The sequence below is a fragment of the Bombina bombina genome, chromosome 12 (genome assembly GCF_027579735.1).
Source record: "Bombina bombina isolate aBomBom1 chromosome 12, aBomBom1.pri, whole genome shotgun sequence".
Classification (NCBI taxonomy): Eukaryota; Metazoa; Chordata; class Amphibia; order Anura; family Bombinatoridae; genus Bombina; species Bombina bombina.
This window is the reverse complement of record NC_069510.1, coordinates 137,640,422-137,712,510: the sequence shown is the minus strand read 5'-3', so window position 1 is coordinate 137,712,510 and position 72,089 is coordinate 137,640,422. Positions and strand designations below refer to the sequence as shown.

Genomic DNA, 72,089 nt, shown 5'->3' with positions numbered 1-72,089 from the left:
GAAGGTGCCTGTCTCTTGCATGTCAGCTACTGAAGGTGCCTGTCTCCTGCCTGCCATCTACTGAAGGTGTCAATCTCCTGCCTGCCATCTACTGAAGGTGCCTGTCTCCTGCCTGCCATCTACTGAAGGTGGCTTTCTCCTACCTGCCATCTACTGAAGATTCCTGTCTCCTACCTGCCAGCTACTGAAGGTGTCTGTCTCCTGCCTGCCATCTACTGAAGGTGCCTGTCTCCTGCCTGCCATCTACTGAAGGTGCCTGTCTCCTGCATGTCATCTTCTGGAGGTACCTATGTACTGCCTGCCAGCTACTGAAGGTACCTGTCTCTTGCATGTCAGCTACTGAAGGTGTCTGTCTCCTGCCTGCCATCTACTGAAGGTGCCTGTCTCCTGCCTGCCATCTACTGAAGGTGCCTGTCTCCTGCCTGCCATCTACTGAAGATTCCTGTCTCCTACCTGTCATCTACTGAAGGTGCCTATCTACTGCCTGCCATCTACTGAAGGTGTCTGTCTCCTACCTGTCATCTACTGAAGGTGCCTATCTACTGCCTGCTAGCTACTGAAGGTGCCTGTCTCTTGCATGTCAGCTACTGAAGGTGCCTGTTTCTTGCATGTCAGCTACTGAAGGTGCCTGTTTCCTGCCTGTCAGCTACTGAAGGTGCCTGTCTCCTGCATGCCAGCTACTGAAGGTGCCTGTCTCCTGTCTGCCATCTACTGAAGCTGCCTGTCTCTTGCATGTCAGCTACTGAAGGTGCCTGTCTCTTGCATGTCAGCTACTGAAGGTGCCTGTCTCCTGCCTGTCAGCTACCTGTACCTTTTATTCTCACTTAATAAAGTATATTCAGCACTCTGCTTAGTTATGCCTACAAATGTAGCAGATCATTTAAACACAGTTCACTGGCCCATTTTAGCCCACAGGAAACACCTAAGTCTAACTCCTCAGTATCAGAGCTCCACATTCTGAAAACCGCTCAGCCGAGCATTATGTGAAGTTTTCAGATACTGCTTATAATTAAGCCCTTTAAGTCTTACTGCAAGTCATTTTTCAGTTTTGTTTTTCTTAACAGACTCAGCATATTTAAGTGAAACCTTTATTTTATATTTATATCATGACATGTGAGAACCCTACAACAAAAAGAGCACTTAATCCGTCTCACCTCTCTGGTACTCTAGTCTTTCATTTACCTCCAAAAAAGGGACTCCAGTTTCATTGTTGAGAGGGGTCCTCAGAGAGATTTGAGGCCCATTTTACCCCTCAGAGAGCAGCTACTTGGGACAGAAGAGATATTGGAGCACTGGACATTGGCACTATCACTCCCAGTGAGGAGTTAGTCACAAGCAACCCACAGGTGTCACCAGTCCTCATGATGAGTCATTGATATACTCCTTACATAGATCCTCTGCTGTAGCGTGCTCAGCACTGAATGAACTCTCTGTTGGAAACAGTCATTTCAGCAGTGGATAACCACAGTAAAGTGGGGGTTTATCATGATAAGTGAAACAATACATGGACTCATAGCCCATAGCCTATTGTCAGGTACACCATTCATGAGGTGTATCATAGCCAGGAGGCACAGTGACGTACAGGCATTAGCACCTTACACTCTTTCAGCTAGATTACGAGTTGTGCGTTACGTCTCTTAATGCTGAAAATATGGTATTTTCAGCGTTAAAACAGCACCGCAGCCATTACAAGTCTTGTCGGTATAGGTGTACCGCAAACCTTTTAGCCTGTAACTCAACGTCAGTACCGCACTCTTAAAAATGACGTTTTTTAATGGGATTCCCATAGCGCTGGTATTACGAGTTTTGCGGTGAGGCTAAAAAGCAATGGGATTCCCATAGCACTGGTATTACGAGTTTTGCGGTGAGGCTAAAAAGCGAGCAATACAGCCTAAAACAACAAGATCCGTAACGCCATCTAAAAGCAGTAGTTATGAGTGTTACGCTACAAATTTGGAACATAAAACTTATAACTAAACTGCTACAAAGTACACTAAACACCCATAAACTACCTCTTAACCCCTAAACCGAGGCCCTCCCGCATCGCAAACACTATAATAAATTTATTAACCCCTAACATTTTTATTAACCCCTATTCAGCTGCTCCCTGACATTGTCACCACTATAATAAACTTATTAACCCCTATACCGCCGCCCCCCCGCATCACAAAAACGTTAAATATAATTAACCCCTAATCTGCCATCCGCCCACATCGCCCCCACTATACTAAAGTTATTAAGCCCTACACCGCCGCCACTATAATAAACCTATTAACCCCTAAACTGAAAGCCCCCCTTCAACAAAATATAATAAGGTAAACTATTAACCCCTAAACTGAAAGCCCCCCACATAGCAATAAACTAAATTAAACTAGTAACCCCTAAACCTAATGCCCCCCTAACTTTATTTTAAATTACAATTTCCCTATCTTAAATTAAATTAAAACTTACCTGTCAAATTAAAAAAACTAAGTTTAAACTAACAATTAAACTAATATAACTAATAAACTAAAATTAAACTAACTAACAATTAAATTAAACTAAACTACACACTAAAAAATCCTAACACTATAAAAATTACAAACTGTCTAAATACAAAAAATTAGTAAAGACTAAATTACAAAAAATAACAAACATTAAATTACTAAAAATAAACAAAATTATCAAAAATAAAAAAGAATTACACCTAATCTAATAGCCCTATCAAAATAAAAAAACTAGCCTACAGTAAACTACCAATGGCCCTTAAAAGAGCCTTTTGGGGGGCTCTTGACTACTTGACTACTGCAATAACTTGCTAACTGGCCTCCTTCTCTCCCGCCTCTCTCCCCTCCAATCCATCCTTAATGCATCTGCCAGGCTAATCCACCTCTCTTGACGATACGTTTCTGCTGCACCTCTCTGTGAGTCCCTTCACTGGCTCCCCATTCACAGAAGAATTAAATTCAAAATACTCACCCTGACCTACAAAGCCCTCACCTATGCTGCCCCACCCTACCTGTCACACTCATCAACAAATATATTCCAGCCCGCCCCCTAAGATCCAACAATGACCTGCTTCTTGCGTCCTCTACCATCACCTCCTCCCATGCTAGACTACAGGACTTCTCTCGTGCGGCACCAACCCTCTGGAACGCACTTCCTCGAGCTGTCAGACTTGCCCCTAACCTCTCCTCCTTTAAACGTTCCCTAAAGACCTTTCTGTTCAGGGAAGCCTATCACCCGATTCATTAACAAATTAACTTCACTTAACTAACAGTTGCCCTCATCTATCTCCTCACTGATATCATTCTCACCTTTACAGTCCCCACCTCCTGTTTCCCATCATCCTACCCATCTAGATTGTAAGTTCCCATGGGAATAGGGCCCTCAATTCCCCCTGTATTTGTCTGTAAAATTTTGTCTTTTATTGTATTGTACCCATGGGCAGCGCTGCGGAATCTGTTGGCGCTTTATAAATAAAGAATAATCATAATAATACATGCCCTTTTAAGGGCAATGGGTAGCTTAGGTTTTTTTAGATAATATTTTTTATTTTGTGGGTTGGGGGGGGGGTTGTAATGTTAGTGAGTATTTTTTTTTTTTTTTTCAGAAAAAGAGCTGATATCTTTAGGGCAATGCCCTACAAAATGCCATTTTAAGGGCCCTTGGTAGTTTATTCTAGATTAGGATTTTTTATTTTGGGGTGCTTTTTTTAAAAGGGTATTAGAATAGGAATAATTTTTATTTTTTTGGATAATTTCGTTTTTTGTTTTTTTGTAATGGTAGTTTTTTTATTTTTGTAATGTTAGATTTTAGTATAAGGTAGCTTAGGTTTTATTTCACAGGTAATTTTTATTTATTTTAACTAGGTAGTTAGTAAATAGTTAATAACTATTTACTAACTAGTCTACCTAGTTAAAATAAATACAAACTTACCTGTGAAATAAAAATAAAACCTAAGCTAGGTACAATATAACTATTAGTTATATTGTAGCTAGCTGAGATTTTATTTTACAGGTAAGTATTTAGTTTTAAATAGGTATTATTTAGTTTATAATTGTAAATTTAATTTAGATCTATTTTAATTATATTAAAGTTAGGGGGTGTTAGGCTTAGGGTTACGTTAGGGTTAGGTTTAGGGGTAGGTGTAGGGGTTAATAGTCTTATTTAGGTTACTGTGATGTGGGAGTCTGGCGATTTAGGGGTTAATAGGTTTATTTAGTGGTAGTGATGTGGGAGACCAGAGGTTTAGGGGTTAATAACTTTATTTAGTTGTGTCGATGTCGGGGAGCAGTGGAATAGGGGTTAATACCTTTAATATAGTGGCAGCGATGTTGAGGTGCGGCAGAATAGGGGTCGATAACTTTAGTATAGTGGCAGCGATATCGGGAGCAGCAGATTAGGGGTTAATACCTTTATTTAGGTGGCGACGATATCGGGAGCGGCAGATTAGGGGTTAATAACTGTAGGCAGGCGTCGATGATGTCAGGGGCAGCAGGTGTTTAGACTCGGGTTTATGTTAGGGTGTTAGGTTTAAACATTAGTTTCCTTTTTCCCCATAGACATCAATAGGGCTGCGTTAAAGAACTTTTCTTTCCTTAATCGCAGGTGTTAGACTTTTTTCTAACACTCTCTCCCCATTGATGTCTATGGGGAAAGCGTGCACGAGCACGTCAAAACACTGCTTGTTTTTGGTGCGGTAGAGAGATTAAAAGCACCATATCACCCGCACAAGCCGGGTTTTTTTAAAACTCGTAATGGCAGCGCTATAGGGGATTAAATAACGCCACTTTTGTTGCGTTCCTTATTTTCCCTATAGAGCTAAAAACTCGTACTCTAGGCTTTTATTAATAGATTTTATTCTAACAATCTAACAGTTTATAGGAGACGCTTTATTTGGGCTTTAAAATTCTTAGTGAAATATTTATTTTTATTTAAAATAAGGGGATATGAAACCCAAAGAGTTTTTACTTTCGATTCAGAGAGAACAAACCATTTTAGAAAATTTTCTTTGTGCCCATGATATTCTGTGTTGAACAGATACCTAGGTAGCATCTGGTGCACTATGTAGCAGGAAATAGTTCTGCCTATTAGTGATCCTGCAAATGAAAAACATTCTTGCAAAACTGCTGCCATATAGGGTTTCAGAAATGGGCAGGGCTCCTAAGCATACGTCCCTGTTTTTCAGCAAAAGATATGAGGAGAAAGAAGACAAATTGATAACAGAAGTAAATTAGAAAGTTGTTTAAAATTGCTGTTCTATCTGAGTTATGAAAGAAAACTTTTGGGTTTTATATTGCTTACCTTTTCTGCATTTCTGTGCTGCTATCCCTATGATTTTACTTACATAGAAGTGCTTCTTTATACTTTGGCACATTTTATTATAAAAATGTATTTCTTCTCAGCGTTCCAGTTAGAGAATAGCGAGCACCGGCCCTCTGGCATATTTTTATTGGCCCCTCAGTGCTATCAAGTTGCACAAGCAACTCCACTTGCGGTTAATCTTTTTCTGACGTGCTAATGTCCGTTCTATTCTTTCTAAACAATGTAAAGATCTATAATGACAGACTTTACTGCTTGCTACTTTATTATCTCTGCACGGAGGGGGTAGTTTTTTCTTTCTATATTTATTGAAAAGTTATTTTTCATATAGGCCTAGGTTATGAGTGGAGCGCATAATTGCGCTTTCGCAAGCATGATATTTGCTCTCCACTCAGTAATACCAGCACAGTGCACACGCAAATGTGTGCTGATATTGCAAGTTGAACACAATGCTAACGCGACCACAAGAGCGCGCTTTTATAGCCTCCAAAGGGAACCTTGATCACATGCCGTGAGACACAGCTTAGAACCTAGCGGAGTTTAGGGTTTAAATTGTGCAGCATTGGGCAACACATTTAAAATATATATTATATATAAACACAGTCCCCATAGACTGCAATGTAAAGGCACTTTTTAGTGCCTTTTTTTTACACCCCACATCCCCTCACTTTAAGCCCTTATAACTGCTTTGCGCAGATATTTTATTAAAAAATAAAGATGCTACTATTTTTTATTTTATGCAGGGAACTATACAGTTTATTTGGGGGGCAATTGTGGGGCTTTTTTTTAATTAATCAGAGATCTAACCTCTGGTTAATTTCATTTAGTGCAAAATGCTGCCGCGAGCTTGCAGGAGCGTTATCCAGCCAATTGCAATGGCTGGTTATTTAATGTGCGCCTGTAAACAGGCAAATTTGCCCCTTTACGGGCTCACTTTAAATTAGTGCTTCACTTGTACTCTAGCCCATTTTATTTTACTGTGTCAGCTAATACATTTTTAAGGGACAGTCTAGGTAAAATTGATTTTTCTTTGTACTCTTGGTATTCTTTGTTGAAAGCTAAACCTAGGTAGGCTCATATGCTAATTTCTAATTCCTTGAAGGCCTTTTCTTATCTGAATGCATTTGACAGTTTTTCACAGCTAGAGGGAGTGTTAGTTCATGTGGTCCATATAGATAACATTGTGCTCACGCCTGAGTTAACTAGGAATCAGCACTGATTGGCTAAAATGCAAGTCTGTTAAATGAACTGAAATAATGGGGCAGTGTGCAGAGGCTTAGATACAAGGTAATCACAGAGGTAGAAAGTATATTAATATAGCCATGTTGGTTATGCAAAACTGGGGAATAGGTAATAAAGGGATTATCTATCTAATTAAACAATAACAATTCTGGAGTAGACTGTCCCTTTAATTTTATATATTCACTAAAAGGTGTTTAAAGTTATTTCCTCATATTTATTGCTTTCTCTGTCTAACTTAGGACCATGATTATTATTTATACTCATGTCTCTGTATTTGTGTATCTATATAACAAAATGCAAAGAGGATTTTCTCATTTGATCTGATTTTAACCTTAAAGACCCTGTTATATATATTGCACTGTGACTATGTTACTGTTTATATCATTTTATACAATAAAGTTGCTTTGGCGATTTCATATTTATCTTTGAATGCCTGTGTATTTCAAGAAGCATTTTAAAACTGTCCCCACTGCCTTACATATTCATTTAGAGGGTGGATCCACTGCTAATAATTTTGCTTTGTATTTTGCAGGATTGTGGCATTCAGCTCTGCAATTTCCTAATGGATCACAATATTCATTCTAATCATTATAATACTGTTTTTGCCTCTAAAGGTATTTGTCCTTTGTTTTCTCAATACAAGGGAGTATTCCAGACTATGCTTCAGAATTTAGAGGTTTGTGTGCTTTACATTTTGAAGTTGTGGCAGCTAGGCCTCCTACAAGAATCCTTACATTTTCTATGCCTGAATGTCTTCCTTTTTAAGGTTCCCGACATGAGAGTTCTGTTGCATTTACACTTTGTGCTTTGTATTCTATATTACTTTACACTTCAGGTTAAATTTTATTACGTTTAAACTTTGCCCTATTATGTATTTTATTTTGTATACAGCAGTGTATTTAGGATTGTGAGTTTAGAAATTCTGATTATGCCTTCACAGATTCTCTGTAACTTTAACAAATTAGAATCATACTTTATATATTTATGTGTATCTTTTACAAATTACATTGCACTTTGAATATCTTCTATTAAAACTAAAACTAAAAAACTGTCAGCTTCAGTTTCCCATAGCGTTTCATTACTTTCTATGTGCCAGATATGGACCAGATAATCAATTATTCTCTAGTTTGGAGAGAAATTATAGTGAAGATTTCACAGGGGCTGATCTCACTGACTTTTCTAAAAAAAAGAGTAGGACCTGGAAGTCCTAATGATTTGAGCGATGCCTTCCATAGAAAGTAATGAAGCTTTCTGGGATACAAAATTTCACATGGGAGAGAGAAGGTAACTGGAAAACACTTGGAGCTGATATAAAGGCTCAGTTTGCATGAATTACAAGTTAAACTGAAATGTTTTCACTAAGATTTAACTTGATTATTTTCTATATTTTAGTATATATTATTTTTCTCTTTAGTTAAAATAAGTGTATTGTGAATTTTGAGCAAACTTCAAAGGCATAAAGCTTGCGAGACAAATCAGTGAGACCAGCTTGTTTAAAGTGAGTGAGAGAGCTTCAGACATACCTTGGGAACTCCCCTGTTCAGCCCAGGGAACTTCCATGTCCATCCCACTTCCTGAAACTGACAGTTTTAGTTTACAATGGAATAAATACAAAGTGCCATTTGTAAAAGATACACAGAAATACATGTATGATCCTAATTTATTAAAGTAAAACAGAAACGTTCAAAACATTTGTAAAACCACTGCTGGATGTAAATGTATTACAATATAAAAGAGAAAGTGCAAAGCTTAAATGTAATAATACTGAAAGGACCAAATCTGAAGTGTACAATACAATAAAATACAATGCACAATGTGTAAGTGTAACAAAACTCTTTTTTTTTAACACTCTGCCAACTCACCACCTGAGTTTTTCCTGTTCTTTGGGTTATTATTTCATTTTAGAGAGTACACCAAGATTGTTCTTCTCTTTTATTTCATCCCATAATATTAATAGTATTTTTTTCCTTTACCAGATTTTATGTGTAGCTTTGAGAAACTATTCAAATAGTGGAGGGTACCTTTTTGTTTTAGCCAAATGCACTGCTATTCCCTTAGGGAATTATAGACACAACATAAGTAGGCTGCACACTTTGCAATCATAGGAGAAGCTTTATTTAGCAAAGTACAAAAAACAACGTTTCAGGGCACCTGCCCTTTTGTCAAGCTTGTGCAGCCGGTTTATGTTGTGTCTATGAAACTAATGGCGCATGGGGATTGCTCTGCTGACAGCTATTATCTCCATTGATCATTGTGGATTGAAAGTTGATTGGGAGAGCTACCTGACTGCTGTATTCCCTTAGAGAATATTCTATCTTTCAGGAACTACATGGACAAGAATTTCATTAAATTAAGGCCTCTTATAGCAACCATGGCTTTTGATTTAACTATTTATTTGAGCAAATCTCAGAAGGCTCTGCGGTTCAAGACTTTCTAAAATTTTAGAATCTTTTAAAGTTGTCTAATACACTTATTTGTGTTGGCTTTATTAAAATAATCTAAATGTGTGCTTGTTTTAACAGTGCTGATCACAATGTCTTTTTGGTTTAAGTCATAAGGGCATATTTATCAAAGTGTGAGCGGACATGATACAATGTAGCATATCATGTCCGCTGCACATTCACCAAAACTGCTTGTGCAATACCGCCCCCTGCAGATTTGCGGCGAATCGACCGCTAGCAGGGGGTGTCAATCAACCCGATCATATTTGATCAGGTTGATTTCGATCCGCCGCCTCAGAACATGTGGACAAGTTATCTTGTCTTTAGACCGCTGCTTCATAACTTCTGTGTTTGGCGAGCCTTCAGGCTCACCGGAAACAAGGGGCATCAAGCTCCATTCGGAGCTTGATAATTCAGCCCCATAGGGGTCAATTTATTATATGTTGAGTGTAGTGTTAGGTGTTAGTGTAACTTAGGTTAGGTTTTATTTTACAGGTAAATTTGTTTTTATTTTAGCTAGGTAGTTAGTAAATAGTTAATAACTATTTAATAACTATTCTACCTAGTTAAAATAAATACAAACTTGCCTGTAAAATAAAAATAAACCCTAAGCTAGCTACAATGTAACTATTAGTTATATTGTAGCTAGCTGAGATTTTATTTTACAGGTAAGTATTTAGTTTTAAATAGGAATTATTTAGGTAATAATATTAATATTTATTTAGATTTATTGTAATTATATTTAAGTTAGGGGGTGTTAGGGTTAGGGCTAGACTTAGGTTTAAGGGTTAATACATTTAGTATAGTGGCTGCGACGTTTGGGGCGGCAGATTAGGGGTTAATAAATGTCGGTAGGTGGCGGCGATGTTAGGGACGGCAGATTAGGGGTTAAAAATATTTAAATAGTGTTTGCGAAGCAAGAGTGCGACGGTTTAGGGGTTAATAGGTTTATTATAGTGGTGGCGACATTGGAGGCGGCAGATTAGGGGTTAATAAATGTAGGTAGGTTGCGGCGACATTGGGGGAGGGAGATTAATGGTTAATAAATATAATTTGGTGTTGGCGATGTTGGGGGTATCAGATAAGGGGTTAATAAGTATAATGTAGGTGGCAGCGGTGTCCGGAGCGGCAGATTAGGGGTTAATAAGAATAATGTAGGTGGCGGCAGATTAGGGGTTATTAATATTTAACTAGTGTTTGCGAGGCAGGAGTGCAGCAGTTTAGGGGTTAATATGTTTAGTCTAGTGCCGGCGATGTCCGGAGCAGCAGATTAGGGGTTAAAATTTTATTATAGTGTCTGCGAAGCGCGAGGTCCCTCGGTTTAGGGGTTAATAGGTAGTTTATGGGTGTTAGGGTACTTTTTAGCACTTTAGTTATGAGTTTTATGCTACGGCGTTATAGAGTAAAACTCATAACTACTGACTTTAGAATGCGTTGGGAATCTTGGAGGTAGAGGGTGTACCGCTCACTTTTTGGTCTCCCATGACAGACTCGTAATACCGACACTATGGAAGTCCCATAGAAAAAAGGGTTTACGAAGTTTACGTAAGTCATTTTGCGGTAAGGCCAAAGAAGTGTGCGGTGCCCCTAAACCTGCAAGACTCGTAATAGCAGCGGTAGAGAAAAAGCAGCGTTAGGACCTCTTACCGCTGCTTTTTTACCCTAACGCAAAACTCGTAATCTAGCCGTATGTTTGTTATTTTGTGTAATGTATTTTTTAGGGGGAGTTTGTTTTTTTTTTGTAGCAAAAGAGCTGTTTAACTTAGGGCAATGCCCTACAAAATGCCCTTTTAAGGGCTCTTGTCAGTTTGGGGGGGTGGGGGGTGTTTCTTTTTTTGTAGTAAACGAGCTGTTCAATTTAGGTCAATGCCCTTACAAAAGGCCCTTTTAAGGGCCCTTGGTAGTTTATTCTAGATTAGGCTTTTTTATTTTGGAGTGTTTTTTTTTTTATTTTTTTATACGGTATTAGAATAGGAATAATGTTTATTGTTTTGGATAATTTAATTTGTTATTTTTTGTAATGGTAGTTTTTTTTATTTTTTGTAATGTTAGGTTTTAGTGTAAGGCAGTTTAGATTTTATTTGAAAAGTAAGTTTACATTTATTTTAACTAGGTAGTTAGTAAATAGTTAATAACTATTTACTAGCGAGTCTACCTAGTTAAAATAAATACAAGCTTACCTGTGAAATAAAAATAAACCCTAAGCTAGCTACAATGTATCTAATAGTTATATTGTAGCTGGCTTAGGTTTTATTTCAAAGGTACGTTACTTTGTATTTAGATTTAAATAGGTATTATTAGTTAATAATTGTAACTTTAATTTAATATATATTTTAATTATGTTAACGATAGGGGGTGTTAGGTTTAGGGTTAGGTTTAGCGTTAGGGGGTGTTAGGTTTAGGGGTTAATAGTTTAATTTAGTGTTTTGTAATGTGGGGGTCTGGCGGTTTAGGGGTTAATAGGTTTAGTTTATTAGTTGTGATGTGGGGGCTGGTGGTTTAGGGGTTAATACTTTATTATAGTGTTGGCGATGTGGGTTTAAGGCTTAATAGGTTTATTATAGTAGTAGTGATGTGGGTGGGCAGCAGATTAGGGGTTAATAGGTTTATTTATCAGTTGCGATGTGGGGGGCCAGCGGTTTAGGGGTTAATAGGTTTATTTAGTGACAGTGATGTCAGGGAGCAGCAGATTAGAGGTTAAACACTTTATTTAGCGTTGGCGATGTCGGGGAGCAGCGGATTAAGGATTAATAACTTTATTTGGCGTTGAGGAAGTTGGGGGCGGTGAATTAGGGGTATTTAGACCAGGGGTTTATGTTAGGGTGTTAGGTTTAAACGTAACTTTCTTTTCCCCATAGACATCAATGGGGTTGCGTTATGGCGATTTGCCATTCCGCAATCTCAGATGTTAGACTCTCTTCCCATTGATGTCTATAGGGGAAATCGTGCACGAGCATGTAAACTCAGCCCTTGGCTTTTGTGTGGTATGGAGCTTAACGCACCATAATGCACAGAACAAGGAGGTTTTTCAGTAACTCGTATTGGCAGCGCTATGGAAAGTGCGGTACTGTTCATTTTATTGCCTTATTTACGCACCCGGTATAGCGCAAAACTCGTAATTTAGCCAAATGTATTTAGGTTGTGTGATAGTGAGCATTTACACTAGTAATAATGTTTTAGGTTGTGTGATAGTGAGCATTTACACTAGTGATACTGTCATTAGGTTGTGTGATAGTAAGAATTTACACTAGTAATAATGTTTTAGGTTGTGTGATAGTGAGCATTTACACTAGTGATACTGTCAAGTTGTGTGATAGTAAGCATTTACACTAGTAATAATGTTTTAGGTTGTGTGATAATGAGCATTTAAACTACTGATACTGTCATTCGGTTGTGTGATAGTAAGCATTTACACTAGTGATACTGTCATTAGGTTGTGTGATAGTGATCATTTACACTAGTGAAACTGTCATTAGGTTGTGTGATAGTGAGCATTTACACTAGTGATACTGTCATTAGGTTGTGTGATAGTGAGCATTTACACTAGTGAAACTGTCATTAGGTTGTGTGATAGTGAGCATTTACACTAGTGATACTGTCATTACGTTGTGTGATAGTGAGCATTTAAACTAGTGATACTGTCATCAGGTTGTGTAATAGTGAGCATTTACACTCGTAGTACTGTTTTTCAGTTGTGTAATAGTGAGCATTTACACTAGTGATATTGTTTTAGGTTGTGTGATAGTGAGCATTTACACTAGTGATACTGTCATTAGGTTGTGTAATAGTGAGCATTTACACTGGTGAAGCTGTTTTTCAGTTGTGTAATAGTGAGCATTTACACTAGTGATACTGTCATTAGGTTGTGTAATAGTGAGCATTTACACTGGTAGTACTGTTTTTCAGTTGTGTAATAGTGAGCATTTACACTAGTGATATTGTTTTTAGGTTGTGTGGTAGTGAGCATTTACACTGGTAGTACTGTTTTTAGGTTGTATGATAGTGAGCATTTACACTGATTATACTGTTTTCAGGTTGTGTGATAGTGAGCATTTTCACTAGTGATACTGTTTTTAGGATATGTAATCATAAGCATTTACACTAGTGATACTGTTTTTAAGTTGTATGATAGTGAGCATTTACACTGATTATACTGTTTTCAGGTTGTGTGATAGTGAGCATTTACACTAGTGATACGGTTTTTAGGTTGTATAATAGTGAGCATTTACATGGGTGATACTGGTTTTAGGTTGTGTGATAGTGAGCATTTACACTGATGATACTGTTTTTAGGTTGCGTGATAGTGAGCATTTACATTAGTGATACGGTTTTTAGGTTGTATGATAGTGAGCATTTACACTGGTGATACTGTTTTTAGGTTGTGTGATAGTCAGCATTTACACTAGTGATACAGTTTTTAGGTTGTGTGATAGTGTGCATTTACTCTAGTGATACTGTTTTCAGGTTGTGTGATAGTGAGCATTTACACTGGTGATACTGGTTTTAGGTTGTGTGATAGTAAGCATTTACACTGATGATACTGTTTTTAAGTTGTGTGATAGTGAGCATGTACACTAGTGATACAGTTTTTAGGTTGTATGATAGTGAGCATTTACACTGGTGATACTGGTTTTAAGTTGTGTGATAGTTAGCATTTACACTGATGATACTGTTTTTAGGTTGTGTGATAGTGAGCATTTACACTAGTGATACGGTTTTTAGTTTGTGTGATAGTGAGTATTTATACTAATGATACTGTTTTTAGGTTGTGTGATATTGAGCATTTTCACTAGTAATAATGTTTTAGGTTGTGTGATAGTGAGCATTTACACTAGTGATACTGTGATTAGGTTGTGTAATAGTGAGCATTTACACTGGTGAAACTGTTTTTCAGATGTGTAATAGTGAGCATTTATACTATTGATATTGTTTTTAGGTTTTGTGGTATTGAGCATTTACACTGGTAGTACTGTTTTTAGGTTGTGTGATAGTGAACATTTTCACTAGTGATACTGTTTTTAGGATATGTAATCATAAGCATTTACACTAGTGATACTGTTTTTAAGTTGTGTGATAGTGAGCATTTACACTGATGATACTGTTTTTAGGTTGTGTGATTTTGAGCATTTTCACTAGTGATACTTTTTTTAGGTTGTGTTATAGTGAGCATTTACACTGGTGATACTGTTTTTAGGTTGTGTGATTTGAGCATTTTCACTAGTGATACTGTTTTTAGGTTGTGTGATAGTGAGCATTTACACTGATGATACTGTTTTTAGGTTGTGTGATTTGATCATTTTCACTAGTGATACTGTTTTTAGGTTGTGTTATAGTGAACATTTGCACTGGTGATACTGGTTTTAGGTTGTGTTATAGTGAGCATTTACACTGGTGATACTGGTTTTATGTTGTGTGATAGTAGGCATTTACACTGATGATACTTTTTTAGGTTGTGTGATAGTGAGCATTTACACTAGTGATACGGTTTTTAGATTGTATGATAGTGAGCATTTACACTGTTGATACTGTTTTTAGGTTGTGTGATTGTGAACATTTACACTGGTGATACTGGTTTTATGTTGTGTGATAGTAGGCATTTACACTGATGATACTTTTTTAGGTTGTGTGATAGTGAGCATTTACACTAGTGATATGGTTTTTAGATTGTATGATAGTGAGCATTTACACTGTTGATACTGTTTTTAGGTTGTGTGATTGTGAACATTTACTCTAATGATATTGTTTTCAGGTTGTGTGATAGTGAGCATTTGCATTAGTGATACTGTTATTTGGTCGTGTGATAATGAGCAATTACACTAGTGATAATGTTTTTAGGTTGTGTGATAGTGAGCATTCACACTGATGATACTGCTTTTAGGTTGTGTGATAGTGAGCATTTATACTAGTGATACAATTTTTAGGTTGTGTTATAGTGAGCATTTACTCTGGTGATACTATTTTTAGGTTGTTTGATAGTGAGCATTTAGACTAGTGATACAGTTATTATGCTGTGTGATAATTAGCAATTACACTAGTTATACTGTTTTTAGGTTGTGTGATAGTGAGCATTTACACTAGTGATGCGGTTTTTAGGTTGTGTGATAGTGAGCATTTACACTGGTGATACTGTTTTTATGTTGTGTGATAGTGAGCATGTACAGTAGTGATACAGTTTTGAGGATGTGTGATAGTGAACATTTACACTAGTGATACTTTTTTTAGGTTGTGTGGTAGTGAGCATTTACACTTGTGATACTGTTTTTAGGTTGTGTGGTAGTGAGCATTTACACTAGTGATACTGTTTTTAGGTTGTGTGGTAGTGAGCATTTACACTAGTGATACTGTTTTTAGGTTGTGTGGTAGTGAGCATTTACACTAATGATACTGTTTTTAGGTTGTGTGGTAGTGAGCATTTACACTAGTGATACTGTTTTTAGGTTGTATGATAGTGAGCATTTACACTGGTGATACTGTTTTTAGGTTGTGTGATAGTGAGCATTTACACTAGTGATACAGTTTTTAGGTTGTGTGATAATGAGCATTTATGCAGGTGATAATGTTTTTAGGTTGTGTGATAGTGAACATTTACTCTAGTGATACTGTTTTCAGGATGTGTGATAGTGAGCATTTGCACTAGTGGTACTATTTTTCAAGGTTATGTGATAGTGAGCATTTACACTAGTGATACTGTTTTTAGGTTGTGTGATTGTGAGCATTTACTCTAATGATATTGTTTTCAGGTTGTGTGATAGTGAGCATTTATACTAGTGATACTGTTTTTAGCTTGTGTAATAGTGATCATTTACACTAGTGATACTGTTTTTAGACTGTTTGATAGTGAGCATTTACTCTAATGATTTTTTTCAGGTTGTGTGATAGTGAGCATTTACACTAGTGATACTGTTTTTAGGTTGTGTGATTGTGAACATTTACTCTAATGATACTGTTTTCAGGTTGTGTGATAGTGAGCATTTACATTAGTGATACTGTTATTTGGTTGTGTGATAATGAGCAATTACACTAGTGATACTGTTTTTAGGTTGTGTGATAGTGAGCATTCACACTGATGATACTGTTTTTAGGTTGTGTGATAGTGAGCATTTATACTAGTGATACAATTTTTAGGTTGTGTTATAGTGAGCATTTACTCTGCTGATACTATTTTTAGGTTGTTTGATAGTGAGCATTTACACTAGTGATACAGTTATTATGCTGTGTGATAATTAGCAATTACACTAGTGATACTGTTTTTAGGTTGTGTGATAGTGAGCTTTAACACTAGTGATGCGGTTTTTAGGTTGTGTGATAGTGAGCATTTACACTGGTGATACTGTTTTTAGGTTGTGTGATAGTGAGCATTTACAGTAGTGATACAGTTTTGAGGTTGTGTGATAGTGAACATTTACACTAGTGATACTTTTTTTAGGTTGTGTGGTAGTGAGCATTTACACTAGTGATACTGTTTTTAGGTTGTGTGGTAGTGAGCATTTACACTAGTGATACTGTTTTGAGGTTGTATGGCAGTGAGCATTTACACTAGTGATACTGTTTTTAGGTTGTGTGGTAGTGAGCATTTACACTAATGATACTGTTTTTAGGTTGTGTGGTAGTGAGCATTTACACTAGTGATACTGTTTTTAGGTTGTGTGATAGTGAGCATTTACAGTAGTGATACAGTTTTTAGGTTGTGTGGTAGTGAGCATTTACACTAGTGATACTGTTTTTAGGTTGTATGGCAGTGAGCATTTACACTAGTGATACTGTTTTTAGGTTGTGTGGTTAGTGAGCATTTACACTAATGATACTGTTTTTAGGTTGTGTGGTAGTGAGCATTTACACTAGTGATACTGTTTTTAGGTTGTATGATAGTGAGCATTTACACTAGTGATACTCTGTTTTTAGGTTGTGTGGTAGTGACCATTTACACTAGTGATATGGTTTTTAGGTTGTATGGTAGTGAGCATTTACAATAGTGATACTGTTTTTAGGTTGTGTGATAGTGAGCATTTACACTAGTGATACTGTTTTTAGGTTGTGTGGTAGTGATCATTTACACTAGTGATATGGTTTTTAGGTTGTATGGTAGTGAACATTTACACTAATGACACTGTTTTTAGGTTGTGTGGTAGTGAGCATTTACACTAGTGATACTGGTTTTAGGTTGTATGATAGTGAGCATTTACACTGGTGATACTGGTTTTAGGTTGTGTGGTAGTGAGCATTTACACTAGTGATACTGTTTTTAGGTTGTATGATAGTGAGCATTTACACTGGTGATACTGTTTTTAGGTTGTGTGATAGTGAGCATTTACACTAGTGATACAGTTTTTAGGTTGTGTGATAATGAGCATTTATGTAAGTGATAATGTTTTTAGGTTGTGTGATAGTGAACATTTACTCTAGTGATACTGTTTTCAGGTTGTGTGATAGTGAGCATTTGCACTAGTGGTACTATTTTTCAAGGTTATGTGATAGTGAGCATTTATACTAGTGATACTGTTTTTAGCTTGTGTAAAAGTGATCATTTACACTAGTGATACTGTTTTTAGACTGTTTGATAGTGAGCATTTACTCTAATGATTTTTTTTCAGGTTGTGTGATAGTGAGCATTTACACTAGTGATACTGTTTTTAGGTTGTGTGATTGTGAACATTTACTCTAATGATATTGTTTTCAGGTTGTGTGATAGTGAGCATTTACATTAGTGATACTGTTATTTGGTTGTGTGATAATGAGCAATTACACTAGTGATACTGTTTTTAGGTTGTGTGATAGTGAGCATTCACACTGATGATACTGTTTTTAGGTTGTGTGATAGTGAGCATTTATACTAGTGATATAATTTTTAGGTTGTGTTATAGTGAGCATTTACTCTGGTGATACTATTTTTAGGTTATTTGATAGTGAGCATTTACACTAGTGATACAGTTATTATGCTGTGTGATAATTAGCAATTACACTAGTGATACTGTTTTTAGGTTGTGTGATAGTGAGCATTTACACTAGTGATGCGGTTTTTAGGTTGTGTGATAGTGAGCATTTACACTGGTGATACTGTTTTTAGGTTGTGTGATAGTGAGCATTTACAGTAGTGATACAGTTTTGATGTTGTGTGATAGTGAACATTTACACTAGTGATACTTTTTTTAGGTTGTGTGGTAGTGAGCATTTACACTAGTGATACTGTTTTTAGGTTGTGTTATAGTGAGCATTTATACTAGTGATACAATTTTTAGGTTGTGTTATAGTGAGCATTTACTCTTCTGATACTATTTTTAGGTTGTTTGATAGTGAGCATTTACACTAGTGATACAGTTATTATGCTGTGTGATAATTAGCAATTACACTAGTGATACTGTTTTTAGGTTGTGTGATAGTGAGCATTTACACTAGTGATGTGGTTTTTAGGTTGTGTGATAGTGAGCATTTACACTGGTGATACTGTTTTTAGGTTGTGTGATAGTGAGCATTTACAGTAGTGATAAAGTTTTGATGTTGTGTGATAGTGAACATTTACACTAGTGATACTTTTTTTTAGGTTGTGTGGTAGTGAGCATTTACACTAGTGATACTGTTTTTAGGTTGTGTGGTAGTGAGCATTTACACTAGTGATACTGTTTTTAGGTTGTATGGTAGTGAGCATTTTCACTAGTGATACTGTTTTTAGGTTGTGTGGTAGTGAGCATTTACACTAATGATACTGTTTTTAGGTTGTGTGGTAGTGAGCATTTACACTAGTGATACTGTTTTTAGGTTGTATGAAAGTGAGCATTTACACTAGTGATACTCTGTTTTTAGGTTGTGTGGTAGTGACCATTTACACTAGTGATATGGTTTTTAGGTTGTATGGTAGTGAGCATTTACAATAGTGATACTGTTTTTAGGTTGTGTGATAGTGAGCATTTTCACTAGTGATACTGTTTTTAGGTTGTGTGGTAGTGAGCATTTACACTAGTGATACTGTTTTTAGGTTGTGTGGTAGTGAGCATTTACACTAGTGATACTGTTTTTAGGTTGTGTGGTAGTGAGCATTTACACTAGTGATACTGTTTTTAGGTTGTGTGGTAGTGAGCATTTACACTAGTGATACTGTTTTTAGGTTGTATGGTAGTGATCATTTACACTAGTGATACTGTTTTTAGGTTGTGTGGGAGTGACCATTTACACTAGTGATATAGTTTTTAGGTTGTATGGTAGTGAGCATTTACAATAGTGATACTGTTTTTAGGTTGTGTGATAGTGAGCATTTACACTAGTGATACTGTTTTTAGGTTGTGTGGTAGTGATCATTTACACTAGTGATATGGTTTTTAGGTTGTATGGTAGTGAACATTTACACTAGTGATACTGTTTTTTGGTTGTGTGATAGTGATCATTTACACTAGTGATATGGTTTTTAGGTTGTATGGTAGTGAACATTTACACTAGTGATACTGTTTTTAGGTTGTGTGATAGTGATCATTTACACTAGTGATATGGTTTTTAGGTTGTATGGTAGTGAACATTTACACTAGTGATACTGTTTTTAGGTTGTGTGATAGTGATCATTTACACTAGTGATATGGTTTTTAGGTTGTATGGTAGTGAACATTTACACTAGTGATACTGTTTTTAGGTTGTGTGATAGTGATCATTTACACTAGTGATATGGTTTTTAGGTTGTATGGTAGTGAGCATTTACACTAGTGATACTGTTTTTAGGTTGTGTGGTAGTGATCATTTACACTAGTGATACTGTTTTTAGGTTGTGTGGTAGTGAGCATTTACACTAGTGATACTGTTTTTAGGTTGTATGATAGTGAGCATTTACACTAGTGATACTCTGTTTTTAGGTTGTGTGGGAGTGACCATTTACACTAGTGATATGGTTTTTAGGTTGTATGGTAGTGAGCATTTACACTAGTGATACTGTTTTTAGGTTGTGTGGTAGTGAGCATTTACACTAGTGATACTGTTTTTAGGTTGTGTGATAGTGAGCATTTACACTAGTGATACTGTTTTTAGGTTGTGTGATAGTGAGCATTTACACTAGTGATACTGTTTTTAGGTTGTGTGATAGTGAGCATTTACACTAGTGATATGGTTTTTAGGTTGTGTGATAGTGAGCATTTACACTAGTGATACTGTTTTTAGGTTGTGTGGTAGTGATCATTTACACTAGTGATATGGTTTTTAGGTTGTATGGTAGTGAACATTTACACTAGTGATACTGTTTTTAGGTTTTGTGATAGTGAACATTTACACTAGTGATACAGTTTTTAGGTTGTGTGATAGTGAGCATTTACACTGATGATACTGTTTTTAGGTTGTGTGGTAGTGATCATTTACACTAGTGATATGGTTTTTAGGTTGTGTGGTAGTGAACATTTACACTGGTGATACTGTTTTTAGGTTGTATGGCAGTGATCATTTACACTAGTGATATGGTTTTTAGGTTGTATGGTAGTGATCATTTACACTAGTGATACTGTTTTTAGGTTGTGTGATAGTGAGCATTTATACTAGTGATACTGTTTTTAGGTTGTGTGGTAGTGATCATTTACACTAGTGATATGGTTTTTAGGTTGTATGGTAGTGATCATTTACACTAGTGATACTGTTTTTAGGTTGTGTGATAGTGAGCATTTATACTAGTGATACTGTTTTTAGGTTGTGTGATAGTGAGCATTTACACTAGTGATACTGTTTTTAGGTTGTGTGATAGTGAGCATTTATACTAGTGATACTGTTTTTAGGTTGTGTGATAGTGAGCATTTACACTAGTGATACTGTTTTTAGGTTGTGTGGTAGTGATCATTTACACTAGTGATACTGTTTTTAGGTTGTGTGATAGTGAGCATTTATACTAGTGATACTGTCCCTTTACTATGTAACGAAACAATATGCATTCTTTTTATTGGCTACTTACATTAATCGGATCACATTGAAATATGTAAAATGTCTCACAGAAAATCTCAATCCATTAAAGTGCAGTCAAAATATATTATCAGGAAAAAATAAATATAACAGGAGATAAATTATAAAAAGAACCTTGGCCCTAGAATGGAATTTTGCTGCCAAACTAAAGAAAATTCCTAAAATGGCAACATGATTTACATATATTTATATACTCAACCTCACTTAAGTGTACATCCATTTATCAAAGAGATTTCACCCCAAGACTCTTGACATATACATATTGTCTTGAGCACCACTTAATAAATATTTATGTTGTGTATAAAATCAGCACAGCATATTAACCAATAATTGCTCTGCATGTATATTAAATGCTATGCTTTAAATAAATCTACATTGCTACAGCATAAGCAGCAGTTAGGGTTTGGATATGTGTATGCCTAGTAGACATAATGTAAGTCCCTTAATTAATTAGCTGATTAATATTTTATCTAGTCCTTTAATTAGCCAAACTAAAAATGTAATCAATCAGGAAATACTTCTCAGTAGACACGTGCAAAGACAAAACGTTTGTTTCAGACAAATCATTAGATTTGCTCATTGGGTTAATTCAATTCTTAATTAATTAAACCATCATTTCCTATGGGGAATGTCCTTTTGGAAACAAACTTACAATTTGTTCCTCTCCAAGCCATAACAAAATGAACCTGTACACCTGCTTAGATGTGATAAGCAAAGAAATAAACAAAGGTGTTAGCTATTTTTATTATTTTAAGATACCATGGATTTACTCGAAATTAGCGTATCAGATGGTATATTTCATAATGATTATAAATGGTTTTGTAAAAATAATGTTTTGTAGTCCGTTATGATAATTGTATACAGCTATCTCTTGGGTAAGACAACTGGAGCTACAGTGGGTAATCTATTGTATAATCATTTATCTATCTCTATGGCAGATTGAAATCACCCCAAACCCGCTCGCTCAGGGTGACTGACAGATCTTTATGCGAGCAGCATTACACACTCAAGTGAGTGTGTAATTGTACATCCATACCAGGTCCTCTGTTCATTTGATGCAAAGCCGTACAGACAGTTCTCAAGTTGAGCACCTTGTTTGCACAGCTTTTCACATGTATGGATATTTCTGCAAAATACATGTTCTAAAAGTGCTTAGCCTACTGAAAAACAATATGGGCTCAATCACAATTTATAGTCTGATTATTTTGGCTGCCAATGAGTTGGGGTTGATTAGGTGATTATTGATGGTTACCATTTAGTAGACCTTAATCTCTGAACCAGGCCTTGTCTCTGTATGGGGGTTGATTAGTTGTTTAGGTTAGGTCAGCTTAGGGGTTAATAGCGCATTTAGTTACAATATTTTTAAAATATTGTGCATTCTTATGTATGATGCATATTCTTTTAAAAATTTTATTTAAATTAATATGTATTTGTTTTGTCTTATTGTGTTTTTTTATTGTAACCATAAATATATATTATAAAATATATGTTTATGTTACAAAAGGCATTTGTTTAACAATTGTTTTATTAAATAACAGGCATGCAGTTATGTAATAATATCATTATAATGCAGCTGTCTTTTATAACAAATATTTATTTTAAAAAGATATTTATATATAAAATAATAAACACATCAAGCAAGAATATCTAAATTTTAATTTATATATCCAATACTTAAACTAATATGCATTATACATGATCATGCATTTTATTTAAAACTGTAGATATAATGTAGTCAGGCCTTGCATTTATATGCAATATATAAATTGTTATGCATATATATTGCATAATGCTTTAAAGGGGCAGTTTCAGTTCTTTTAACAGACATCCATTGTAGCCAATCAGAGCTGGCTCACCTGAACTCCACGTGCTTGAGCACAGTGCTATCTATATGACACACATGAACTAACTTAGTTCCACAGAAGAAAAAATGCTAGAACGGCTCAAAATAACATCCACTTTATTTGTTAAAAATCAAAACCAACGTGGGCTTGTACAACATACAAGGCAGTTAAAAAGGTATAAGAGCTGCCTACATACCCAGACTAAGGACGCGTTTCGGGTTTCCCCGTACTCACTGATAGTTAGGGGAGGGTGCTCTCTCAATATATTTATAGTATACAATAACACTATACACCTGGCATTTCTAATTGATACACAATGTTAATAAAAATAAAAATAAATAAACTACGTTCAACATCTTATTAGAATTAACATCTTATTACAAGTATATCAACTCCTGCAGTTAGAGATAAGTGAAAAAGGACCTATGAAACAAACGGAATACAAAGGAGACAGATATTATGCACTACATCAAAACTACAGCACAATTTAAACGTAACCTACATTCATTATAATACGCATATGGAAGCAATATAGTTATACAATATTTTGTGATGAATACATAGTGTATACATATATATATATATATATATATATATATATATATATATATATATATATATATATATATATATATATATATATATACACAACACTTATGAATATACACAATATTACAAATAACTATAATACTTAGATGAAATAAAGATAAGGTAATATTCAATGTGAAATGGCACGCCAACTAGGATGGAAAATCTATAAATATCAATAATACAATACACAATAATTGCATGTATAAATGTAAATATATATAAAACATATATAAACATGTGCATCACAATGGACTAAGGCTCTATTTATCAAAGGTCTTGCAGACCTGATCCGATAGTGCGGATCAGGTCCGCAAGACCTCGCTAAATGCGGAGAGCAAGCAGGGCCGCCAGCAGGGAGGTGTCAATCAACACGATCGTACTCTTTAGACCGCTGCTTCATAACTTGTGTTTCTGAAGACTCGCCAGAAACAAGGGCCCACAAGCTCCGTACAGAACTTGATAAATATGGGCCTAAATGTCTTATATCTGCATATTAAGTAATATTAGTATTATTTTATGTCTGTGGACTCTATTGAGTCATTAAAAATGGAGCGGTAAGCTACCAAAGCGGGCGACAACTAAAAGTAATTTACAGCTCCATGTTAGTACCAGGTTTCCATTGAAAAGATTAGAGTGTTGCGAGCAGTCGCTCTTTTCGGCCGTATGTAAGTTTGCGCTGCCAACCGATGTCAGATTCGTCGAAAAGCGTGCCATAACAATTGCATTGCCATGGTAACCCGACCTCTGTCTATAAGAATAACAGTTTGCGCTTGTGCTCTTTACCTGTGATCGCCTCTAAAGAGAAAGACACGGGAGCTAGTTGCGCTGGTAGGAGTTTAGTGTTTTGGACATTTTTTTGAGAGTTAGTGGATAGTTGGAGATTTGTTTTTCATATATTCTTATTGTAGGCCTCATATAATATTAGGAACACACACATCCATACACTAGTTAATTAACACACATTAGTTTATATACACAAACACACAAGCACACTTTTATATGATGCAAACACATTCACATCTTTTTTTATTTCATTAACCCCCCATATCCCCATCTTCCTTTAATACTCCTTTCATTAACCCCCTTATCCCACTTCCCATCTCCCCTTTAACTACCCTTCCCTTCCCCACTATATAACTTTTTTTTCATTTATACATTTTGCCCATCCTTTTTTTTTTTACATCCCATATTTTTTGTTTCATTTGACTATATAGCCCATCCCCTTCTTCATTTGCATCCCTTATTATTTTTCTTTAATTTTGTTACAATCCTTTTTTTAAAAAATATTTAGCCCATCCCTTTTTTCATTTACATCCCTTTGTTTATTTTCACCCCCACATTTTTTTTATTTGCAGGGATATAGAATAGAGATAGTTAGGGTCTAGATAGGTTAGGTAGTTAGTTTAGGGGATATTTAATTTAGGGTTTAGTTAGGTGAATTAGTGTAGGTAGGTAAGCTAGGGACTTTAGTGTTAGGTTAGAATTAGGGACGAAGGAGAAAGGGATGGATAGGCCTAGTGGAGTTGGGAGGGGGTGGCTAGGGGGAGGGTAGTGGAGATGGTGGATAGAGGGAGGGGGAGGGGTGAAGTAGGCAGGAGTATGGGCAGGTCTAGGAGCCGAGGTTTGGGTGGAGGATTTGTCCTTCCTCAAACCCTGGCAGAGGAGGGAAGGAGAGAGGGTGGAAGAGGAGTGGAGGTGGAATGAGTGAGGAGGAGCCAGCCTCGACTAGGCACCCAAAGAAGAGGGAGGGAGAGTGGGGCAGACTGTGGCAAGTGGGGGTGGGGCTGGTGGTAGTCTGTCACAGCCTGCAGGAACAGAGGAAGGAGAGAGGGCTGGTCCCCAGTCACAGGAGGGAGAGTCTGTTTCTGCTGGCCCTTCAGGTGTGAAGGGCAGGCTTAGAGAGGAGAATGAGGCTCTTATTGAGGCCTACTTGGAGAGGGCACCTGATTTGAAGAACCCTAACCTGAGGGCGGGTATCTGGAACAAGTTGTGGGAGGAGATTCGAGTGGCAGTCAGCTGCTTAGGACGCAATTGTTCTACTGCCAGCATAAAACATAGATATCATGACTGCAGGAGGGAAACACAGGCCAAGATGGTGCAGCAGTCTAAATATGTACGTGGGACAAGTGGTGGTCCTTCTAAGAAGATTTGCATGAAGTCATGGGAGGAGATGCTGTCCAACGTCATCTTGGGTGAAGCTGTTCACGGATGTAAGGGGACAATGGAAACCTCTGTGCCAGCTGAAGAGGTGTATGAAGGTGAATATTTTATATTAAGTATAACCAAATATATGTTGTATATATGTTTTAGATCATAAATATCCATCTGCTTTTAGCTACAAATGTCAATTTACATAGTTGTATTTAATATGTTCTGCAAGCACTCTGTATAGTATATCTGCTCTGACAAACAAGAATACTGATAATATAATATTCAATAATATCAAACATTTCATATAAATCTGTTATTTACAAAGTTCCTTTAAGACAAAATCTATAAAAGATTTATCAGTTATGGTCATATATGCTTGGATTTAATTCCAAACACACTATATGTATGTATGTGTGTATGTGTGTGTGTATGTATGTATGTATGTATGTATGTATGTGTGTATGTATGTGTGTGTATGTGTGTGTGTATGTATCTGTGTATGTATGTGTGTATGTCTGTATGTAGGTATGCATGTGTGTGTGTGTGTATGTATGTGTGTAAGAATGTATGTATGTGTGTATGTATGTATGTGTGTGTGTATGTATGTGTGTGTGTATGTATGTATGTGTGTGTGTATGTATGTGTGTGTATGTATGTGTATGTGTATGTATGTGTATGTGTGTGTGTGTGTGTATGTGTGTATGTATGTATGTATGTATGTATGTATGTATGTGTGTGTGTGTGTGTATGTATGTATGTGTGTATGTATGTACAGTGGGGCAAAAAAGTATTTAGTCAGCCACCAATTGTGCAAGTTCTCCCACTTAAGAAGATGAGAGAGGCCTGTAATTTGCATCATAGGTATACCTCAACTATGAGAGACAAAATGTGGAAACAAATCCAGACAATCACATTGTCTGATTTGGAAAAAAAATATTTGCAAATTATGGTGGAAAATAAGTATTTGGTCAATATCAAAAGTTAATCTCAATACTTTGTTATATATCCTTTCTTGGCAATGACAGAGGTCAAACGTTTTCTGTAAGTCTTGACAAGGTTGTCACACACTGTTGCTGGTATGTTGGCCCATTCCTGCATGCAGATCTCCTCTAGAGCAGTGATGTTTTGGGGCTGTCACTGGGCAACACAGACTTTCAACTCCCTCCAAAGGCTTTCTATGGGGTTGAGATCTGGAGACTGGCTAGGCCACTCCAGGACCTTGAAATGCTTCTTACGAAGCCACTCCTTCGTTGCCCGGGTGGTGTGTTTGGGATCATTGTCATGCTGAAAGACCCAGCAAAGTTTCATCTTCAATGCCCTTGCTAATGGAAGGAGGTTTGCACTCAAAATCTCACGATACATAGCCCCATTCATTCTTTCATGTACAAGGATCAGTCGTCCTGTTCCCTTTGCAGAGAAACAGCCCCAAATCATGATGTTGCCACCCCATGCTTCACAGTAGGTATGGTGTTCTTTGGTTGCAACTCAGCATTCTCTCTCCTCTAAACACGATGAGTTGTATTTCTACCAAACAGTTCTACTTTGGTTTCATCTGACCATATGACATTCTCCCAATCCGCTTCTGGATAATCCAAATGCTCTCTAGCATACTTCAGACGGGCCCGGACATGTACTGGCTTAAGCAGGGGGACACGTCTGGCACTGCAGGATCTGAGTCCTTGGCAACGTAGTGTGTTACTGATGGTAGCCTTTGTTACGTTAGCCCCAGCTCTCTGCAGGTCATTCACTAGGTCCCCCCATGTGGTTCTGGGATGTTTGCTCACCGTTCTTGTGATCATTTTGATCCCACGGGGTGAGATCTTGCGTGGAGCCCCAGATCGAGGGAGATTATCAGTGGTCTTGTATGTCTTCCATTTTCTAATTATTGCTCCCACAGTTGATTTCTTCACACCAAGCTGCTTGCCTATTGCAGATTCAGTCTTCCCAGCCTGGTGCAGATCTACAATTTTGTTTCTGGTGTCCTTCGACAGCTCTTTGGTCTTCACCATACTGGAGTTTGGAGTGTGACTGTTTGAGGTTGTGGACAGGTGTCTTTTATATTGATAACAAGTTCAAACAGGTGCCAATAATACAGGTAATGAGTGGAGGACAGAGGAGCATCTTAAAGAAGAAGATACAGGTCTGTGAGAGCCAGAAATCTTGCTTGTTTGTAGGTGACCAAATACTTATTTTCCACCATAATATACAAATAAATTCTTTCCAAATCAGACAATGTGATTGTCTGGATTTGTTTCCACAGTTTGTCTCTCATAGTTGAGGTATACCTATAATGTAAATGACAGGCCTCTCTCATCTTCTTAAGTGGGAGAATTTGCACAATTAATTGGTGGCTGACTAAATACTTTGTTGCCCCACTGTATGTGTGTGTGTATGTATGTGTATGTATGTGTGTATGTATGTATGTATGTGTGTATGTATGTATGTATGTGTGTAAGTATGTATGTGTGTATGTGTATAAGTATGTATGTGTGTATGTGTGTATGTATGTATGTATGTATGTATGTATGTATGTGTGTATGTATGTATGTATGTGTGTAAGTATGTATGTGTGTATGTGTATAAGTATGTATGTGTGTATGTATGTGTGTAAGTATGTATGTGTGTATGTGTGTAAGTATGTATGTGTGTATGTATGTATGTATGTGTGTATGTATGTATGTGTGTAAGTATGTATGTGTGTATGTATGTATGTATGTATGTATGTATGTATGTGTGTATGTATGTATGTATGTATGTGTGTATGTATGTATGTATGTATGTGTGTATGTATGTATGTATGTATGTATGTATGTATGTGTGTATGTATGTATGTATGTATGTATGTATGTGTGTATGTATGTATGTATGTATGTATGTGTGTAAGTATGTATGTGTGTATGTGTGTAAGTATGTATGTGTGTATGTATGTGTGTATGTATGTGTGTATGTATGTATGTATATACATACATATATTTTTTTAATCCAAATTTAATAAATATATTACAATATTATTCTAATAGCTGTTGATTAGCAAAATATTAACAGCTTTATTCATTTTTATTTCACATGATGTCAATTAATATGCAGGTGTACATTGTTAATAAATGTATGTGTACTTCTATCAAGAATGTTATGCCATTTAAGAATACTTGAGGATAGGTGTCTGAAATAAATACAGTATATGCTATCTAACATCCATTAACGTGGCATGTGAAAATGTTATAATTAATATTCCACGAGCATATGTTGTTTGCTTCTTCAGATGAAGCTAATAAGGGTTATCCAGTTGTAGGAGAGTTGAATAGTAAATACTCCTTCCTGTTGATATAGCATTGGCCAAATACTTTGCATTCATGCTTATAGTCATGTGTTGAATGTAATATCTGAAACCTATACCTATCATGACTAATGCACTCCTTTTTGTCAAGAATATTATTAAATATTTAGACTGATTAGAGAAATGCATCTCTATGATATTTAAGCGCTGGTGTATTGACAACATATATGTGATTGCCATGATATAGATGTGATTAATATATTTTTATTGACATCATATGAACAGACACAGACTCTCCCTGGGACCAATGCACAATGCTCTTTAAAATTGTTTCAATAACTCCAGGTTAAAGACAATACTTAAAATCTCTTGAAGTAGGTAATATTTAGCACTTATGTATTTTAGTTCATATTCTAATTATTGCAAATGTATTCTCTGCTTTAGCAGACATATTACATATATTTTAGAAATATTAGTACTATGCCACAATATACTTTAACGTGTCATCATTTTGTATTGAATAAATATGTTCAATGATTTTCACATTGAAAATTACATTTGAATGAGGATAAATCTGTAATAATAAACCTCATCTTCATTATAAACAACTTATTTCCTTTGACTTATTTTTCTATATTATTTTCTATCAGGTAACCATGCCATTCAAGTGTGCAATCTCAGGGGATTGTATGTATTGATAATGTATGTTTATTTTAAGGATTATATTATATCTTGATTTGTCTCTTTGAAATGAGCATCTGACATATTTCTTAAAGGGATAGTCAATTCAAAATTAAACTCATGAATCAGAGCATGCAGTATTTATATACTTAAATATGTACTCATATATTCTATTTTACTTCATTATCATCTGTAATTTTGTAAAACAGGAATGTTATCTTAGGAATCTACCCATTTTGATTCTGCACGCTTGATGATTGTTGTTTAAATGTAGGCAACAATCAGCAAGTGCACCACAGGTGCTGAACATTAAATGGAAATGTGTTTAATAATCGCCGTAATGCAACCCCATTGATGTCTATGGGGAAAAGAAAGTTAGGTTTAAACCTAGCACCCTAACATAAACCCCTAGTCTAAACACCCTTAATCCGCCGCCCCGAAATTGCGACACTAAATAAAATGATTAACCCCTAAACCGTCGCCCCGACATCGCCGACACTAAATAAAATTATTAATCCCTAAACAGCCGCCCCGACATCGCCGACACTAAATAAAATGATTAACCCCTAAACCACCCGGCCCCCCACATTGGTACTAATAAACTAAACATATTAACCCCTAAACCACCAGTCCCCCACATCGGTAATAGTAAACTAAACCTATCCACTCCTAAACCACCGCCCCCCTACATCGCAACACACTAAATTAAACTATTATCCCCTAAACCTAACACCCCCTAGCTTTAAATTAAACTTAAACAGTACTTCTTCCCCATGGGCTTGTTCTGTGTCTGGGAAGCTTTTCAAAAATGCAGTGGTAGTGAGTCCTTTACATGCATGTTTATAAGAAAGGTCTACTGGTATTTCTGGAAAACTCTATTGTTAATTATAGATGCCAGCCAAGAGGGAGATGCTGGAAAACAGCAAGAGTTAACCACAGTCAAACACAGTCTTTCTGGGGATTATCCACAGACAACCCATGTATGAGTTTCAGCAGAAATTACAATTAAACAAAGGCACCCGGGATGGATAATAAGCCCCATTATGATTAGAGTACAGAAACAATAAACATCCCCAGATGTAAGCACAAAATCTCATACAAAACCACCCACATCCTCACCCGAGACTTGACCAGCGCTACAGAATTTTGCGTCGCTATACAAATAAATGATGACAACAATAAAAATAATATTAATAATAATTAACAATAAACAGTAATTGCTTAAAATTAACTCTGAGGGGGGAGACAATGGTAGCCAAAAGGGAGCAGGTGTTTGCTTTGGTCAGCTTGAGTGTCTACCTATCACTGGACCCATATTGTACAGTAAGGGATCACACAATTCCTGCATTTTGGTTGCTTTTCTCTTAGTAACCACAATGTGCATATGGTTTCACACATATAGATCTGTACTGTTGTGAAATATGGGTCCATTGTAGTGTCAGGTATTTTGGAATCTAGCAATATCACTGGTAGCTGGTCTTTTGGAGTATAGCAATATCACTAGTAGCTGGTCTTTTGGAATCTAGCGATATAATTTTAGCAGCTGGTCTTTTGGAATCTAGCGATATCACTAGTAGCTGGTCTTTTGGAATCTAGCGATATCACTAGTAGCTGGTCTTTTGGAATCTAGCAATATCACTTTAGTAGCTGGTCTTTTGGAATCTAGCGATATCACTAGTAGCTGGTCTTTTGGAATCTAGCAATATCACTTTAGTAGCTGGTCTTTTGGAATCTAGCGATATCACTAGTAGCTGGTCTTTTGGAATCTAGCAATATCACTTTAGTAGTTGGTCTTTTGAAAACTAGTGGTAGCGCTCTAGTGGCTGGTCTTTTGTGTAATCTATTGGTAAAAGTTTAGTGGCTGTTCTTTTGGAGTCTAGCTGTAACACTCTAGTAGCTGGTTTTCTGGAATCTAGTTATATCATTCTAGTGGTTGGTCTTTTAAAAACTAGTGGTAACACTCTAGTAGCTGGTCTTTTGTGAAATCTAGTGGTAACAGTTATGTGGCTGATCTTTTGGAATCTAGTTGTAACACTAGTATTGCCAGGGTACCAGGAACCAACTAAATTAATCACACCTTTATTAAAAAATAACAAAAAATTATAACAAGTCCAAAAGCCAAATGACAAGCCAGGAGTCAAAGTCACAGACAGATGAGCCGGGGGTCAGGAACCAAAGCAAGTAGTCAGACAAGCACCAGTCAGGACACAAAACAGTGAAGATCAGCAAAGTCAGGAACAAGCCAGTGATCAGGAACAGAAGAAACGTCAAACAAGCCATGTTATACACGGAGTCAGGAACACATGAACTCACAGAGAGGTCAGAGACAGCGCAAGTGCAATGGCAAACAGGTCTGTAGCAGTTAAATAGGAAGAGAAGACATCATCATTCTGGGACTGCAACCTGTTTGATGATGTTCTCCAGTTTGGCGATAAGAGGGAGCCTGGGAGTAGTGAACAGCATTACACACTCTACTACAGGCAAGAAGAAAACACAGATGAGTCTAAAAATGGCAGCCAAGATAAAAAGCTGCAAATAACCTTGTCAGGGCAAAACTCTGACAAGTAGCTGGTCTTTTGAAATCTAGTGGAAACACTCTAGTGGCTGGTCTTTTGGAATCTATCAATAACACTCTAGTGGCTGTTTTTTTTTTGGAATCTAGCAATAATACTCTAGTGACTGGTCTTTTGAAATCTAGCAATAACATTCTATTGGCTAGTCTTTTGGAATCTAGCAATGACTGGTCTTTTGGCATCCAGCAATAACACTCTAGTGGCTGGTCTTTTGGAATCTAGCAATATCACTCTAGTGGCTGGTCTTTTGTAACCTAGCAATAACACTTCAGTGGCTGCTCTTTTGGAATCAAGTGGTAACACTCTAGTCTTTGCTCTTTTGGAATCTAGCAATAACACTCTAGTAGCTGGTCTTTTGGAACCTAGCGGCTGCGGTATCACTTTAGTGGCTATTCTTTTGAAATCTAGTGATAACAGTCTAGTGTCTGGTCTTTTGGAATCTAGCAATAACACTTTAGTAACTGGTCTTTTGGAACCTAGCGGTAACACTTTAGTGGCTGCTCTTTTGGAATCAAGTGGTAACACTCTAGTCGTTGGTCTTTTGAAAACTAGTGGTATCACTCTAGTGGCTGGTCTTCTGGAATCTTATGATATCATTCTACTGCCTGGTCTTTTAAAAAACTAGCAGTAACACTCTAGTAGCAGGTCTTTTGTTAAATCTAGTGGTAACAGTTTAGTGGCTGTTCCTTTAGAATCTAGCTGTAACAGTCTAGTGGCTGGTCTTTTGGAATATAGCAATAACATCCTAGTGGCTGGTCTTTTGAAATCTAGCAAAAACACTCTAGTGACTGGTCTTTTGGAACCTAGCGATAACACTTTAGAGGCTGGTCTTTTGGAATCTAGCAGTAATACTCAAGTGGTTGGTCTTTTGGAATTTTGCAGTTACACTTTAGTGGCAGGTCTATTGGAATCTAGCTGTAATGCTCTAGTAGCTGTTTTTTTGGAATCTAGCAATAACACTCTTGTGCCTAGTCTTTTGGAATCTAGCAATAACACTAGCGGCTTGTCTTTGGGAATCTAGCAGTTGCACTTTAGTGGCTGGTCCTTTAGAACCTAGAGGTAATAATATAGTTGCTGGTCTTTTAGAATCTAGCAGTAACACTCTAGTGGCTGGTCTTTTAGAATCTAGATGTAAAACTCTAGTAGCTGGTCTTTTGCAATCTAGCAGTTTTTCACTTTTATTACCCTTTAAAGGAACACCAAAAAAACTTTTTAATTAATTTTATTATGAAATCTACTTATTTTTCTTTTTTGTTGAAACTTAGCATGATTCCCTGACAAAATGCTGATGTATGCTGAGGAGCGTGCATGTGATAATAATAAAACACAATTGTTTACACTTGTTTTGTTATGTTTTTGGTTAAAATGTTTAACCAATGCATTTTTATACATATACACTCACCGGCCACTTTATTATGTACACCTGTTGAATTGCTTGGTAACACAAATTGCTAATCAACCAATCACATGGCAGAACTTCAATGCATTTAGACATCTACATGGTGAAGATGACTTGCTGAAGTTCAAATTGAGTATCAGAATAGGGAAGAAAGGGGATTTAAGTGACTTTGAACATGGCATGGTTGTTGGTGCCAGGCGGGCTGGTCTGAGAATTTAAAAAACTGCTGATCTACTGGGATTTTCACACACAACCATCTCCAAGGTTTACAGAGAATGGTCCGAAAAAGAGAAAATATCCAGTGAGCGGAAGTTGTGTGGACGAAAATGCCTTGTTGATTTCAGAGGTCAGAGGAGAATGGGCAGTCTGGTTCGAGATGATAGAAAGGCAACAGTAACTCATATAACCACTCGTTACAACCAAGGTATGCAGAATACCATCTCTGAATGCACAACACATTGAACCTTGAAGCAGACGGGCTACAGCAGCAGAAGAGCACACCGGGTGCCACTCCTGTCTGCTAAGAACAGAAAACTGAGGCTACAATTCACACAAGCTCACCAAAATTGGACAATAGGTGTTGGAAAAATATTCCCTGGTCTAATGAGTCTCAATTTCAGCTGTGTTATTTATATGGTAGGGTCAGAATTTGGCATAAACAACATGAAAGCATAGATCCATCCTGCCTTGTATCAACGATTCAGGCTGGTGGTGGTGGTGTAATGGTGTGGGGGATATTTTCTTGGCACACTTTTGGCCCCTTAGTACCTTTGTATTGTTGCTGACCATGTCCATCCCTTTATGACTAAAGTGTAGTCTGATGGTTACTTCCAGCAGGATAATGCACCATGTCACAAAGCTCAAATCATCTCAAACTGGTTTCTTGAACATGACAATGAGTTCACCTTTGGGATGTGGTGGAACGGGAGATTCGCATCATGGATGCACAGCGGAAAAATCTGCAGCAACTGCGTGATGCTATAATGTCAATATGGACAAAAATCTCTGAGGAATGTTTCCAACACCTTGTTGAATCTATGCCACGAAGAATTAAGGCAGTTCTGAAGGCAAAAGGGGGTCCAACCTGGTACTAGCAAGGAGTACCTAATAAAGTGGAAGGTGAGTGTATATTACGCTCTATACTTTCAAGGGATAGCACAAAACAGTAGTAGTGTAGTTCCCTTACTGCGTTCGTATTACGGGTACGTTTTACACTGTTACTGCTAAGGGAAATAAATCTCCAGAGAGGGTACACATATAGCATACTGTGCACTGACTCTTCGAGTAGGAGCAAAATACGAATAAAACAAATTTTATTTAGTATAAAAAAGTTTAGCATTGTGTCTTATCGTTTGCTATTCAAATACACTATACAATGCTATAGAAATGTATGAAAAAACTGCATTATCTAAGCAGAATATTTAAGGTAGATTGACTTTGACATGACCAGCTTGCACTATAAACGTTAACCATACACAATAACAACGCCAAAAAAAACAGCAATATATTTGCAAGCTAATGGTGTTAGCGCTCTATACTGCAATTTTTGTGCTTTACTTGTAATCTAGATTTATTTGTATAACATTATTACAACTGTTGTTCCAAACACTAATATTATCTAGTAGTGTTCGAGAAACGTTCCCGAGCATACCTCAGTATGCTGTCTTAGAAAGAAGATACGTATCAACAAAGGAGACAATAAAAAGTGCTAAATATGTTAATAGGAATTGGTAACTGTATGCTCCATCTAAATAATGATTTGTTTTTACTTCCGTGATACTTTTAACAAATGTATTTCTCCTTACTTAAAGGTCAAATAAGGTATTTCAAAATGTTCTCAAAGCTGCAGAGAAATTGGCAGAGGAAATTGACATTGATGCGACTTTTACATATGCGTAAGCAGTTTGGTCTCGCCAGAGGCAAAAATAAAGTGTATGTTTATTGTGAGGAGCCAAACTTACAATGCATAAAGCTTTTCACAAAATATAGACTCAAAGAGAGTTTCGTGCAGCTTTGTAAAGCTGTCATTCTATTAGTTCCCAAACACAAGAACTTTCCAGCTAACAATAGAGAGAGAAATTGTTGTCACGTGGTTACGCGCGCTCAGATGATCATTGAACGGATTTCACTTTCCAAATATAGATATGGAAACAATACATAAGGTTGTTCTACGCTAACGATGTTCTATTGCTCTGGGAAAACGCTTAATACTTTCAATAACAATCGCCAGAGGAGAAAAGAGTTTTTCTGAGCTTAAACTAATTAAAAAAAAAAAATCTGGCCACAAGAAATTAGAAAATGCTAAATGAGCTTAAACCTTGCAATTTAATAAAGCAGTTTGTATTGTTTTCAGCTAAGAATGGACCCAAATCAATAGTTTACATTAATATGAAGCCTTTGGTTTCATTTCTCATGTATTTGTTGTTTGCCATTTGGTTTAAGGTGTTAAAAATGTGAGTTTCCAATCGGAAAATTCTAGAATAATAGAACAGTAGAATTGAATATACATGATGCTAGATTACATGTGGTGTGCTAAAGTTAGTGCGGGACTGCGCTAACTAGTGTGCTATCTATCAAGCTCCGAATGGAGCTTGATGCCCCGTGTTTCTGGCGAGTCTGCAGGCTCGCCAGAAACAGCAGTTATGAAGCAGCGGTTACCCATTGGCCGCGAGTCTGCAGGGGGCGGCATTGCACCAGCAGCTCTTGTGAGCTGCTGGTGTAATGCTGAATACTGCGAGCGTATTGCTCGCCGTATTCAGCGAGGTCTGGCGGACCTGATCCTCACTGTCGGATCAGGTCCGCCAGACTTTGATAAATTGGGGCCTATGAGGAGAAATTAACCCGGTCGCAATTGCTGAAGCTATTTCAGATTTTAATACGCGCACTAAACCTGCCTTGTTCAAATTTTTATTTGAATACAGCGAGTGCGAGAGTGAAACATGTCATTAGTGCTCCACTTGTAATCTGCTCTGAGGAGGCAGACAGACATCGCAAAAATCAACCTGATCCTATACGATTGGGTTGATTGACACCCCCTGCTAGCGGCCGATTGGCAGCGAATCTGCAGGGGGCGGCATTGCACAAGCAGTTCACAAGAACTGCTGGTGCAATGATAAATGCCGAGAGTGTATGCTGTCTGCATTTATCGTTGAGCTGCGGACATGATCTGCAATATCGGAATATGTCCACTCACACAATAATAATTCGGCCCCATAGTATAAAGTTGTCAACATAACTATCCTCGTTTCCCTGGTATTTTCATCATAAAGTAACATAAATTGTTCTAGCTTTGAACAATAGAGCTACACAATTGAAGTTATTAAAATAAATGGTTATTAAGTACAGAAACAACAATTTAAAAACCACAAACCAATCTTGTTTCAGTGTTTTGTGCCAGCACAAATATCTGTGAAAGCCTTATTATAATGTAGAGCAAACATTAGATATTGCCTGTTTTTTTTTTAATTAACTTAAATAGACAATAAACACCTTGAGATTTAAGTATGAAGGCCTAGATTAGAAATGAATAGCGCATTAACGCGACGCTGCACTAAAGAATAGCGCAAAAATGTGGTACTACAAGTGGATGGTAAAAGACGTTTACTAGAGAATTTTAACTAGGTAGACATTATGTTAGAGCACCCACTATGTTTAATAGATAGCACAGGGTGTTTATATAACAAGGGTGGAGTTAAAGGGACAGTCTGCTCCAGAATATTTATTGTTTAAAAAGATAGATAATCTCTTTATTACCCATTCCCCAGTTTTGTATAACCAACACAGTTATATTAATATGCTTTTTACCTCAGTGATTACCGTGTATCTAAGCCTCTGCAGACTGTCCCTTTATCTCAGCACTTTTGACAGACTGGCATTTTAGCCAATCAGTGCTGACTCATAAATAACTCCATGGGAGTGAGCACAATGTTATCTATATAACACACATGAACTAGCACTGTCTAGCTGTTAAAACTGTTAACAAATGCACTGAGATAAGAGACGGCCTTCAAGGGCTTAGAAATTAGCATGTGAGCCTACCTATGTTTAGCTTTTAATAAGGATACCAAGAGAACAAAGCAAATTTTATGATACAAGTACATTGGAAAGTTGTTTAAAAGTTTAATTTAGACTAGACTGTCCCTTTGAGGGAAATACATAAAAGCAGTGAAAAATGTAGCATTTTTGGAGACCTGAAATTAAGCTTGAATATACGTGTAACAAAACATATGTATAATATATTATAATTAAGTATTTCACTCATAGGTATACATATTAAATGTAAAATAAAGCTCTATTACTGAAATAAATGTTATGCCGGTGATTTAAAGGTACATGGTATAAGACAAGGTGCTGGACTGAGGCAGCTTAAAGTTGTATGTGTATGTAACATTAGCGGCTGGGTGGTCAGTGGGTGTGTCTGGGTGGTTTGTGGGCGTGTCTGGGTGCTCAGTGGGCGGGGCTAATGGAAATTCTATAAATAGGGACATGTGACTGTCTCAGAGGGATAGCGGGACAGAGCTTAGAATCTTAAATAGGCACAGTTGGGAGGTCTGGTGTGTGTGTGTATTTGTATGTGTGTGCAATGTGTATATGTATATATGTGCATGTATGTACATATGTCTGTATGCATGTATGTGTTTATGTGTGTACTTGTATATGTGTACAGTGTGTATATGTATAAACAGTCTGTTCTGATACATGTGTATTTGTATGAAGATTCAAATCAGCCAATAGGAATGCAAGGGTATAAACCTTGCCTTCACTTCAAGTTAGGGGGTGTTAGGTTAGGGGGTTTAGATATTAGTTTATGACTTTGCAATGTGCTGGCTGGTAGTTTAGGGGTTAATAGTGTAGTTTATGACTTTGCGATGTGGGGGATGGAGGTTTAGCAGTCAATAGCTTTATTTAGTGTGTGATGTAGGGGGGTGGCGGTTTAGTGGTTAATAGTTTACTTATGAGTGTCAGTGTACTTTGCAATCTATTTTTTTTTTTAATGCTTTTATTTATATTAAATTAATTTTCTTCAAAACCAGATTGCTTCTGTCAAGTATACAGCAACAAAATGAAGGATCACACAAATATCACAGAATACAAAAAGCTCCCTTCTCAGTACAGGGATTCTTACATTTAATTTCCATTCTTACAACTGTTTTTCCCCCCCTTATACACAGATGGAACAAGTAATTTCTGGATATCCCTTGCGTGCTCAGGAAGAGTTACCCATAACTTATAACTGACTCGTTAAGGATATTTAGATGTAAGATGAGAATGGATACCTTCTTGCAAAATGTGGTACTGAAATTATTGCATTCTTAATTTGAAGACCATTAACAGGAAACATAGGGCTTTAACCAAATTAAAAGAAGTCCTGTACTTCTTGGATGCTATGTCCTCTATTTATCAAGCTGTCAACTGCAAATACGCTGGAATTCCGCAGCGTATTTGTGGCGAGCCTAATTCGCCTTAGTTATCAAACCCTACAGACCGGCAAAAGTAGAATTTAGTGACGTAACATACGATCCGCCGGACTCAGTCCGACACAGATCGATGCTTATGTCACTACAGATGTTCCGAACGCAAGTTCGGCACAATCTGACTACTTTTGCTAGTTATCAAATAACTAGCAGATACGCTCGGCACTTTTCTGGTCCAGCGTACCTATGATGATGCCATAGGAATCAATGGGAGTCGGAAAGCAGTGAAAGCTTATGTTCGCTGCTGCCCGATATCCAATTGATTTCTATGGGAACGTCTACACTTAATACCCTAACATGTACCCTGAGTCTAAACACCCCTAATCTGCCCCCCCTACACCGCCGCCACCCACATTATACTTATTAACCCCTAAACCGCCGCTCCCGGACCCCGCCGCCACCTACATTATATTTATTAACCCCTAATCTGCCCCCCCTACACCACCACCTACATTATATTTATTAACCCCTAATCTGCCCCCTACACTGCCGCCACCTACATTATATTTATTAACCCCTAATCTGCCCCCCTTACACCGCCACCACCTACATTATATTTATTAACCCCTAATCTGCCCCCCTACACCATCGCCACCTACATTATATTTATTAACCCCTAATCTGTCGCCCCCAACGTCGCCACCACTATATTAATTTTATTAACTCCTAAACCTAAGTCTAACCCTAACACCCCCCTAACTTAAATATAATTTAAATTAGTTTAAATAAATATTCCTAACATTAAATAAATAATTCCTATTTAAAACTAAATACTTACCTATAAAATAAACCCTAAGATAGCTACAATATAACTAATAGTTACATTGTAGCTATTTTAGGATTTATTTTTATTTTACAGGCAAGTTTGTATTTATTTTAACTAGGTACAATAGTTATTAAATAGTTATTAACTATTTAATAACTTCCTAGTTAAAATAAATACAAAAGTAACTGTAAAATAAAACCTAACCTAAGTTACAATTACACCTAACACTACACTATAATTAAATTAATTACCTAAACTAAATACAATTAAATACAATTAAAGAAAATTATCTAAAGTACAAAAAAATAAAAAACACTAAATTACAGAAAATAATAAATAATTACAAGATTTTGAAACTAATTACACCTAATCTAATCCCCCTAACAAAATAAAAAAGCCCCCCAAAATAATAAAAATCCCTACCCTATACTAAATTACAAAAAGCCCTTAAAAGGGCCTTTTGCGGGGCATTGCCCCAAAGTAATCAGCTCTTTTACCTGAAAAAAAAGTACAATACCCCCCCTCAACATTAAAACCCACCACCCACACATCCAATCCTACTCTAAAACCCACCCAATACCCCCTTAATAAAACCTAACACTAACTCCTTGAAGATCACCCTACCTTGAGATGTCTTCACCCAACCGGGCCAAAGTCCTCCACAAAGTCGGGCGAAGTGGTCCTCCAGACGGGCAGAAGTCTTCATCCGGGCGGCATCTTCTATCTTCATCCATCCGGCGTGGAGCGGCTCCATCTTCAAGACATCCGACGTGGAGCATCCTCTTCTTCCGATGTCCTCAAACCGAATGACGGGTCCTTTAAGTGACGTCATCCAAGATGGTGTCCCTTCAATACCGATTGGCTGATAGAATTCTATCAGCCAATCGGAATTAAGGTAGGAAAAATCCTATTGGTTGATGAAATCAGCCAATAGGATTGAGCTCACATTCTATTGGCTTATTGGAACAGCCAATAGAATGCAAGCTCAATCCTATTGGCTGATTGGATCAGCCTATAGGATTGAACTTCAATCCTATTGGCTGATTGCATCAACCAATAGGATGTTTTTCCTACCTTAACTCCGATTGGCTGATAGAATTATATCAGCCAATCGGAATTGAAGGGACGCCATCTTGGATGACGTCACTTAAAGGACCCTCTCATTCGGTTTGAAGACATCAGAAGAAGAGGATGCTCCACGTCGGATGTCTTGAAGATGGAGCCGCTCCGCGCTGGATGGATGAAGATAAAAGATGCCGCCTGGATGAAGACTTCTGCCCGTCTGGAGGACCTCTTCTGCCCGGCTTCGTGGAGGACTTTGGCCCGGTTGGTTGAAGACATCTCAAGGTAGTGTGATCTTCAAGGGGTTAGTGTTAGTTTTTTTAAGGGGGGATTAGGTGGGTTTTAGAGTAGGGTTGGGTGTGTGGGTGGTGGGTTTTAATGTTGGGGGGGTATTGTACTTTTTTTCAAATAAAAAAGCTGATTACTTTGGGGCAATGCCCAGCAAAAGGCCCTTTTAAGGGCTATTTGTAATTTAGTATAGGGTAGGGATTTTTTTATTTTGGGGGGATTTTTTATTTTGTTAGAGGGATTAGATTAGGTGTAATTAGTTTAAAAATCTTGTAATTATTTTATTATTTTCTGTAATTTAGTGTTTGTTTGTTTTTTGGACTTTAGATAATTTTATTTAATTTTATTTAATTGTATATAATTGTATTTAGTTTAGGTAATTAATTTAATTATAGTGCAGTGTTAGGTGTAATTGTAACTTAGGTTAGGTTTTATTTTACAGGTACTTTTGTATTTATTTTAACTAGGAAGTTATTAAATAGTTAATAACTATTTAATAACTATTCTACCTAGTTGAAATAAATACAAACTTGCCTGTAAAATAAAAATAAATCCTAAAATAGCTACAATGTAACTATTACTATATTGTAGCTATCTTAGGGTTTATCTTATAGGTAAGTACAGGTGGCTCTCGATTTAAGCTGGTTCAACTTGCGCCGTTTCAGAATAACAACCTTTTTTTCAGTCATGTGACTGCTATTGAAAAGCATTGAGAAGCATTGCACTGATTAAAATAGCCAGTAGGTGGAGCTGTCCGTTTGTGTTGCAGCAAAGTTATGCAAAGCCAAGCACACAAACAGGCTGGAATTAATTAGTCTAGCTAGACATGAGCTATCGAGCAGCTTTCATAGGAACAATATCTTCCTGTCTATAAATCAGTCCAGATTGGAATGCATAGAAAGAACTGTTTGCAGAAAAATGCAAATAAATTCTGTGTTGTGTGATTATTTCATAAGGTTTATAATGCAGTTTAGCAAATGTTTTTGTTAATTTAACTTAGTTTAATTATATATTCTGTGTTGTGTGATTATTTGATACTGTTTATAATGCTGTTTAACATTTAAAGTCTTCATTTCAAAGCTTTAAAAATAATGTATTAGGTGTTACTTATGACAATTTTGAGAGGGGTTTGGAACCTAAGTCCCTCACTTCCCATTGACTTACATTATAAACTGGGTTTCAATTTACAACAGTTTCGATTTACAACCATTCCTTCTGGAACCTAACCCCAGCATAAACTGAGGGCTATCTGTATTTAGTTTTAAATAGGTATAATTTATTTAATGTTAGGAATATTTATTTAGATTAATTTAAATTATATTTAAGTTAGGGGGGGGTGTTAGGGTTAGACTTAGGTTTAGGGGTTAATAAATTTAATATAGTGGCGGCGACGTTCGGGGCGGCAGATTAGGGGTTAATAAATATTATGTAAGTGGCCGCGGTGTAGGGGGGCAGATTAGGGGTTAATAAATATAATGTAGGTGGCGGCGGGGTCCAGGAGCGGCGGTTTAGGGGTTTAACATTTTATTTAGTTGTGCCAGGGTCCGGGAGCGGCGGTTTAGGGGTTAATACATATAATGTAGGTGGCGGTGGGCTCCGGGAGCTGCGGTTTAGGGGTTAAACACTTTATTAGAGTTGCGGCGGGCTCCGGGAGCGGCGGTTTAGGGGTTAATAACTTTATTTAGGTGCAGTGGGCTCTGGGAGCAGCGGTTTAGGGGTTAATAACTTTATTTAGGTGCGGTGGGCTCTGGGAGCAGCGGTATAGGGGGTAAACAGTATAGTATAGTGTGGGTGTTTAGTGAGAGGGTACCAAGAAAGCTGTGAAAAAGCCAAAGAGCAGCGAGATCGATGACTGTTAGTTAACAATAGTACGCTGCTCATCCACCGTACTTGGTGCGCAGCATTTTGACAGCTTTTTTGATAATTTTGGAGAACATATTCAGGTCCGCGGCAGCGATGTTAGGCAATCTTAGGCAAGCGTATTGGTGCTGTCGAATGCAGGTAAGTTTACAGGTTGATAAATAGAGGCCTATTGGTTGACTTGGTGCAGGATAAAGTCCACTTAAGAATGCTTCCAAATCAAGGTAACATGACGGCCAATTTAGTTTCATTTTTACTTATTGGAGGAATAAAAGACTTTCAATATTGTACAGAAAACTGCATGTGGTCTTTTTTCCCTTTAGTCTCACACTATAACATACTCCAGAGTGGTTCACATCACAGTTAAACCCATCACAAATAAGTCAACGCCTTACTTTAATATTTTTATAAAGTATTATAGTCACCCCATCTTACATAAATCTGAGAATAAGCTTGTGATCAAAGTACATAAATGTTATTCACAAGTTGATATTTACTGACAATGACGTGGGATCTACTGTAGCTTATAAATAAATACGCTTTATCTGTGAAATATTAGTTCAACTTTAAATGCAACAGACCATGACGACCAAGGGAATATGACTAATTAAAAGTTAATGCCTTAGCACTAGTTTCCCACACCCAATGCTATTGTGGAATCCTCTACTTCCATCTGGACCATGTGGATGGTGGAGTATACCATGGGGCAGACCAAGAGAGACTGAGGTCTTATTTGCTGGTAGAGGACTGCATGGCAACTGCCTGTTCTCCATACGAAGATTCTGAGCAGCAGCTCTGCGGCGTTGCACCCAAGGACTTGTGGAACCAATGCCACTGTCCACCAATTGCTCTGGAATCCTACGTCTAAATTCAGGACTTGAACTAGGGCTGGGATATCCTGCAATTCCTAAATTGGTTGCTAAGGGGAAAGAGCCATGTTGCGTTTGGGTCAGGATCTTAGGAGCCATCAGAGGGCTAGAATGTGGGCTACTGAAAGACAGTGGTCTGAATGATATACCTGGACTGGAAAAGGACAGTGCAGAGAGATATCTATGCACTACGACTGGAGAAGCAGGAGTGCTATCTTATTCAGATGAACTGCAGAATGATGCTTCTTCCCTGTTATATGGTAGTCTTTCAAATATTCGGTTTTGTTTCTTGGGTTGCTTCTTGTCTGGTAAATCAGAGTCTTCCATTTCATCAGCGTCTGTGAGACTCTTCTTGTGGGCTCCTCTTCCTTTCACTGAAATAACCTTGAGATCATCATTAGTGAAAAACAATTTTCCATTCAGTGCTTCAAGTGCCTTTTTGGCATTTTCCATATTCTCATATTCTACTAGAGCACAGACCTTTTGGGCCAGTTCTGGATACCTAGACACATACTTCTTGACATCACATGGTATGTCCCTGTTTGGTTTTAAAATACGTACAGATGAGATGACTCCAAAAGGGACAAATAGTGATGTTACATTTCCCATGGAGTTCTTCTGCTCAGAGCCCATAAAATTCCAAGCCAGCAATAGCTTAGTGGGAGGGAGCCCATAAAGAGAGTCTGGTATTGGTGTTTTCCGCCTTACTTTAGTACCTTCCTCGTTGACCTCCAGTATGTCAGAAAATTTTAGTGCATACAAGGTTTTTCTCCAGTCTCTAGTCAGGTACTTTACCTTTATGAAAGAAGTAAGTAGTTTTATGCTGACATAACCCTTTGTATTCCTTTGAACATGCTTAAGCAGAAAAGCATCACAAGAAAGGTTTTCATAAGACAGATAGAAACACCAGTTATGAAGCAGAGGTCTAAAGAGCGCTGCTCCATAACCTGTCCGCCTACTCTGAGGAGGCGGGCAGACATTGCCGCAATTGAATCTGCAGGGGGCGGCGTTGCACCAGCAGTTCACAAGAGCTGCTGGTGCAATGCTGAATGCGGAGAGCGTATTGCTCTCCGTATTCAGTGAGGTCTGTCGGACATGATCCATAAATAGGCCCCTTATAATTTAGCGCTCCACTTGTAATCTAGCATATAGTGTTCCAGATACCTACATATGTATCTCTTCAACACAGAATACCATGGGAACAAGCAGATTTGATCATAAAAGTAAATTTTGGTTTTATATTCCTTTAACTACTGTTATATGTTAACCCCTTATATGGGTTGATAGAAGCAACCATGTATGTAGTAACAAAATGTTATAATGTGTTAGGTCCTTTTATACTGCATTATTAAAATCCATTTAACCACATTTGTATATGTGTTTATAAATACAGTATCAGAAATGCTAATGATCTGTAAATGATAAAAAGAGAAATTATGTCTATGCATAGACCTCATACACAGTCAGTGAATGTGCAGGAAATATAAAATCATCCTTTTGTTTTATCTATGTCACTTTATGTGGCTGATAATCAGAATGGGAGATGCCAGTTGGCTTTCGATCAAATTATCTTGTGAATTGCAAACTATCAGATACATTTTGATAAAATGAGTTCCTTCTATTGATTTTCCAAAGCAATATATGCCCTTAGCTGCTGCTTCCAGCTCCACAGGCGGCCGGGGGGCCACTCTCCATCACTTTAATGAGTCAATTCCCCTGACACAAATGGTGCTTTGATTAACCTTACACTGGGCTCCTCACACCCCTCCTTCCGCTATTAGAGGGTCGTAGAGATCAGGAAATTCCCAGAATCCTCTGCAGTCTTTTACCTTGGCAGAACTTTGACTTTAATGAAAAAAAAAAATATCAAAATCTGTTCATTATTGCGTTCTGTTTGCAAAAGTGGGACAAGCGTAAAGCCCAGAAAAAAAGGGCAGAAAAAGAAAATATTACATCTATTTTTCATTATTTCAGGTACTTAGATATTTTACCATTATGTATAAATATATATTTTACGATAGCTGATACATGAATAAATACATATTTATATTTGTAATGGATCAGAACAGCTGACCAAAAAAATACCTGCAAAAACAGCGTCTGCTCAGTGTTACATGTTTAATGTTTATTAAAGAGACATGAATTTAAATGTTTTTCCTTTCATTATTCAGATTGAACGTGTGATTTTAAACAACTTTCCAATTTATTTCTATTATCTAATTTGTGTTGTTCTGTTGGCATCCTTTGTTGAAAAGGATACCTAGATAGGCTCAGGAGCTGCTGATTGGTGTCCGCACATATATGCCTCATCTTATCGATTCACCCAGTGTGTTCAGCTAGCACCCAGTAGTGCATAAGTGCTTCTTCAACAAAGGATACCAAGAGAAGGAAGCAAATGAGTTAATTTAAAATAAATTAGCAGCGATTGTTTATACGATGTTTACACTTGTTTTGACTATTCCGTTTCTTGTGTTACATAACAGATAGAAACAACTCAAAAATAAATTATGTAGACTCATTTCTATGTAGTAAATCTTACAAGCAGTGAAAGATCTTAGTAAACAAGAAAGATGAACAATTTTTGCAATACACTTCCATTAATAAAAGCGCTTCTGCTGTTAGTGCTCGTGCACCAGCATTCAAGTGCGACACCTTCTCAGAGAGTCAGCGGCAGCGGCTTGTATAACACAAATATAGGGGTAGATTTACCAATCTCTGTCCGACATGATACGCTATTGCGTATCATGCCCGACAGATATCGCTGAATGCCGACATCATATGCTGTCTGCATTTATCATTGCACAAGCTGTTCCCCAGAACTGCTTGTGCAATGCCGCCCCCCTGCAGATTTGGCTGCTAGCAAGGGGTGTCAATCAGCCTGATCCTATAGGATCGGGTGGATTGATGTCCGCAGCCGCAGCCCATTCGGCCCTTGTTAAATCGACCCCTTAGTCTTCACCGACATAATACAAACCACCGCTAGCTCTCTGAGTGATGCAGTGTTTGAATCCTGATCCTCTCACACATAGCATATGTGCATACGCCGATGAAACAGAAACAATGGAAATATATTGCAGATATGCTTTTATTTACAACTGAATTGCGCCCGTGCACATCTCTATTTTTATCTATTTTATTCCTTTAATTAATATACAACATACTTTCCAACCACGACAAATCTTGGGTTGGGCGGTTTACACATTTCCCCTCCCACAGCTTCACAGCCAGTGCAAATGTCCCATTTTCTAGAGATGGTCTAGCCCAAGACACCCCCACAAAACATAGACTGGTCATCTCTCACAGGTTTTCTCATCTCCCTGATCCCAGAAACCCTTTGCGAAATTTCGTATGTATGATATATTATTAATAAACAGTATTGCTCTATATTTATATGTTTTTATTTTGAGGTACTACGTCAAACTAGATTACAAAATAATACAATTGCAGAATTACATATTAAGGGCCAGATTAAAAGTGGAATGCTAATTCTTTTCCGCTTGTGAGCTAACTACACTCAAAGTAAATAATGAGCATGGCCGCATTAGCGTATTACTAGTTGAAAGTAAAAAGTTAGTGCACAATGAAAGACTAAGGTGCACTATCTTCGGGACTTTGGATATCGCAACCTTACTAACTCCTCCCCATAGACTTCTTAAGAAAAAAAGTTATTGCTCACACTCTAACCCCATTCTACGCTAGATCAGCTGCGCTAAACCCGAAGGTGCGTTAGGAGTACTTCAAATACTTCAAATTCTTTTATATATATACGTAAGTGAAAAGTATTTCTGTAAAAACACATTAAAAAAGATTAAAAATTATATTACATGTTTCAAGGTATTTGACTGGGAAGGGCTCAAAAGTGTGTGTGTATATATATATATCCTTTAAATCTTCAGTTTCTCTATTTCATTGCCTTTGTATTGAGTTTATCTCTGGGTGTGTTTTGTGCTATATATTTGGATATCAAACTTTGGCTTGTGACCTGGACCTCCTTTGACTATTCTTCTGCCTGCTGATTTCACCTTGTTTGTTGCCTGATTGGTTCTGACCTTGGATTCTCCTGACAACTCTTCTGGATTCTGATTCTGCTTCCTATGACTGTTTGGTTTGACCCCTGGCTTGTCTGCTTTGTCCTTCCGGTCTCTTCCTGGTATTCAGCTCCTTATTATTCTCCTATACAATAGTCATCTTCCTCCTGGGTCCTATCGCTACTATCCTAATAGATTTTTTGTTATTACTCCATTTGACGCCGGGATAACAAGACTACCGGACAGAATTGGTTTGATAACAAAATATCTGAAAGGATCCTAACAGTTCAGAGTCATGTGACTTTGGTCAATTTACCAAACTGTATTGTTATTAAATCACACAACTGTATTTGGTGCAAAATGTATTTTCTCTTATGTTGCATGTACTGTGCATTTCCTAGATTGTGATATTATTTGACAGCCTCAATTAAAATAAAAGTATAATAAAAGTGAGTCTGGGCACAAGGGCATTGCACACTTCTCCTATTGGTTGTTAATATATGTGTTGTAATATGTGTAACGTAGCCTCATATACATCACATACCCTTGTGTAATGTTGCCTAACAGGTTTGCACTTTCTAAATTACAAATTATTAGCAATATTATAAGCACTTGAAAGTGATGCAGCTTATCTGTAAAAGCTGACTAAAAAAAAATCACATGAACATCTCTATTTAAAAAAGGAAGATATGTTACCTCAACATTTCCTCAGTAGCCACATCCCATTGTAAAGGAACCTTAGGTAGCCAATCAGGATGCTAGTCCTAGGACTTGCAAGAGAGAGTGCATCTGGCATGTGCAGGAACAGTCATGGTATTACTCTCCTCAGTTTTTTATGTGAAATATTATAATATTTTAGTGTAATCTCATGAAATCACAGTAAAGCAAAGTTTGATATCAGCACTGATGAAGCCTTTTTTTTTTTTTTCCAACATCCAGCTGACAGTAGCTGAAGTATAACTGTTTACACAGCACTTACTCTGGTGAGCTGAAGACATTTTAAAGTAAAATATCTTCCATTTTTACATAGAGATGCTCAGGTGATATTTTCTTGTCAGCTTTTTACAGTTATACTGTATCACTTTCAAGGGATTTAGTATATGGGTATTTTGTCCCTGCCATCTTTCTATGACCATCTGCATGTCTTCTTGATAAAATATCCTCCTTTTTCATATTTGTGTTTCCATCCAATCCTTCCCCTATTCTTTGCTAGAATTCCTACATGTTTAATATGTTTTGTGATGGTTACGATTTAAATACTCCACCAACTGACCCTCCCTTAGTTCTCCAATGCCTTTAAAAAATACCCTCTCCGATTAACCCTACTCATCCATGTATCACAAAGATCTGCTCACTCTTCACCTCATTCTACACCCCAACCTGACATGACTCCACCCCTGAGTTGCTTCAGTTCTCAGATCTCCCTGACTTAGCCCACCCTGCCCTGAAAAAGTCTTGGTGAATTGGTTGGGAGGTATGTTCCCACCCTATATTTTTGTTCTTGTTACTTTTTTCCTCTATTATTTAATTCTAACCTATAACTGCATCTTTAGCAAGTTTTCTCTCTCAATTACATTTTTCCATCTCTCTTTTACACCTATACAATCTACATGTGTGCCTCTCTTTCCTTCTTGTAGCTGTTTTTATTACCTATTCTCTGTTGCTCTTCTAATCTTTCATGTCTGACCTTCTAACACTCTTGTTGCCTTATATTTGTTTTTCCCGTTGCTCTTTTCGTTATGCTTTGATTTCTTTCTAATACTTGCTATTATATATTCGTTCTATGTCTGCCTCTTTTCCCCTGTGCTCTGATTGTGTCTCGGTTAGAGTATATCTTGGGTTATTTTGGCACCTTGCCCAGAGTAAATATTTTAGCAGAAATAAAGACCCATCTGTTGGCACGTATATCCTTAGTATGTATATAGGTACCCACACATAATTATCCGCACATACTATATACACTTGTGTAATTGCTCAGAAGCTATAAAGGATTAACAATCAAATAAAGAACATTCTGTTGTGTTTATAGAGAATGAAAAATAAATAGGTATTCTGGATAAGCCAGTGTTTCTCAGTAATAATTTATATGAATCTCATTCTTTTATGTACATTATGTAAATGGAATACATTTCAGTTCTTACGTAGCTTGAGTGCCCAATAAATACAATTAAAAATGCAAATACTTAGAGGATATTTTTCCTTGTTAGCTGGACTAGAAAACAATGTTAAAATCGCACAAGCCAAGAGGAAAAATTGTGCCAAATAGACGAAAATCGTATTTTATGACTGGACATTAATACAGCTATGTGGTTTCAAAATTCCTTAAAGGGACACTCAAGTAAAAATTAAACTTTTATGACTCAGAGAAGCAATTTTAAATAACTTTCCAATTTACTTTCATTAACAAAATGTGCTCAGTCTGTTTATATTTACACTTTTTGAGTCACCAGCTCCTACTGAGCATGTGCAAGAATTCACAAATATATATGTATTTGTGATTGGCTGATTGCTATCACATGGTACAGGGGGAGTGGAAATATACATAACTTTGAAATTTGTCAATTTCAAAGTTATGTATATTTGGAACATCTGTAATTTTTATTTGAAGTTCAGACTAAGGGGCCTATCTATCAAACTCCGAATGGAGCTTGACGCCCCGTGTTTCTGGCGAGCCTGCTCTAAAGACCGCTGCTTCATAACCCTGTCCGCCTGCTCTAATGAGGCGGACCAGGAATCGCCGGGAATTTAACCCAATCGAGTATGATCGGATTGCTTGACACCCCCTACTGGTGGCCGATTGGCCGCGAGTCTGCAGGGGGCGGCGTTGCACCAGCAGCTCACAAGAGCTGCTGGTGCAATGCTGAATACAGAGAGCGTATTGCTCTCCGCATTCAGCGACGTCGGTCGGACCTGATCCGCACTGTCGGATCAGGTCCGACAGACATTTGATAAATAGGTCTCTAAGGGGTGAGGGTATGTAGGTGCAAGCGGACATGATCCGATATAGCGGATCATGTCCGCTGCACATCGATAAATGCCAACAGCATACGCTCTCTGCATTTATCATTGAATCAGCAGTTCTTGTGAACTGCTGGTGCAATAACGCCCCCTGCAGATTCGGGCCAATCGGCCGCTAGCAGGGGGTGTCAATCAACCCGATCGTATTCGATCGGGCTGATTGCTGACCGCCACCTCAGAGGTGGCGGACGAGTTAAGGAGCAGCGGTCTTAGGATCGCTGCTTTTTACCTTCTGCTTCAGGCGGACCTGAAGCGGAATGGGTTGGAAGCAGCGTCCGCTGCTTCATAAATCGACCCCTAAGGGGTAGATTTATCAAAGCTTCAACTGATAATACGCTGGAATTCAGTGTCAAATTCAACTCGAGATTGATCCACCATAGTTAAAAAAGTGTAAAGATTGTCAAATGTTAAAAAGTGTGATGTAATATAAGCTCCCGCGATCTCAATCCGACGCAGATCGATGCTTGCGTCATTCCAGATGTTTCGAATTCACATTCGACTCTATTTGACCCTCTTCCCAATTTATCAAACATTCAACAGGTACGCTTGCGTCAATTCCGACGCAGCGTACCTATCGTTCAAAACGCCACCTTTGAGGCCGCAAATGCCATAGAAATCAATGGGAGTCTAAAAACACAGAATGGTTATGCTCGATGCTGCAAGAGAATGAAGCATATTAGATAATAAAAGTAAATTAGAAACTTTATTAAAATTGTATACTCTTTCTAAATCAAACAATATTATTACTCCAAATTTGGTGCACTAGTAGATATAGGGATACAAATTAAATAAATACATTCGGCCAGATTACAAGTTTTGCGGTAAGCAGGGTGCGTTGCTAACTTGTACGTTATTGTCACCGCTCACTTACCTACAGCACTGGTATTACAGGTTTTCATAAACCCAGCGTTATTAGGCAAGAAGTGAGCATAGAGCAAACTTGTGCTCCATACCGCACTCCAATACCAGCGCTGCTTAAGTCAGCGGTGAGCTGGTTGCACGTGCTTGTGCACGATTTCCCCATAGACATCAATGAGGAGAGCCGGCTAAGAAAAAGTCTAACACCTGCAATAAAGCACCGTAATGCTCAGTAACTCAGCCCCATTGATTCCTATGGGGAAACACATTTTATGTTTACACCTAACACCCTAACATGAACCCCGAGTCTAAACACCCCTAATCTTACACTTATTAACCCCTAATCTGCCGCCCCCAACATCGCCAACACCTACATTATACTGATTAACCCCTAATCTGCCGCTCCGGACATCGCCGCCACTATAATAAACATATTAACCCCTAAACTGCCGCCCACCCGCATTACAAACACTAGTTAAATAGTATTAACCCCTAATCTGCCGTCTCTAACATCGCCACCACCTACCTACATTTATTAACCCCTAATCTGCCGCCCCCAATGTCACAGCCACTACACTAAATTTATTAACCCCTAAACTAAGTCTAACCCTAACACCCCCTAACTTAAATAAAATTAAATTAAATCTAAATCAAACCTACTATTAATAACTAAATAATTCCTATTTCAAAATAAATACTTACCTGTAAAATAAACCCTAAACTAGCTACAATATAACTAATAGTTACATTGTAGCTATTTTAGGGTTTATTTTTATTTTACAGGCAAGTTTGTATTTATTTTAACTAGGTAGAATAGTTACTAAATAGTTATTAACTATTGAATAACTACCTACAAATTTACCTAAATAAAACCTAACCTAAGTTACACTAACACCTATCACTAAACTACAATTAAATAAATTACCTAAATTAAATACAATTAACTAAATTAAATACAAATACCTAAATTACAAAAAAAACACTAAATTACACAGAACAAATGACAAGATATTTAAACTAATTACACCTAATCTAATAGCCCTATCAAAATAAAAAAGCCCTCCCAAAATAAAAAAAAACGTAGCCTAAACTAAACTACCAATAGCCCTTAAAAGGGCCTTTTGCGGGGCATTGCCCCAAAGAAATCAGCTCTTTTACCTGTAAAAAAAAAATACAAACAACCCCCCAACAGTAAAACCCACCACCCACACAACCAACCCCCCAAATAAAACCCTAACTAAAAAAACCTAAGCTCCCCATTGCCCTGATAAGGGCATTTGGATGGGCATTGCCCGAAAAAGGGGATTTAGCTCTATTGCAGCCCAAAGCCCTAACCTAAAAATAAAACACACCCAATACACCCTTAAAAAAAACTAACACTAACCCCTGAAGATCCACTTACAGTTTTGAAGATCCGACATCCATCCTAAACGAAGCCGGGAGAAGTCCTCAACGAAGCCAGGAGAAGTCTTCATCCAAACCGGGAGAAGTGGTCCTCCAGACGGGCAGAAGTCTTCATCCAGAGGGCATCTTCTATCTTCATCCATCCGGCGCAGAGCGGGTCCATCTTCAAGACATCCGACGTGGAGCATCCTCTTCTGCTGACGACTACCCGACGAATTAAGGTTCCTTTAAGTGACGTCATCCAAGATGGCGTCCCTTAGATTCCGATTGGCTGATAGAATTCTATCTTATATTGTAGCTATCTTAGGGTTTATTTTATAGGTATTTAGTTATAAATAGGAATTATTTAGGTAATGATAGTAGGTTTTATTTAGATTTATTAGGGGTGTTAGGGTTAGACTTAGGTTTAGGGGTTAATAACTTTAGTATAGTGGCGGCGACGTTGGGGGCGGCAGATTAGGGGTTAATAACTGTAATGTAGGTTGTGGCGATGTTAGGGACAGCAGATTAGGGGTTAATAATATTTAACTAGTGTTTGCGAGGTGGGATTGCAGAGGTTTAGGGGTTAATATGTTTATTATAGTGGCAGCGATGTCCGGAGCTGCAGATTAGGGGTTAATAATTTTATTTTAGTGTTTGCAATGCGGGAGGGCCTCGGTTTAGGGGTTAATAGGTAGTTTATGGGTGTTAGTGTACTTTTTAACACTTTAGTTATGAGTTTTATGATACAGCTTTGTACCATAAAACTCTTAACTACTGACTTTAGAATGCGCTACGGATCTTGATGGGATGGGGTGTACCACTCACTTTTTCGCCTCCAAAAAAAACTTGTAATATCGGCGCTATGGAAGTCCCATTGAAAAAAGACTATACGCAATTTGCGTAAGTTGATTTGCGGTAAGGCCAAAAAAGTGTGCGGTGCCCCTAAACCTGCAAGACTCGTAATACCAGCGGTAGTGAAAAAGCAGCGTTATAACCTGATAATGCTGCTTTTTCACTATAACGCAAAACTCGTAATCTAGCTGAATATTACTTATGGATTATTTAACATCTTTGTCTCTCATTACCAGAGGCGTAACTTGAAATTTCAGGGCCCCGGTGCAAGAATCCATGAAGGGCCCCCCCCGCCAAAGATTTTTTTTAAAACATCTGTATGTATGGATATTTTGTATGTGTTTTTGCATGAGCATTTGTGTTTATGTCTGTCTGTATTCATGTGCATCTATGGGTATTTTGTGTGTGTGTCCAGTCTATGAGGCCAATTTATCAAGTCGTCAACCGCAAATACGCTGGAATTCCGCACCGTAATTGTGACAAGCCTGATTCAACCTATTTATCAAAGCCTACAGACCGCCAAAAGTTGAAATCTGTGGCGTAACATATGATCCGCTGGTCTCAGTCTGACACAGATCGATGCTTACGTCATTACAGATGTTCCAAATACAAATTTGGCACTATTTGACACTTTTTGCCATTTATCAAACTTCTAACAGGTATGCTCACGGCTATTCCGGCCCAGCGTATCTGGTTTTCAATCCGACACCCTGGAGGCTGCGGATGCCATAGGAATCAATGGGAGTCTGAAAGCAGCGAAAACTTATGTTCGATGCTGCCAGATATCCCATTGATTTATATGGTAGAAAACAAGTTACATTTACACCTGACACCCTAACATAACCCAGAATCTAAACACCCCTAATCTGCCGCACCGACATCGCCGCCACCTACATAATGTTATTAACCCATATGCCGATGCTCCCAGACCCCACCGCAACTAAATAAAGTTATTAACCCCTATTCCACCGCTCCCGGAGCCCACCGCAACTAAATAAATGTATTAACCCATATCCCTCCGCTCCCAGAGCCCACCGCAACTAAATAAATGTATTAACCCATATTCCTCCGCTGCCGGAGCCCACTGCATCAAAATAAATGTATTAACCCCTATCCCTCTGCTCCCGGAGCCCACGGCAACTAAATAAATGTATTAACCCCTAAACCCCTGCCTCCCTCATCACTACCTCTAACTAAACCTATTAACCCCTAAACCGCCAGCCCCCAACATCGCCATAAACTAAATTAAGCTATTAACCCCTAAACCTAACAACTCGCTAACTTTACATTAACTATTAACTCATCCCTATATTATAATAAGTTTAAACTTACCTTTAGAATTAAACTACAAATTAAATTAACTATATGACATATTTAAAAACCTATCCCTACTCAAATTATTTAAATCTACAATAAAGAATTACTTAATTACAAAAAAATAACAACCAAGTTACACAAAATAAAAAATACTAAGTTACAAAAAAAAAACCCAATAATTTGCACAAAATAAAAAACACTAAGTTACACAAAATAAAAAATAAATTATCAAATATTTAAACTAATTACCCCTAATCTAATAGCCCTATCAAAATAAAAAAGCATCCCTAAAATAAAAAAAAAACCTAGCCTACAATAAAGTACCAATGGCCCTTAAAAGGGCCTTTTGCGGGGCATTGCCCCAAAGAAATCAGCTATTTTACCTGTAAAAAAAAATACAAACAACTCCCCAACAGTAAAACCTACCACCCACACAACCAAACCCCCAAATAAAATCCTATCTAAAAAACCTAAGCTCCCCATTGCCCTGAAATGGGCATTTGGATGGGCATTGCCCTTAAAATGGCATTTAGCTCTTTTTCAGCCCAAACCCTAAGCTAAAAATAAAACCCGCCCAATAAACCCTTAATAAAACCTAACACTAACCCCTGAAGATCCACTTACAGTTTTTGAAGACCGGACATCCATCCTCAATGAAGCGGCAGAAGTCCTCAGTGAAGCCAGCAGAAGTCTTCATCCAAGGGGGCCAAAGTCTTCATCCAAGCCGGCATAAGTCTTAATCCAGACGGCATCTTCTATCTTCATCCATCTGGCGTGGAGTGGCTCCATCTTCAAGGCATCCAGCGCGGAGCCTCCTCTTCTGACGACGGCTAATGAAGAATGAAGGTTCCTTTAAGGGACGTCATCCAAGATGGCGTCCCTTGAATTCCGATTGACTGATAGAATTCTATTAACCAATCAGAATTAAAGGTGAAAAAAACCTATTGGTTGATGCAATCAGCCAATATTATTCGCTGAGGACTTCTGCTGCTTCGTTGAGGATGGATGTCCGGTCTTCAAAAACTGTAAGTGGATCTTCGGGGGTTAGTGTTAGGTTTTTTAAGGGTTTATTGGGTGGGTTTTATTTTTAGCTTAGGGTTTTGGGCTGAAAAAGAGCTAAATGCCCTTTTAAGGGCAATGCCCATCCAAATTCCCTTTTCAGGGCAATGGGGAGCTTAGGTTTTTTAGATAGGATTTTATTTGGGTGGTTTGATTGTGTGGGTGGTGGGTTTTGCTGTTGGGGGGTTTTACAGGTAAAAGAACTGATTTCTTTGGGGCAATGCCCCGCAAAAGGCCCTTTAAGGGCTATTGGTAGTATAGTTTAGGCTAGGGTTTTTTTTTATTTGGGGGGGGGGCTTTTTTATTTTGGTAGGGCTATTAGATTAGGTGTAATTAGTTTAAATATTTGATCATTTATTTTTTTATTTTGTGTATTTTTTTTTTTGTAATTTAGTTAATTGTATTTAATTAATGTAATTTATTTAATTTTAGTGTAAGGTTAGGTGTTTGTGTAACTCAGGTTAGGTTTTATTTTACAGGTATCTTTGTATTTATTTTAACTAGGTAGCTAGTAAATAGTTAATAATTATTTAATAACTAGTCTACCTAGTTAAACTAAATACAGTTACCTTAAAAATAAAAATAAAACCTAAGATAGATACAATGGCCTCTACTTATCAAGCCGTCAACAGCAAATACGCTGGAATTCTGCAGCTTATTTGTGGCGAGCCTGATTCGCTTAATTAGTTATCAAACCCTACAGACCGGCAAAAGTAGAATTTAGTGACGTAACATACGATCCGCCGGACTCAGTCCGACACAGATCGATGCTTACATCACTACAGATGTTCCGAACGCCAATAGGATTAAGCTTGCATTCTATTGGCTGTTCCAATAAGCCAATAGAATGCCAGCTCAATCCTATTTTCTGATTGGATCAGCCAAAAGAAATTGAACTTCAATCCTATTGGCTGATTGCATCAGCCAATAGGACTTTTCCTACCTTAATTCCGATTGGCTGATAGAATTCTATCAGCCAATCGGAATTCAAGGGACGCAATCTTGAATGACGTCATTTAAAGGAACCATCATTCAGTCGTCGGATGTCGTTGGAAGAGGATGCTCCACTTCGGATGTCTTGAAGATGGACCCACTCCACGCCGGATGGATGAAGATAGAAGATGCCGCCTTGATGAAGACTTCTGCCCATCTGGAGGACCTCTTCTGGCCAGCTTGGATGAAGACTTCTGCCCGTCTGGAGGACAACTTCTCCTGGCTTTGTGGAGGACTTCGGCCCGGTTGGGTGAAGACTTCTCAAGGTAGGGTGATCTTCAAGGGGTTAGTGTTAGGTTTTATTAAGGGGGTATTAGGTGGGTTTTAGAGTAGGGTTGGGTGTGTGGGTGGTGGGTTTAATGTTGGGGGGTGATTTGTACTTTTTTTTCAGGTAAAGAGCTGATTACTTTGGGGCAATGCCCCGCAAAAAGTCCTTTTAAGGGCTATTTGTAATTTAGTATAGGGTAGGGCTTTTTATTATTTTGGGGGGCTTTTTTATTTTATTAGGGGGATTAGATTAGGTGTAATTAGTTTAAAAAACTTGTAATTATTTTATTATTTTCTGTAATTTAGGGTTTTTTTTGTACTTTAGATAATTTTATTTAATTTTATTTAATTGTAGTTAATTGTAGTTATATTGTAGCTAGCTTAGGGTTTATTTTATAGGTAAGTATTTAGTTTTAAATAGGAATAATTTTATTTAGATTTATTTAAATTATATTTAAATTAGGTGGTGTTAGGGTAAGTGTTAGACTTAGGTTTAGGGGTAAATACATTTAATAAAGTTGTGGCGGGGTCTGGGAGCGACGGTTTAGGGGTTAATAAATATAATGTAGGTGGCGGCGGTGTAGGGGGGTGCAGATTAGGGGTTAATAGGTGACGGTGGGCTCCGGGAGCAGCGGTTTAGGGGTTAAATACTTTATTAAGTTGCGGCGGGGTCCGGGAGCGGCGGTATAGGGGGTAAACAGTATAGTATAGTGTGGGTGTTTAATGACAGGGTACCAAGAAAGCTGTAAAAAAGCCGAAGAGCAGTGAGATCGATGACTGTTAGTTAACAACAGTCCGCTGCTCATCGCCCCGTACTTGGTGCGCGGCTTTTTGACAGCTTTTTTGATAATTTTGGAGAACGTATTCAGGTCCGTGGCCGCGATGTTAGGCGATCTTAGGAGAGCGTATTGGTGCCGTCGAATGCAGGTAAGTTGACGGCTTGATAAATAGAGGCCAATGTAACTATTAGTTATATTGTAGCTATCTTAGGGTTTATTTTACAGGTAAGTATTTAGTCTTAAATAGGAATTATTTAGTTATTAATTTTAATTTTTATTTAGATTTATTTATGTTCAAGTTAGTGGGTGTTAGGGTTAGGGTTACGTTAGGGTTAGACTTAGGGTTAGGTTTAGGGGTTAATAACTTTAGTATAGTGGTGGCAACATTGGGTGCGGCAGATTAGGGGTTAATATGTTGAGGTAGGTGGCGGCGATGTTGGGGGCGGCAGATTAGGGGTTAATAACTGTAATGTAGGTGGCGGCAACATTGGGGGCAGCAGATTAGGGGTTAATAAGTGTAGGTAGGTGGCGGCTGTGTCGGGGGTGGCAGATTAGGGGTTAATAAGTATAATGTAGGTGTCGGCAATGTTGGGGGGCGGCAGATTAGGGGTGTTTAGACTCAGGGTTTATGTTAAGGTGTTAGGTGTAAACATAAATTTCGTTTTCCCATAGGAATAAATGGGGCTGCGTTACAGAGCTTTGCGCTCCTTTATTGCAGGTGTTAGGCTTTTTTTCAGCCGGCTCTTCCCATTGATGTCTAAGGGGAAATCGTGCACGAGTACTTAAAACCAGCTCAAAGCAGCGCTGGCATTTGTGTGCAGCTTGGATCTCAATTTTGCTCAACGCTGCAATATTGCCCGCTAATGCCGGGTTTTTACAAACTTGTAATAGCAGCGCTATAGGGAGGTGAGCGGTGACAATAACTTGCAAGTTAGCACCGAGCCGCTCATAACGCAAAACTCGTAATCTAGCCAATAGTGTTTTTTATTTTGTTTAATTTAGTTGTTATTTTTTTGTAACTTAGTAATTCTTTATTGTAGATTTAAATAATTTGAGTAGGGTTAGGTTTTTAAATATGTAATATACAGCTAGATTACGAGTTTTAAGGCTCTTTTTCACTACCACTGGTATTACGAGTATTGCAGGTGTAGGGGCACTGCACACTTTTTTGGCCGTAAGTAACGCAAATTAACTTTTTCAATGATCAATACCCTAAACTGAAATTCAGTAGTTATGAGTTTTACGCTACAAAGCCGTAATATAAAACTCATAACTAAAGTGCTAAAAAGTACACTAACACCCATAAACTACCTATTAACCCCTAAACCCTAGGCCCTCCCGCATCGCAAACACTAAAATACAATTATTAACCCCTAATCTGCCACTCCGGACATCGTCACCACTATAATAAACATATTAACCCCTAAACCACTGTACTCCCGCCTCGCAAACACTAGTTAAATATTATTAACCCCTAATCTGCCACCCCTAACATCGCCGCCACCTACCTACATTTATTAACCCCTAATCTGCCGCCCCCACAGGTTAAATAAATGTAGTATAGTGGCGGCGACGTTGGGGGCAGCAGGTTAGGGGTTAATAAATGTAGGTAGGTGGGGGCGATGTTAGTGGCAGCTGATTAGGGGTTAATAATATTTAACTAGTGTTTGCGAGGTGGGAGTGCGGCAGTTTAGGGGTTAATATGTTTATTATAGTGGCAGCGATGTCCGGAGCAGCAGATTAGGGGTTAATAAGTATAATGTAGGTGTCGGCGATGTCGGGGGTGGCAGATTAGGGGTTAATAAGTGTAGGATTAGGGGTGTTTAGACTCGGGGTTTATGTTTGGGTGTTTATATTTAGTTTCCCCATAGGAATCAATGGGGCTGCGTTACCGAGCTTTACGCTGCTTTTTTGCAGGTGTTAGACTTTTTTTCAGCCGGCTCTCCCCATTGATGTCTATGGGAAAATCGTGCACAAGCACGTAAAACCAGCTCACCGCGGCTTTCAGCAGCACTGGTATTGGAGTGCAGTATGGAGCTCAATTTTGCTCTACGCTCACTTCTTGCCTGTTAACGCCGGGTTTTTATAAACCTGTAATACCAGCGCTGTAGGGAAGTCAGCGGTGGTAATAAATTGCAAGTATCACCGCACCACTCATAACGCAAAACTCGTAATCTAGCTGATAGTTAATTTAATTTAATTGTTAGTTTAATGTAATTTTAGTATAATAGTTAGGGTAGGTTAATTAATAGTTTAATATAGTTTATTTTAATTCTAAAGGTAAGTTTAAATGAGGGATGAGTTAATGTTTAATGTAAAGTTAGCGGGTTGTTAGGTTTAGGGGTTAATAGCTAAATTTAGTTTATGGCGATGTGGGGGGCTGGCGGTTTAGGGGTTAATAGGTTTAGTAAGTGGTAGTGATGTGGAAGGCCAGGGGTTTAGGGGTTAATACATTTATTTAGTTGCGGAGGGGTCCGGGAGCGGCAGGATAGGGGTTAATAACTTTATTAGAGTTGCGGTGGGCTCAGGGAGCGGAGGGATAGGGTTAATAACTTTATTAGAGTTGCAGTGGGCTCTGGGAGCGGGGGATAGGGTTAATAACTTTATTAGATTTGCGGTGGGCTCCGGGAGCGGAGGGATAGGGTTAATAACTTTATTAGAGTTGCGGTGGGCTCAGGGAGCGGCGGGATAGGGGTTAATAACTTTATTAGAGTTGCGGTGGGCTCAGGGAGCGGCGGGATAGGGGTTAATAACTTTATTAGAGTTGCGGTGGGCTCTGGGAGCAACGGGATGGGGGTTAATAACTTTATTAAAGTTGTGGCGGGGTCCGGGAGTGGCGGGCTATGGGTTAAACATTTTATTATAGTGGCAGTGTTTAGTGACAGGGTATAAATAAAGTTGGGAAAAAGCCAAATAGCAGCAAGATTGATGACTGTTAGTTAACAACAGTCCGCTGCTCATCTCCCCGTACTTGGTGCACGGCTTTTTGACAGCTTTTTTTATAAATAAGGAGAGCGTATTCAGGTCCACGGCCGCGATGTTGGGCGAGCGTATTGGGGCCGTCGAATGCAGCATAGTTGACAGCTTGATAAATAGGCCTCTATGTATAGACTGAACACACACACAAAATACACATACGTATACACAGATACAGACAGCCATAAACACACATACATCCATTCATGCACAATCACACACAAAATACCCATACATACAGATACAGACACCCATCAACACAAATATATACACTTGCACGCACACACGCACTCAGATACAGACGCTGAGCAACACAAATATATACACTTGCACGCGCACACACACTCAGATACAGGCGCTGATCAACACAAATATATACACTTGCACGCGCACACGCACTCAGATACAGGCGCTGATCAACACAAATATATACACTTGCACGCGCACACGCACTCAGATACAGGCGCTGATCAATACAAATATATACACTTGCACACGCACACGCACTCAGATACAGGCGGTGATCAACACATATATATTTACACTTGCACGCGCACACGCACTCAGATACATATATATATATATATACACACATATACACATACATTAACACAGATACAAACACCCATAAACAATAAACAATTTAATACACTTCAGCAGGTAAAATTGTTTATTGGGAACAAATTAAAGGAGAGAATGTTTGGGGGCAAACTGACCCTTAACAAGGTCTATTAGCAATGATGAGCATTGTTAGAAAGTAAAATAAATAATGTAAATAAAGACAAAGTTATTGCAAGAAAACAGCATTTTCCAGTCCAAACTTTTGCATTAGTTTAGGGTGACATTAAAGGGACATGAAACCTAAAATTCTTCTTTCATGATTTAGATTCAGATTCAATTTTAAACAACTTTCTAATTTACTTCTATTATCAAATTTTGTTTGTTCTATTGGTATCTTTTGTTGATAAAAAGGGAATTAACCTCAGGAGCGTACATGTACCAGTGTAGGCTGGCACGGTTTGGCCCAGGTGACAAGTATAGTTCAGTAGCCCAGGTACATCTATGCCCCCCCTCTGAAATTATATATTTAATAGTTAAAATATACAAAGGACGCAAAACACCAAGGAAATCCTGAATAGGGATGTTAAATACAGAATTGTAATGATAACTTGATCTAAAATAAGCATGTGTGAGTATATATATATTTACACACACACACAAAGACACAAATAGAAATATACACTGTATATACTGTATATAAAAGCATTACACATTCACAACATTTATGATTTATGGCCCTAATAAAATATTGTATTTGATACCAAACTGCTGTTAATAATGGTTAGCATAATTTCCTTAAATTCTTTATATTATTTTATTTTGCACACATTTGTTCAAATGTATTAGTAACTGAGCATGAAGTGTAAATTGGACATTACAGAGTTTTACAGAGGTTATCTCTGCCCAATTGACCTTAACATATGGATGGGTGCTGCAAAGACTTGATTTACAACCAGGCTAAACGCGCAGCTATGCAGTGCCAATATTTATCTCATTTTTTTTTTATTTGGCCCCTTATTAATAATTACATGAAAAGTAATTTAATGAAGTGAAATATTGATGCAATAACTACATTACAGAATCTTGTAAACTGTTATTTCTATAATCAGTTCCCCTGTGCCGAACTTATTTAAGCGTTATAGAAACAAAAGTGTACTGGCATAGCCCCCCTGCATCCCTTACCTTCTCTGACTGTAAATGATCCCTGTCACTGTGCGTGTGCTGTAGCACCGTACTCAGAGGCTAAGGGGAGGCCAAACCAGTGAAGAGAAAAGTATTTGTCTTTGTAGACAGATAGATTAAAGACATGTTCGGCTGTATCTAAAAACCTCTCTGGATGAGTACACAACACCCACTAACCTTCTTTTCCCCCACTGATTGCTGCCTAGCAGGCCCCTGCAATAAAAAAACATTGTCCCAGCCTGTTAGCTGCATAGCAGCTTTTTTTAGTACGGCTCTGGCCCAGGTGCAGACTGCTCCTGCCCTGTGTTACATAGTAAGGATCTATGTCACTAACTGCATTAGAGCGGCCTCAGCCTGCCCTGCATTCTATATTGGTGTGCACACCTGTAAAATATGTCCCATACTGCAGGAAAAACATAACTGTTAGTGCGGCTGGCCGGCGGTGTGTACATGAGTGACTGGTCTGCAGTCCTCCACTGGGCCCCTGTAATAGAGCTCTCACTCTACACAGATAAATATATATTTTTAAAGGGCACTGTGCTCCCGGGATTGCCCTTGTGTTTGCGCAACTCTGGGGACCAGGCCCCTATAACAGCGCACGCTGCACTCTTGCTCTTCAAAAAATAATTCCTATGTCAGCATCCTGTGCAAAGTGACCTATTGACAATGTACCTGTACTTAAAACTCCATCTACACAGTTCATACTGTTCTGATTCAACACAAGTCTTCATTCAGCCGCAGCGTTTAAACTCAGAGCTCTCCTCTGCAACTGTCGCTGTTACTTCCTGCTCTGAAAGTCTGCGCTGCAGATTCACACACACACACCGCTCACTGACTATACGTGCAGTCAGGAGCAGAGTCAATTATGTGACAGAACACCGTCAATGGGAATATCTATACTTCACTCAGTTCCTTTTCACCAGGGCACTGGCTGAGCTGAAAATCACCTGACAATGTAGCAGAAAATTAAAAAAAAAATAATATATATATATTTTTTTTAAATAAAAAAGTTTGTGCTGTTGGCGATGCTGAGGCCCCTGGACCACCAGGGTCTGGTCGCGACTGTGACCTCTGCATCACAGATAGTCCCGTCCCTGCTCATTACAAAGCAAGGGGACAATATTATTGCTCCAAACTTGGTGCATTAGTAGATATAGAGATAAAAATGAAATAAATACGTAACATAATATAGCTAACTTCCTTTTTTTTTGTTTAAAGGAAGTCCCACTCTCCACTTCGCACCAAATTTGAAGCAACACTTTTCGCACCAAATTTGATGCAATACTCCTAAACAACCCACAAACTAGTGAAGTTTCCACCACTTTTGATTGGGAAATGCATAATCACATGATTTATGACATCAGCCAATCTGATTTAAATATACATTTTATACTATCACTAACAAATCAAACTGCTTGATACTTGTGTCATTGATCACTCATCAGAACTTGGAAGTGCCATTTGTTACATTTTGTATTATACTTTGAAAGTATGTATATGTGAAATTATTATTAAAGATAAACATTGATGTTGACTTTAGGACACACAGTGTAATATTTTAGACAAGGATTTTAAAATTCAAATGATGTTTGATTCAATATAATCTTAAGCTGATAGCTCAAATGGATAGTTTACCTAACATTAAACTGTCATGATTCAGATACAGCAGAAATTAAAATTACCTTTTTACAGCCATGCTATTTTTAGTGTTTTTCTTCAACACCTGTGAAGGGGTGGTTTTTAAAACTAGATTGCAATCAGGAGGGGGTTACACAGGTGCAGAGAGAAAACTGGCCCAGCTCTTAAAATATACAATTACAAATAAATACATATGATACCCTGATAATTACATGTTATATATATAAGCTCAGAATAATAATACATTTACAATATATACATTTACGGCTAGATCTAGAGTTTGGCGTTAGCCGTCAAAACCAGCGTTAGGGGCTCCTAACGCTGGTTTTGGGCTACCACTGGTATTTAGAGTCAGTCAGGAAAGGGTCTAACGCTCACTTTGCAGCCGCGACTTTTCCATACCGCAGATCCCCCTACGCCATTTGCGTATCCTATCTTTTCAATGGGATCTTTCTAACGCCGGTATTTAGAGTCTTGGCTGAAGTGAGCGTTAGAACTCTAACGACAAAACTCCAGACGCAGCAAAAACCCAGGAGTTAAGAGCTTTCTGGGCTAACGCCGGTTCATAAAGCTCTTACCTACTGTGCTCTAAAGTACACTAACACCCATAAACTACCTATGTACCCCTAAACCGAGGTCCCCCCACATCGCCGCCACTCTATTAAAATTTTTTAACCCCTAATCTGCTGACCGCACACCGCCGCCACCTACGTTATCCCTATGTACCCCTAATCTTCTGCCCCTAACACCGCCGACCCCTATATTATATTTATTAACCCCTAAACTGCCGCCCCCAACGTCGCCTCCACCTACCTACAATTATTAACCCCTAATCTGCCGACCGGACCTCACCGCTACTATAATAAATGAATTAACCCCTAATCCGCCACACTCCCGCCTCAATAACCCTATAATAAATAGTATTAACCCCCAATCTGCCCTCCCTAACATCACCGACACCTAACTTCAAGTATTAACCCCTAATCTGCCGACCGGACCTCACCGCTACTCTATTAAATTTATTAACCCCTAAAGCTAAGTCTAACCCTAACACTAACACCCCCTAAGTTAAATATAATTTAAATCTAACGAAATAAATTAACTCTTATTAAATAAGTTATTCCTATTTAAAGCTAAATACTTACCTGTAAAATAAATCCTAATATAGCTACAATATAAATGATAATTAAATTGTAGCTATTTTAGGATTAATATTTATTTTACAGGCAACTTTGTTTTTATTTTAACCAGGTACAATAGCTATTAAATAGTTAATAACTATTTAATAGCTACCTAGTTAAAATAATTACAAAATTACCTGTAAAATAAATCCTAACCTAAGTTACAATTAACGAAGTTTTAAGATTTTTAATAAAAGTTTTTATATTGTTCTACCTTGCTTGGAATCATTTCACCGACTGGACATTAGAGAGTGTGAGAAGGATCGCAGATTGTTCTGTTATTAGCAGTGTGCCCCCTGGTTGGCAGCCAACTCTGTATATAGATCCACATCTTTGCTCAGCAGCAGTTACCATTGTTGGAAGTCAGCCGAACGGCTTTATAAAGTTTCGGTCCGCCTGATATTGCACTGATTGTGCACACACGTTTGTGAGTATATATACCTAACTCACTGTTGTTTGTCCGACATTGGTCGGGGTTATCTGCACCAAAGGTGTTTTGTGTTTCACTCCTCTTAGGGGCGTGATTATCGCCAGGAGCAGACCGGGAGAGTAAGAGTCAGCCGAACGGCTCCGAAGTTTCAGCTTGCGAATTATTGCACTGGATGTGCAAATATCCTTGTGAGTATTAGTTTTTCTTCTATTGGAAAATCTCACTCATTGTTGGGTTTATCTGCACCAGAGCGCCTCTTCTTTTTTGTCATTTCCAGGACGAAGTTTAAGTTACAATTAAACCTAACACTACACTATCAATAAATTAATTAAATAAAATACCTACAATTATCTACAATTAAACCTAACACTACACTATCAATAAATTAATTAAATACAATACCTACAAATAAATACAATTAAATAAACTAACTAAAGTACAAAAAATAAAAAAAGAACTAAGTTACAAAAAATAAAAAAATATTTACAAACATTATAAAAATATTACAACAATTTTAAGCTAATTACACCTACTCTAAGCCCCCTAATAAAATAACAAAGCCCCCCAAAATAAAGAAATGCCCTACACTATTCTAAAATAAAAATAGAAAAGCTTTTTTACCTTACCAGCCCTTAAAAGGGCCTTTTGCGGGGCATGCCCCAAAGAATTCAGCTCTTTTGCCTGTAAAAAAAAAACATACAATACCCCCCCCAACATTACAACCCACCACCCACATACCCCTAATCTAACCCAAACCCCCCTTAAATAAACCTAACACTAAGCCCCTGAAGATCTTCCTACCTTATCTTCACCACACCGGGTATCACCGCTCGGTCCAGGCTCCGAAATCTTCATCCAAGCGGGGGCTGAAGATGTCCATCCTCCGGCTGAAGTCTTCATCCAAGCGGCGGGTGAAGAGGTCCATCATCGGGGCTGAAGTCTTCATCCTATCCGGGCAGAAGAGGAGATCCGGACCGGTAGACATCTTCACCCAAGCGGCATCTTCTATCTTCTTCCATCCGTCGACGAGCGGCTCCATCTTCAAGACCTCCGGCGCGGATCCATCCTCTTCTTCTGACGTCCTAACACAGAATGAAGGTTCCTTTAAGGGACGTCATCCAAGATGGCGTCCCTCGAATTCCGATTGGCTGATAGGATTCTATCAGCCAATCGGAAATAAGGTAGGAAAATTCTGATTGGCTGATGGAAACAGCCAATCAGATTCAAGTTCAATCCGATTGGCTGATTCCAATCAGATTGAGCTCGCATTCTATTGGCTGTTCCAATCAGCTTTGAGTAGTGGAATTCATCCTCCGCCAGGTGAAGGCTCCCTTGGCCGATATAAGCAATTCAGGCCAGGACACAGGATCACTCCGTGTACCACGGAAGTCAAAAGGCAACATAAGCACTTTGTGGCTGAAGCTACTCTGAACCTTTCACAGGTAATACGTCAGTAGGCGTCTATGGGGTGAGAACCAACATCGCGGCTCCTGTCCAACACTTGAACTATCAGGTAGGGGACGGAATTATACCTGGCCCCCCGGGCAATTATGCAAAGCGGCACAATGGGTGCTGAGACTATCTCAGTCTGCTGCTCATCGCCCCGTACTTGGTGCGCGGCTTTTTGACAGCTTTATTGATAACTTAGGCGAACGTATTCAGGTCCGCGGCGGCGATGGTAGGCGAGCTTAGGCGGGCGTATTGAACCGGCAAAGGCAGGTAAAGTAGACACGTTGATAACTAGGCCCCTGAGAATCTCCCCCACTTAAGGCTGACACCCCAAGGAGCTAAGGGGAGGGAAGAAGCAAAGGGACTAAGAGGAGACAACAGGCTACATTACTAGACCTATAAAAAGCCGGTCAGTATTTCAAACACACAAGCTTACAGAGCAAAGGTCATGGATACCGTATTAAATCAAGTTAAGCTCCCAACATAATTAACTTTGGACCTCCAGGATTTAAAGTCGCACAAATTTTTTCTACTCAGACTTGACTTACAGAATGTGAACAAGGCTAAGGACATCATAATAATAAGAGTGGAAGTGTGACCAACACAGCAGGATTATCAAGAGTGGAGGACTTTGCTAACCGTTAAAATATCTATGATTTTTTGGAACTGAGATCAAATCTAAACATAAATAGGGGGGATTTCCACTGTTGTATGGTGATCTATCTACTTATGCAACTGTTCCTCTCCCCTTACCATATATATGGCTGTTTCATGTCCCAATTGTTTTGATTTATCTGTACAGTAGTAATCATTGGGAGTCAAGTTATAATAGAATATAGATTTATATAATAAGCTCTGAGAGTAAAACTCCTTGGATAATATTAGTCAAGTGCAGGAGCGGAGACTCTTCATTTTCTCTGAGTCTATTAGGACAGCCATTGAGCACCGCTGGAAAAGTTTAAAATAAGTTTCCCTAATTTTGGCGAGTGTGATATTAATCAAAGCTCTCCTCACTATAGGCATTATTTCAAGAGTGCACTCAATCACATAGTTTTGTCACACTTCAGAAGTCACTTGAACTGAGATAAGACAGAGCTGAAGTCAGACCTCTGTCCCTAGTACACACATTTTTTTTATTATTATTTTTATTTCTTTATCACTCACATTGCACATATCCTCATGTTTGCTCTTTTTCATCTTTTTTTGCCCTCTCTGGGTTTCATTGTTTTTATATTTTCTCTGCACTTCCCTTTTTTTAAAAAAAACAAAAAAAAAACCTTATAAGCATTGTTTGTAACACCTTTCCACATGGAAATATATATGGCACCGGCCAAGGGTAATTCACCAGCCATGCCGCCAAAACATATAGAGAAGAGAAATGTTAAGTCAGCAGAACTCAATGTAGAGCCTATTATTATTATTATTATTATTATCAGGTATTTGTAGAGCACCAACAGATTCCACAGCGCTGTAAACATAGTCGGTGTACAGGATAGCTTTTGTAGGGGTCAAGTGGGTAGAGGGCCCTGACGAGAGTTTCACTGTTGTAGTCGGCTCTTATGAAGCGATCTGTAAACAGCTGGGCCCATAGGCTTACAATCTAAGGGGTTCAAGAGGAAAGCAATGGCGTTAGGAAAGGTTAGTGTTGGTTGTATGCATCCCTGAATAGTAAAGTTTTTAGGGAGTGCTTGAAGCTGTTAAAACTAGGGGAGAGTCTTATGGAGCGAGGCAGGGAATTCCACAAGATGGGGGCCAGTCTGGAGAAGTCCTGTAAACGTGAATGTGAGGAAGTAACAAGAGAGGAGGAGAGGAGGAGATCCTGAGCTGATCGAAGGGTACGGGAGGGAGCGTATCTAGAGACAAGTTCTGAGATGTAGGGGGAGCAGTGCAGTTGAGAGCTTTATATGTCAGGGTGAGGATTTTATGTTTAATCCTAGAGGCAAGAGGAAGCCAGTGAAGGGATTGGCAGAGAGGTGCAGCAGATGAAGAGCGACGAGTAAGGAGGATGAGCCTGGCAGAGGCATTCATAATGGATTGTAAAGGAGCTATGCGGCAGCTAGGTAGACCAGAGAGGATGGAATTGCAGTAGTCGAGGCGGGAAAGGATGAGAGAGTGGATTAAAATCTTGGTTGTATCTTGTGTAAGGAAATGTTTAATTTTAGCAATATTTTTAAGGTGGAAGCGGCAGGCTTTAGCCTACACAAGATAAGATTGAAACAATCACTTCTAATTATGGAATAGATGACATAGTAACTCAAATGTCAAATCTGATATCTCCACAATTTGAATCACTTAAACAAGAGATCAAACAAGATATATGTAATTTGACTGTTGACATTTTCCTTGAGATTAAATGAGGTAGAAGTAAGGGTCTCGGATACTGAGGATAGGATCACTCATCTTGAACAAAGTAATGTTTCACATAATAAAATTATTCAAAGTTTACAAACAAGATTAGAAGACCTAGAAGACCGCTCTAGGCGGAACAACTTAAGAATTATTGGCCTTCCCGAAACCCCTGAATATCAAAATCTTATGCAATTCATTAAAGATACCCTACCAAGGGCACTAAAAATACTCAGTCCCTCAGCTCCTATACAGATTGAAAGGATTCATAGAGTAGGTCCCCCTAGGAAAAATCCAGATGGTACAGTCAGAAACAGACCCATCATAGCCAAATTCTTGAATTTCCAAGATAAAGTTAATTTCCTTAGAGCATATAGGCAACATGCCCCCCTACTGGTGGATCAAAATAAAATACTCCTTTTTCAGGATTTTTCAGTTGAAACGTCCGCCAAGAGGAGGGAGATGGCTCCCTATTGCACTAATAATTAATGCTAGAATGTTATAGCCAACTAAAGTGAAATATTGAACAGTGTACAAGTAGCACAAAATTTTTGCAAAGAAATGGGGATAGAACAACTATAGCGTAAAAATGTCTGTTTAAAGTCAATATCGGAGTATTATGTTTTTTAAAAATTTTTTAGAGATATATCATGGTTCTTTCGTATTTTCCTTGCAGTCCTCTTTTTTCCTGTGTCCCCCCTTTTTTGCCCCCTCCCCTCTCCCTCATCTTTTGTCTAGGGCCTACCCACTCCCAACCAGGTTAGTCATTTATAGAGGAAATGTTCTGGTATTTACACAGGGTATTTAAGATGGGGAAAGAGTCACTTAAGTCCCTGTCATGGAATGTGGAGGGAATTACCTTCCCAATCAAAAGGAAGGCAATAATTAAAGAACTTTCCCGACTTAGACCGGACGTGGCAATGCTCCAAGAAACCCACCTTAATGATCAAGAAACTCTGAAACTTAGGAGAAAATAGGTTGGAGAGGTTATCCCTGCTTCAGGCCAGGGGAGGAGAAAAGGGGTGGCCATCTTAATAAATAAACAGCTAACATATCAAAGTTTAGATCAAACAATAGATCTAGAAGGTAGGTCCCAGATCATCAACATAGAAATAGTTAAAACTTTTTTTACTTTATGTAATATATATGGTCCAAACAAAACAGAGGATACATTTTGGGATACCCTGGCCCTAAAATTAATTAGTTTAAAAGGGAAGAATCTAATGATAGGTGGGGATTTAAACTTAATAGCTGTGTCAAATATGGATAGATTGAGACCATCAGCAGTTAAAGATAAGAAAACCCGGATATTCCAGAGATTTTGTCATAAAGCAGGTGTCCGTGACATATGGCGCATTCAAAACCCAGACACAAAAGCCTTTACATGCATGTCCAAAAGTCATCACACTATGTCACGCATAGATATGTTTCTGGTTACTGACATTCTATTGGGACTGGAAATAAAAACAAATATAAAGGACATATGCATATCAGATCACTCAATTATATCACTAGAAATTAATACTAAATCCTTACAACGTCTACCATCTAATAATTTTTTCTTTCCTAAGCATTTAGTACATAATCTTAAATTTCAGAACTGGATGAAATATAAATGGTCAGAGTACACAGAATTTAACCACACATATTAAGACAAAACAGAAATGTTTTGGGAATCCGGGAAAGCGGTGATGCGGGGGGATATAAAAGCCCATCTTTGTGGCCTTAAACAAAATATACAATCAGAGAAATGTACAACTTGCCAATACTGTCAAGAATAGTTAAAATAGATATTTAGCCGCTCCAACAAAATGTAATTGGGATAATTATGTAAACAGTAAAACACAGAGGGATCTTTTTCTTAAACAAAACGTAATGCAAGAAGAATTACGATTAAAAGCACTATATGGGGGCTATAGGGGAAGTGCAGCTAAATATCTGTCCAGAATTACGAAGCAAAAATCAAATAACTACGTGGAGGCAATTAAGGTAGATTCAAAGAGATACACAACGAATACAGAGATTAGAAAT

The 72,089-nt window shown here is 38.1% G+C and overlaps 1 pseudogene; it reads right to left on the bottom strand.

Moving 5' to 3' along the window:
* Positions 1-43,483: 43,483 nt before the first annotated feature.
* Positions 43,484-44,635, bottom strand: LOC128642936 (la-related protein 6-like; annotated as a pseudogene).
* Between the last annotated feature and the right edge of the window lie 27,454 nt (positions 44,636-72,089).